The 72,089-nt window shown below is 43.0% G+C and overlaps 2 long non-coding RNA genes across 2 annotated transcripts; one reads left to right on the top strand and one right to left on the bottom strand.

Annotated features, from left to right (window-relative positions):
* The first annotated feature begins 17,055 nt into the window (after positions 1-17,055).
* LOC143436427 (uncharacterized) lies at positions 17,056-41,644 on the top strand. The gene is made up of 5 exons (XR_013106469.1): positions 17,056-17,168; positions 30,441-30,538; positions 36,999-37,148; positions 38,741-38,813; positions 40,344-41,644. It is a non-coding gene; the product is annotated as an uncharacterized LOC143436427 (long non-coding RNA).
* Positions 41,645-57,368: 15,724 nt separating this feature from the next.
* On the bottom strand, positions 57,369-65,156 carry LOC143434213 (uncharacterized). Its single transcript, XR_013103553.1, has 3 exons — positions 64,956-65,156; positions 64,239-64,470; positions 57,369-59,213 (listed from the first exon to the last, which is right to left on the bottom strand). It is a non-coding gene; the product is annotated as an uncharacterized LOC143434213 (long non-coding RNA).
* Between the last annotated feature and the right edge of the window lie 6,933 nt (positions 65,157-72,089).

The raw sequence follows: 72,089 nt of genomic DNA, 5'->3' as shown, positions 1-72,089 counted from the left end.
ATGTTCTAGGACAACAAAGATTGTCATGTGGAGAGTGAAGTAGCGTACACACCTGCACAGTTCAGTCCAATTGTCCAGATTTTCCAAATCCAACAAATGGATGTAGGAAGATGTTTCCTCTCAAGTAATAGAGAATATTGTTTGAAGAGCTAGCCTCATTTGAATCCAACATACATGCACCCCCAAAAGAGGTCCAAAGGCTGATATGATGATATTAGGGTGCACAAGTATTTTTATTGCAATTCTCTAAAACATCTTGTCTGTTTTACTGGGAAATTGCCCAAATAGAAAAGTCCCAGGCTCTTTCATTCCACCAAAGATAGAGTACTGAAACATGCACACATGTGGCAGCCAGTATCCTTGCTCCCCACAAAGGGCCCAAGTCATTTTGAGGATAATATACCTGTCACAAGTATAACATGAGACTCAAGACTTCTTGTGACCGAGGGATAATGCCTTGGGGTAACTTTGCCTTAGACCTACGAATGACAATGGCAACATAGGTTCCACTCACCATCTTCTAAGATGTGGTCTCATACTTGAAGATTGTCTGCTGGACAGTGGTTACAGCTTGTAATCACTTTCTACAAAGCCCATTTCAGTGATAAAATGGCTGTACCAAAATAGAAAGACCTTCAGGAATGCATCCAAGCTAATGTGATAAATTTAGACAAAATCTCACTTGCCAGCACACAAGGTCTTCATCAAGTAAATTTTCTGGGAGAGAACCAAGACGGAAATGTCATCTTTCACTGGACTAAGCAGGTGGTAGAGTCAAGAAGAACTGAGGGTGAGTCCAAGGCCATTCCTTATATGCCCTAAGAATAAAAAAATAATTGGTAAGTTGCTTTGACTGCTTGCTTGACTTTGGTGTTACTTTTCAGGGCAAACATCAAAAATTTACATGAACACTCAGTTGTTGTTCTTGTAACCAATGTGAGATCCATTAAACAAAATGTGTTTATGACATGCAGATTGTTGTAATGAATTCAATCCAACATCAGAGTTGACCCTGTTTCAGTAGTAAAAAGTCCTGCACTTGGAAAGGGGGGCAGCAGTAAGACTTTATCATCTAGTACCTCAGAAGAACCTGTTTTGCACAATTCATGTGGCTTTGTGGTTGGGACATTAATTAATGACCAAACAGAGACAGGTCTGTGTGCCTGGCAGATGGTAAGTCAGCCCAGGAGAACATTACATCTGAATTGCAAAGAAGGCTGGCAGTGCCCTCTCTCACACAGTGCCCAGGGCTCCCAGCCTCCTCCCAAAGAATGACCACAGTTCCTCTGGCTTGTTTCAAGTGAGATGGGATTCTGTGGGCTGTCACTTCAAGCTCAAGGGCCCTAGACCTTTCCATTAGAGCTTGGGAGGGAGAACAAGTCAGTAGCTGACTCCACGTACCATGTCACCTAATCTCATTTCTCATCTCTGTTTCATTTTAAAACCTTGAGGAGTGAAAGTTACTGTTGGCTTCTCAGAATGTGGTTGGCTTCCCAATGCTAAGCTCTTGAGCACTGTTGCTAATAAGGTCAAGAAAACACAGATAGGACAAAGATACAAAATAGAAAGGACAACCCCCCCCCCATGAGGCATTTGTGCCTTTTGAACATCGTCCATGATGCCACACATTCAACAAGTTTCTGCCAAGAATAGGGACCAGGTTGCCAGATGCAGGGCTTGTGATCCTCATTGTCCTGGAATAGGACCATCTGGACAATGGGCAGTGTTGAGGTGACAGGCCATCAGGTTTCCCAGCTAACGCTTCAGGGACAGCTGAATAGTGGCCAGTATCTGCAGACTATTTGGGTCCTTGAGAGCTGGTGGAATAAACAAACTCTGGCTTTGCAGTAGAAAGGTTTCCTAAGTGAAAACAAACACCATGCAATCAGAACAAGGGCCAATTGAGACAGGAACTTTCCTTTATTCTCAAATAGAGAATACATTTGTTACCACACTTATAAGTAACCACACTTCCTACTCTTTTAATGATTCATTGTGCTAATTAGAAACCTGGCAACATACACACTGGATTGCTACCTGCAAAGATCCAGGAATCCAGGTCTGCTTATGAACAGTTCAGGGAGCTCAGGAGAAAAGCATTAATTGGATGGTGCAACAAATGACAGACAGACATGTCTCGGGTGTTTGAGATTCCTAATACTTAGCTTTTCACTATTTTTATGCTTTTTCTCTTCTTTCTGAGTTACAGCCTTATTTACTGGCTACACTTCTGTGTTTGTTTCCAAGTATTTACACTCCTTGAATTTGAGAAACTATAACAATGATAATGTTTAAAAACAATCATTTTGATGCATGATCAATGGGTATATGCCGTGTATTAATAATTAAATTCATGGATCAGGTAGTATGTGTTGCCAGAAGCAGCAGAGATGGGGCATTGTTTTAAGCCCCAAAACAAAATTTTAAAGAAGAAAAGAAAGAGAGGTGGAGATGGAAGGCAGAAAAGTGGAGGGCAAGGGAGGGGAAGGAAGGGGAGAGGAAGGGGAAAGAAAGAAAGGTCTAAAGATGGCTGGAAGATGCTAAAGGCAGAACTCTTGGGCATGGGTGATAGAACAGGTCACTAGCTGACTGCCTATCAGATTGCTTTTTTTTTCTTTTCTGAAGATTACTTCAACAACAAGTATGTCTCAGAATGATATGTTCTTTGCAGATTATAGTCACTGTTTATAGAAGCTGTCCCTTTGTTTACAGAAAGGCCTTCCCCACACTGGACTTCCTTTCTCCCTTGGAGCCATGTCGCATCCAAGCTTGCTATTACTGATGGAGTAACTACAGCTGGGGCTTAAAAACAAAGTAAAAGTTTCCAGTGGGCACCACTGCACCTAGAACAGCATCTACCAGTGCTAACCTACTGAGTACTTAATTTAATAATGCAGAAACAACAGGGTTGCCTCCTGTAAGTCTAGGCTGACATGGCTGCCTCTGGCTGACCAGTTGAGCTATTCCATATTTCTGTCTTCATATAAATGAGACACCTTCTTATGAAGGGAAAAACATCATTTTATCTTAACCCTAACACCCAAGACCTTCATCAGATTCTGGAACTGTGGTCCACATATATCTATGTAAGTTAGCTTCCTGAGATGGATAGCTTTAATTATCAATTTGACATAATCTAGAATCACTTGGGAAGAGAGTCTCAAGGAGAGATTTTCTACATTGAATTTGCCTGTGGCCAAGTCTATGGGGCATCGTCTTAATTAAGTTCATTGTTGTAAGACTTAGCCTACTGTGGGTGGCACCATTCCCTATGCAGGGAGTCCTAAACTGTATAAAACTAGGCAAATAAAGCTGATTACAAGTAAGCAAATAGGCATGTATATATTCATTTATTTGTGTTCTGGCTGTGATGTCATTATTTGTTTTGAGCCTCTGCCATTGTGACTTCTCTGCTATGAAGGATTATAGAAGTATAAGCTAAATAAACCTGTTTCTTCTAAGTTGTTCTTTTCTCAAGGTATTTTATCACAACAATGGAAATGAAAATAGATCACTTTTTCATTTCTAAAAAAGACTCAGTGGCAAAACTAGTGTATTCATCTGCATTCTTATCATTTATTTTATCTCTGGTGGCTCAAAAGTGTAAGGGGGTAAGCTATTATAAATTCTAACTCAATTGGCTTGCTGATATAGTTTCATTACATATAAGCAATGTTTGTTGAGCAGCTACAGTGAATCTTATTTCATCTATGCCATCTCTTTGGAGTCTCTAAATAGCCACCAGAGTGCTGATCTCAGCTCCATGGCATGTGAGGGTTTTCTGTTAGAAATGATTAATTACTTAAAATGTTCTGGCAATCATACTTTTCACCTTTGACATCTCCAAATTTCTTTTTAAAAATGAAAGTAATGTGAGCTAATCCAGTAACTCTAGAAAGAGCATAAGGTAAAGCTATTTGCTAGAAAATAAGTGCAGGTAATTTTGTGGAGGAGACACCTCACTGTGTAGATGGCATTTAGCACAGTTATGAATCTTTCTTGGGACGAGTTAGCAATAAAAGACAAGGCATGCCAATCATGACATTATGGAAACACACATTAGTGAAGAAAGCAATGGCAGGCAGAAGATAGTCCTCAATTCTGGATTCCCTAGTCTCAGGGACACCATTAGATTCCACCTACATGACAAAAGCTTCATGAACAAATAAACACTGATCTCATGTTCCCATCTACAGTGCTATTCTGGAAGCTCCTTGATCTCACCTGCCTGATGTCCTGGACTTCTCACTAGCACCTCCTAGGTATCCAGTGACATTGCCAGTAGCCTCCATACCTTGTATTGACACACCTATATCCAGCAGCTGAGTGTTTTCTACTAGAATATATGTTACCTGACAATAATTTCATATCCCATGGATTTGAAAGCTATCCACTGTAAAAATGTAGCCCATAACCTGCCTCCAGCAGTTAAAGAGAGTCAATGGGATTCCCAACCTGACTTCTTGCCAATATTGAACTTGCCCACTCTGGGCAGAAGTCTGGGCTGTTGCTTGAGTATAACCATGCTCTCTACCCCTGACTTTACACGCAGCCATGCCCCAGTTACCACTGAGTCAAGATTTTTGTAGAAGAGGAAGCTCAGCTACATGGATAAGGAAAGCATTGCTGAGCTAATTGTGTGAGAGGAGGCCAGCCGCTCATGAACTTTCAAGGAGCAGGTGGGCACCACCAATTCTTAGCCTCGCATTTTACACCAAAGAGTAGTCAGCTCTCCCAAGTCACAAAAGGAGTGGATTTAATGGCCTCCGGGGTAAGCACAGTAGTTACTCAAGCCCAACCTTTTGGCAGCTTTTTGTTGATAATGGACTTAAAGGAATTCTCTTGTAGAGGAGACAGATCTGCCAAAGAAGTAGGACAGCAGAGCAGTCAACTCTGTCACAGCAGGTTCTTCCCATCAGGACAGTGCTGGGGTACCTGAAGAATGAATGCCTCCTTGCTCTACATTAAAAGGAGCTTATCCAGGGGGGGCTTACCCACCACTACATCTGCTGCAGGTCTTTGCTTAAAGACTTACAGCAAAGCACTTACAGTTCCCACCCGTGGCATTTGCAGCTCAGTGTAATTTATTGAATATCGTCCAAAGAGCAAACACAGGGTTTATCTGGTGGCGTTTTAGTTAGGTGGTAAATGTTTGCATTGTACCAAGAATAGAAAGAAAGGGTGAGATTGTGACATGAAGAGAAGGTGAAAGAGAGGAAGAGGGGCAGAGATGTAAAGGTACAGAAAGAAAAGCAGGAGAGGAATGAGCTCCCAGAGCTTGGGAGATACCAGGCAGATGCTTCATGTTCACACCAGCATCTGCCTCCCACCTAGGCTCAGCTCCCTATGCTTACCATTCCGGATGGGTAAATGCATGCTTGCTGGCTTGCCTCCGAAGCCTGATTCTTCCTTCCTTGTTGGGCTCTCACAAACTCAGAGAAAGACTCCAGGAAGTGTCTGCTTCTAGGATTCATAAATAAACTAGAGATTTTGGGAAGGAGTGTTGCAACAGTATGGGGTGGCAGTAACTGAGATCACCTTGATTTATAATCAAAATTGTTATTTGATATAGTTGTAATCTCTGGATAGGCAGAGTCATCTAGTAAATGCAAAATAAAACTATAATGACCTGCTGTTACATAGGTACCAGGATGGCTAACATAGACTAATAGTGATGGCACCAAGTGCTAGACAGATGTACAGCAAACAAATAATTCATCCTCATGGGTGGGGATGCAAAATGTCATAGCCACTCAGTTAAATAGTGTCAATGTTTCTTCAAAACAAAGTGTACAGTTGCTTTAGCACCCATAACTTCACTAATGGCCATTTCCCTAAGGACACAGAAACTTGGATTTGCACAAAAGTAATATGCACAAGAAGTTGAGATGTCCTTTGACAAGTGACAAGTTAAACAAAGTGAAGTGTGAAGAATACTATCCAGCAATAAAAAGGAATAAACTATTGACACAGGAAAATGTTTGGATAGACCTCAAGGAACTTGTGCTAAATGAGAGAGAGAGAGAAAAAAAAAGTCTCAGAAAGTTACATCTGAGTGGCTTCATTTCTATAACATTCTAGGAAGAATGAAGCTATAGAAATAAAGAGAGGCTTGTTAGGGGTTAGAGATGAGAGGTGATTACAGAAAGAAGTTCAGAACATTTCTGTGGTATCACTGTGGTAGTGGTCAAGTGAATCTACACCTCTGGCATGGTTGCTTAGACCATCAGATGCACAGGAGATACAGAATTTCATGGGTATCAGATGAAAAAAAAAGGGCTTTTGAAGATGCACTAGTCTTCAAAGAGAGAAAAGAAAAAAAAAAAAAAAAAACTCCATTGTGGAAAGTCTCTTCCATGGAGCAGGAGAAAAGAGACAAAGAGACATCAATGAGAGTCCTTGTGGGGAGACTTCTAGAATTCTGTGCCTTCATGTTCATCATTTGACCTTCAAGGTATGGTGCCATGACTCATTGTTAGAGCACTTACCCAGCATGCATAAGACCCTGGGTTTTATTACAGCACTGTAAAACATAACACATTTGTTTGTTTGTTTGTTTGTTTGTTTGTTTCCAAACCTGAAGATGCAGTTTAGTCTTATAATAATATCCCAGCATGCACAGGGGCCCTGAGCACTATCCCTACCATGACAAACGAATGAATTAATGAGTAAACTCATATTATTCTCTTTTTCTTTTTGGTCACCTCTTTTTGTTCAAGCTGTGGATGGAGACCTCAGATTTTGTGTCTCCTTGGAGTCTCCTTTATATAGGACTCTTGTGAGTTGCAAAAAAAATGGATAGGACTGGAGATCACCATGTTAAGTGAAAAGGGCAAGCTCAGAAAGGCAGGCACCATGTGTTTCTTTCAATCACATGTGTGGTGTAGACATGAAAGTAGAAGGGATGATGTTTGGAAAGAGGAAGATGTCAACGGGAAGGAGCAGGAACAGGGAAAAGTAATGGGAGAATGACCATGATCGAAACACATCAAATACATATATCAAAATATCATAGTGAAACTCATTATCTTTTACAATTGATATTAATAATAAGTTACAACTTCACTTGCAAGACTATACTCAGGCCTATGCCTGAGGAAGACATGGGTAAAGAGTTACCTTCTCTAAGGAGAGATATGAGACAAAGATCATATGAGAGCCTTGGACATTGTTATGTCATTGCCTATGAGTCCACCCTTAACTACAACCAACATAAATGTGAATGTGAAGGAAAAAGGGAAGAAGATAAATTGAGAGGAAGAGAGAAAGAAGAATAGGAGGAAGAAGATGGAAAAAGAGGGAGAAGGGAGGAGAGTGAAGGAGAGGGAAAGGGAAGGGAAGGGAATAGAAGAAGTAGGGTGTAGCAAGGTCAAGCTAGGAGCCCTGTTGCCTAGAATAAACCATGTATACTGGGGTCTCTTTGCTCATGATACATCAGTGATCTCATTTAATAAGTCTGTCTGATCACTGTTTAATAATTATCAAAAAGCATTTGTACAATCATCAAAACAGGTCATTTAGAACCAGTTGTATATTTACCTGGTCAGCAGTAGAAGCCACTGTCCCAGCTCCATTGCCCTCTGCCAGCTGTTCCTGCTACCGGCCACCTGTGCTTCACAGCTAATATGAGCTCAGGGGCAAATATGTTCCATTTGGTGGTAGAGATCTGAAAATGTTCACATTAAAGAGAACAAAATTCTTGGTCTGCAGACTGTAACCACTTGTGTCCTGAATGAATCTCAAGAACAGTAAACTCTGGACTGGCGAGATGGCTCAGTGAGGAAAAGAGCTTGGAGCTCTCTAGGAGATAGTGGTAGGAGAAAATAGAATTGCCATGAATCTCTTGGAAGTCTAATGTGCTGTTTGTAAAAGTACTTTGTAAATCCTAAAGCCTGTGAGTCCAGATGTGAGGAATTCTGCCACAGCCATCTTCTACCGCATACATGTTCAGGTGTATGCCATGTCATGTACACATACATATAGGTAGGTACATACATAGATAGAAAGACAAATTGATAGATAGATAGATAGATAGATAGATAGATAGATAGATAGATAGATAGATAGGTAGATAGGTAATTGATAGATAAATAACTGATAAATAAATGATTGATAGATGGTAAATAGATGATTGATAGATAATAGATTATAGATAGATAGATAATAGATTAATAGATAGATAATAGATTGTAGATAGATAGATGATAGACAGATGACAGACAACTAAGTAAATATAAAACATGATTAGAAGAACTGCAAGATGAACTTAACAAGCCACAAACTAAAAACTTTATCATGGAGCAGAGTACATGCTTCAGTATAAACCTGTGTCTACTTCAACCAGTGATGTCTACAATATTAAAACAAATTATATAGAACATATTGAATATTCTGGATGTGGTGGCATAAGCCTACAATCCCAGCACTTGGGAGGTAGAGGCAGGAAGGTCAGCTACAAAGTCATTCATAGCTACACAAAATGTTTGAGGTCAGTCTGAGTTACATGAGACTGTCTCATAAAAAAAAAATCAGAATACACAAGTGTGTTTAAATACATAGATTATTGACCTCTTTTGTTTTTAATTTACTCAATTCTATTCTGAATTTAAATTTCCCAAGACCCAATATGCTCATGTTAGCATATTAAATATTAAGTCTGAAGAATCTCTTGGAAGTCTAATGTGCTGTTTATAAAAGTACTTTGTAAACCTTAAAGCCTGTGAGTCCAGATGTGAGGGATTCTGCCACAGCCACTCCCGGAGAGCTGAGAATGTTCTAAAGGGCAACATTTTCAAGCACCTCTGAGTTTTGTCAGTTTTAAGTCTGAGAAAACAGGTGTCCTGGGGATCGGCTGATGGTCCAGTTCTGAGTCTCTAGCAGGGCACAACAGAGCACTGGGCTCAGCCACCAGCTGGTGTTTTCTCTAGACTTCGACATCTGACCTTGTTGTCCACTCCAGGTACAAGAACAGTTTCTGGACAGCTCAAGGCACATGCTGAGCCCATCCCACAGACACAGGCCTTGTGGGGTTTGTTTAGACAGAGTTATAGCTACATTGCCAGTGCCACTGCCTGCTCAGTGTCCACTAGTACATTGGAAGCCAAGGTCAAATGGAGGATACTAATCAAGGACAGGCATCTGAAGTTCAGGTTGCATCACTCCACATCAAGGAAATGGGTTCTTCTCAGATTGCAGGCAGAGGCTCCTAAGAATGCTGGCTCCCTATCACAGGACCAGTGAACCAAAAGCCAACAGTAGCCACTGCTTCCCACAAACTAGGCCAAAGTAGCTGAGAGACAAATTTTCAGCACAGAGCGGGCAACTAGGTTACTTTTCACTCCTCTGTTGAGAATCATGGGCATGTTCTTGGGGACAGAAAACTGTCTAACGGACTCAGTGAGAATGTACTGCAGAAATGCTGTGTTTTGGCCTTCTGTGCGTGCCTAAGAAGGCCTCTACCGACTCTTGCTTCCCATCCTTCCCATTGCTGGGAGTGAGAGTACAGAGCTTCAGCTCCCCTTCCTCATCAACCCAAGAGTCTCCAAATGTTTTAGGTACCTGAGCTTAAGCCAAACCAGAAGTTAAGGCTTTGACACAGAAAAAAGAAAATTAAGGACTAGCCAATATGAAGCAGTTGTAATTTTATTAAAGATGCTTTAATATAGACTTTAAGCATGAGATATTGGACAAAGGCAGGTACTTAGGGAAAGGAAACAAGTATACCCAACAGCAAGCATTAGTGTTGGCGTCTAGAAAGAGTTGCAGAGACTAAGCCATACCCAAGTATGCATAAGGGTTCTTCAAGGGAGAGTTGCAATTAATTGTCTTAACAATAACCATGCTGCAGCCCTTTAATATAGTTCATTATGTTGTCATGAACCCAGCCATAAAATTATTTTCATTGTTACTTCATAACTGTAATTCTGTTCTGCTATGAATCATAATGTAAATAGTTCTGAATATAGAGGTTTGCCAAAGAGGTCACAACCCACAAGTCGTGAATCTTTGATAGAGACCATTTGTTAACTCTCAAGTTACATTTCAAAGATTATTAGGAATCTCTGTCTCTGTCTCTGTCCCCCCTCCCTCCCTCCTTCTCCTCTCCCACTCCCCCCTCTCTGTGTGCAAGTGAAATTATAGGGTGTAACATGGATGAAATTATAATTTTACCAAATAAAACCAAGGTCACAAGGAATGTTCTTTCTGATGAGATTTCTAGAAAAATTGCAGGTTTATAGCTGGTAAGAGAGAAAGAGCCATAAGCTGGCTAGAATATTCTTAATGGTCCCAGAGACCTTGCTGCTTGGTTGGCAGAGACTTCAACCAGATCCCTAAGCCAGGGGCTTCTCTCCTCTCTTATGTTCCCAAGACATTCTGTGTCTTTCTATCCTACTTCAAAATGATGTCATGGTGTGATACCTCACCAGCATATCATAAATGAATCTGGTAACACACTGGCCATGAATAAAGGAAAGGCAAATGGAGAGGCGCAAGGAGAGATTGCGCCCCAGGCTCAGGTGGGATGTGAAATCCAGTGAGACGAGAGATCACAGGTGTATGAAGAGTTTGTGAGTGCATCTTGATTTCATGAAAGGAAGTGTCACCTCTGGGCAGAGAAAGACGTCTTCATGACTGAAACCCATGAGTTATCCCAAATATTTAAGGCTGGGTATGATGTAGGTATTCCTCCTGTGTTCTACATAGGGCTCACATTGAGTGAACCTCTTTCTGCTTTGATGAACACAAGACTGCTCAATGTTCATATTTGAAGGGGGTACTGAATGTTTGTTATTTTTCTGCCCGTGGCCCCATCAGAACAATAGCTATTAATAGCACCGGAAGGTTACAGAGGTTTTCCTTGGGAACAGATACAAAATTCTCTGGCTCTTGTCCATATAAAATGAATACAAGACTTGTGAGGCAGGATAAACATATTTCAACCCCCAAAGATTTGTGTGTGTGTGTGTGTGTGTGTGTGTGTGTGTGTGTGTGTGTGTGTGTAGTGGCATTTCCTTACAGTGAATTAAATTTGAGAGGATGAAAGCAACGCTCATTTTTTTCTTTTCTTTCATTTTTTTCTTTTCTTTTCTTTCTTTCTTTCTTTTTTTTCTATGTGTGTTTGCCCATTTGTAATGAAAAGCTTTCATTGGAAGAGAAATTTGTGAAATGTGTCCTCTCCTGGGTCCCAGTCAAGACCAAGCACTGCAAGGGTAGGAGCTGTGGGTACTTATATGGTGACTCCAACCCAAGACAGAAAACAGGGCAGATCCGTTCTCCCAGTACCTGTACCTCAGCTCCTTAGCAGGACTGGGATGCTATGCTCTGTGAGCTTATGAACTGCAGGTGCACCTCCCATTGCTGGCAGCCATGTGTCCTCATTCCAGGGAACCCTAAAGAGCAGCCAGCTGCAGGAGGCACCCTCTTGACATTCACCCTTGATCTGTTTTCCAAACTTCACAACAAAACTTCAAGAAAAAAACTATTAGCAGCAAATTAGATATTCAGGTGGAAGCCTAGAATTATTTTTCAGGACAGAGGGCTCAATTTCCTGCTCTCAGGTGTATGATTAAAATCAATTAAATCACTCTTCCAATGTCAGCCGCAAGATTCTCCTGACAAATGAAATTATGCGGGGGAAGTGTTCTCTCCCTCTTCAGCCCCTTCTCAGCCTTGCTCTCACACAGGAGATCACAATGCTTAGCTCGGGGATTGCTGAGATATTTTCCATAAGAACAGGAACAATCTCGGGGACCTCTAGGTAAGCAGCTGAGGAGGTCTCAAGTGGCCAGATTTGATGGCCTCCGCACATGGAAATAGACTCACAAGGATAGGATGGAAGCAAGCTCTCCAAGAGGAAATTCAGGGGTGGGGGTGGGGGGAACTGAGCCAGGCTTCTTTACATAAATTAATGTTTTCTTGGCAGGGATATGAACAAGCCCTTCAAATTCGGGATGTAACCTCTGCATGTCTCTTTTTACGCAAAAGACAATCCTCCTTGCTTTTTTTCCTACTGAGAAAGCCCTGTCTTACCAGCCCCGGAGGACAATGGTGGATTTGAAACCAATGGCTGTGCATGCTGATACCTGTTCGTCCTTTCAGAAGGCTTTGTATAGCTAGCACCACACAGCCAGACCAGGAGCTCTTTCTTTTGCAAGGGAAAAAAACAGAAAGCAGAATATGCTGGGGAAATGAATAGCAGAGGGACAAAGAGGTCTGCAGATATGGCGCCATGCTCCCTTCAGCAAACTACTTACCTCTTAATTTGTTAAAAAGCATATGAGCTTACGTGTGACTTTTGCCTGAGAGACATTTGTCAATATTATGTGGTCATTTGCTTTGACTTAGTTTTCCCCCATTGATGGTTGAACAAATGTTTGCTTCGTTCCGGAAGTTTCCTTGTCTCTCTGGCTGCCACTTCCTCTGCTCCCTGTCTTATACACGTGGCTGCTTCTCTTCTCCTCCAGCAGACAGTACAGAGAGCCCCTGCGCCCCAGAACATGCCCTCTCTTTGGTGTTTTTAGACAGTTTTGGGCATTTTGAGCACTCCACCCAAGTCTCAAAGTCTGAGTCCAGCCTTTCTGGTAATACATTTCTGTCTTCATCAGCACCGATGGATCATCACCTAGGGAGATCCCAGACTACAATGCTCCCCAGAAAGCTGTGCTCATGGCTTCTGCTCCCTGCCCAGTCTCACCAGGGAGCTGGAAACATCCCCTCCAAACAATCTGCCCACATCCCATGGTTTTTTTTTTTTTTTTTTTTTTTTTTCTCTGTTCTGTCTCGAGACCTCCTGGACTTTAATTCAAGAAGACATCACCATGTAAAAGATGTGGACAAAGAAATTACTTCTAGGGTCACCTATATGTAATGCCCACCTCTAAATTCAACCATTTCTACCTTTATCTCCTTTTGGCTCCTTCTGTTTATGCCACCACAAGGTACATGTCTACCTACAAAGTCGATGTGAGATTAACAAGGCTATCTGCAGGGCTCACTGTGGAGTGGTGTCTCACTTGTGTTACACTGGTAGGAATATCAGCTTCATGTTCTTGGTGTTTTTTCAGCTTTGGAGCTGGAGGAAGCTAAAAATGTGTGCATACATTTCAAAAGGATGTGTCTCAAAAAACATGGAATGAGCAAACGAATGGCTTTTCAGAGGAGGCCAAGATGACCCACAATAAATTGTCTCTGGACCTGCCACACCCCAACTGCTCCACAATCACTGGATTTTTCATTAGCCACTCAGCCTTTTTGAATGCTCAGTGTGGGTGTGGCTTCCTACCTGAGTTTCAGTTCACAGTTACAGAGGAAATCTTGGCTTGGTGTTGGACTTTAAAGTGGTGTTTCGTGGTTTTTTTGTTTTTTTTTTTTTATCTGACCCACATACACATGTGTACACACACTTGCACACACAACCATCAGGTGGTTTCTCAACCCCAGGTGTTGCTCTCAGGAGCCACTGACCTTAATTTTTGAGACAGAGTCTCTTACTGGCTGGGAACCCACCCATCTGGCTAGGATGACTGGCCAACGAGCCTTAAAGATTCTCCTATCTCTGTCTCCAGTGTTGGGATTCAAGTGTGCATCACCGCACAGTGGCTTTTTAATGTTCAAGATCTCATGTTTGCACTGCAAACACTTTACCGACGGAGCTGTCTTATCAGTGCTGAAGCTACTAAGTGTTTGCCAGTGAGCAACTGTGTATGGAGTTGGAGTGATGTGTCTCCTCCTCCTCGCCAGGAGGTGGAGGGCTCCTGGAACAACTCTTTTATCTTGGTCTATGGCTGAGTCTAGAACTTCCTGAAGGTTTTAAATCTCAGTAATGAAGATGGATGTCACAATCCCATCCATACAACTGATAGAAATGTGTCAAATTGCTCACAGTATATTCTTGACCGGCTGACAGATTTAAGTTGTTTCAAGTATTGAATGATGATTCAGTCATGTTCCATGGAGGTGGCACTGGAAACAGGCTTGAATATTTTTTCTGATATTCTTTAAACATATAAACTTTTTAAAAAAATTAATTAATGGATTTTGTTCTCCTTTTGACCGTTCATCTGACAACTACTAAGAAATTCTCAAACAAGAGTAAAAATCACTAAGATACTAATACTAGTCTGTGTATATGGGTTGTGAAGCTTCAGTCCTCTCTTTGAAAAAACTGCCATCTGATTGGCTTATTTAACTTAATGTTTTGTCTTAGAATTTTGATGCCTAGAGACAATGGTAAAAGTGGTAAGTAGAGAGCTCTCTCTCCCTCTCTCTCTCTCTTTCTCTCTCTCTCTCTCTCTTTCTCTCTCTCTCTCTTTCTCTCTCTCTCTCTCTCTGTGTGTGTGTGTGTGTGTGTGTGTGTGTGTTTATGGGTGTATTATGTATGTACTCGATGAAGGTTTAGGGGTATAGAGAGGTGTGTGGGTGTGTGTGTTTGTGGTTTTTTGTGTGTATGTATGTGGGGGGTGGAATGGATGGTTGTGTGTGCAAGTGTGTGTACACATGTGTATGTGGGTCAGATATATGTGTAAAGTGTATGTCTGTGGTACTGTGTAGTAGGTGAGTGTGGCAAGGTATGTATGCATGTTTATGGATTTAGGATTTTAGTTTTGGATATTATGATTTATTGTCTTATAAAGAGGATCTAAAAGTTACCTAAGATGTGAAATATTTTATGTAGCAGCAGTAGAGGGAATGTTATCTCCACAGAATTCAACATCTGGCATAGGCCATGCCCAGGCCTAATAGTTCCAGGGGCAGAAAGAGCGGAAATGGGGAACATGTTAGAGGCTCCAAGAAAGGCTGAGGCTTCTGCTGTGGGAACAGGAGAGATGATAAACAATTGGTAGGAATTGTTCCAACAATAGCTGTCACATTCTGAGCCTAAACCCTGGGGTGGGACTTTCCTCCAACCCTGTACCAAGTTGTCCTTGTCCAAGGACATGATATGATGGAGATCATGGGCATCTCACTGCCCTGGCACTTCCTGTTTTATCAAAACTACAGTTGTTCAATGGATTGTGGCAGAGTCTCAGTCTGTCTCTATGAGGGACATCCTTGTCCACTTTATTTAAACCACACAGCACCTTTTCATCTTGTCCCACTTATGGTTTGTCTAGTTTTTAAAGATTGCTTTCCAGATGTGCCTTGAAGCATATTATTGCCCAATCACTTCTATTATTTTCTTTTCTGTATTATTAATCTCTATCCTCATTGTCTTCACTGTTTTGTACTTTTGATTGTAGTCTTTCAGAGGCATATTAATGTGCACAGAGATATGAAGAATGTCAGCTTTCAGACACACTCTTAATTGTGACCTTTTCTGATATAATCTTTCCAGGGGAGGAGCCATTATGGCTGTGAATTCCAGCCATGCTTAATTCTGAGGTCACAGATCCTAGAGACTGGCTATCTATCTATCTATCTATCTATCTATCTCTTTTTCTTGTTTCATAATTACTCTTTTCTTTACTGTGACAGAATAATAATTTGTAGGAAAAAAAAACTTTTAGAAGTTTTAAGGTGGAAGTCGCAGTGGCTTAAGCAGGTCAGCAGCCAGCAGCAGGAGCTTACACATGCTTCTCCCATAGCACCAACCAAGAAGCAGACAATTGTATCATAATGAGAAGCAGGGTGCCCTTCAAGGCTAACTCTTGGAGGCAAAGTCATCCATCTATGTATAATGTCCTAAAGATTCCAGAACCTCCTAAACAGCACCACCTGCTGGAGATCAGATGTTCAAACACAAAGAGCCTGTGAGGGACATTTCACAACCAAATCCTAAGGTTTCTGACTTATATATAATCAAACATATGAATATCACATATTTATATATGTTTCCACAAACAATAAATAGATTTGGTTTTGAAGTTTAACTAAATGGAAAAATCTACTGAAGACTCCTTTCCAACTTGGCCTTCAGGATTATGATGTCAAGATTATCGACAAGTAGCTTTTATTTCATATAACATTCTCTTAAATAATTTTACAATATTAATCTCTGTGTTCCTCTATTGAGGGTATTATCATTAGTTCTGATTTTTAGTATAGAAAAATAGTGGTCTAATTAGATTGTACTTATAATGATGCCTTCATTCCCACCTGAGAGGGGTTCACTAGGGTGTTCACTGCAATCAGAATTTCTGGACAGAGAACTAAGCCCACTCTCAGCACTCCTGAGTGAATCATTGCCAACCTGCTCTCAGAAAAATTTCTACCACTGATCATTCCCACTGGTGCTTGTGCAGAAGGTGAATAGCAGGCTGCTTATCACCTAAGCCATGATACTTTGGACAAAGTCCATCTCTAGATACTCATCACAGATGAAAAACAGACACCTCGGTGCTCTATCCTGAGCCAGGCCATTTGTCAAGCACTGACCTCAGGTCTCTACTTCTCCCTATCAATGCAAACACTACTGCATTTGGTCCATCTAAGGGAGGAAAGGCCTATATCACTAGTTCCTATCTACTTGGTCCCCAGTGAAATGGAACAGTTTTATCATTTGGCAGATCTGCCTGCTGTCTGCCTAGTCTGGTCCTCAATACTGGGAGTTCAGCAGAGAACAGAGAAGGTAAGAAGTCTACTGATCTCCCTCAGAGCTTCTTCACACCTGAGCAAATGTGTCTTCTGTCTTCATCTGTGGTTCCTCAACATCAAGCAGTTGGAAGAAGGCTTGGTAAAGGAACATCACACAGGGGCAGGTGATATCTGGAAGACACCATTGTGAAGTTTAGTATCCTGGGAAAGTTCTCAGAGAAAGACTCAGGAAAGTGGAAGTATCAGGAAGACTTTGCAGTCTCTGGGGCCTGGGAGAATTTTAAGCTTCCAAGGAAAGAGGCAGGAAATGGTCTGAGGCAGGAAATGGGAACAGGCCAGGGCACATCCTAAGTGTGGTGAGAACCTTTTTTACTTTCCCCCAAGGGTAACTTGTAAAAAATAAAAAACATTGAAGACTTTTAACCAAAGATGTGAGCTACACCATATATAGACCTTTGCAGTAGTGTGTTGATGGATGGAAAAAGTGAGTCACAGGGGAATCTAGCTAGTTCTGGAGAGAGATGGTCAAGGGTCAGATGCTGTGGCAGTGGTAGAAGTCATTTGTAAGACCCTTTCCAGTTGGGTGACATGGAGGAAGCAAACCAACAGGACCCGAAGGATCGACATAGACACAGGTATGTTCTATTGCAAGTTCTGTTGCAAGTTAAGTCCAGCAGAGAACAGAACATGCAGAAAGGTATACTTTTCTGGTGGCAGGAGATCCAAGATGGTGTGGAGAATACGAACTGTGGGATTCATAAAATCTACCCTTTTGAAAATCTCTCGGAAATCCTGCATTTGTCAGTATTCCAGAGTGACTGGTTTTAGGACTAGGACCATGGAGGTATTCCAAGAGGAATGGCAAGCAATGAGGATTCCTGTTTCCCATAGCCTGTTAATGTGTTTAGCAATCTCTGCTTGGCTTCCTAGTGTATAGAATAGTGTTTAACCCATACTGGGGTAGCAGAACTTAGTAATTGAATGGCAATTTGTGCTCAGTGGATGGCCAGTCCTGGTGGGTTATTCTCAGCCCAGAGCCAAGGTACTGCTTGTGGTGGTTTAAATGTGTATGGGAATGGCCCCCATAGACTCGTGTTTAAGTGCATGGTCCATAGAGAGTGGCACTATCAAGAGGCATGGCCTTGTTGGAGAAAGTGTGCCACTGTGGAGGCAAGCTTTGAGGTCTCATATGCTCAGGCTAGACCTCATAGGATACTCCTGCTGCCTGCAGATCAAGATGTAGAACTCTTGGCTTTTTCTCCAGCACTATGTCTCTCTGTATGCTGCCATGCTTCTTGCCATGATGATAATGAACTCAACTTCTGAAACTTTAAGTCATCCCCAATTAAGTACTTTTATGAGTTTCCATGGACCCCTCCATGGCCTCTATGTCAGCTCCTGCCTCCAGGTTTCTACCCTGTTTTGACTACCTGTCCTAAATTCTTTTGATGATGAACTGTGAAGTGGATATGTAAGCCAAATAAACCCTTCCCTCATTCCCCACCTCAAGAATTGCCTTGGTCATTATGTCTTTTCACAGTAATAAAACCCTAAGTAAGACACAGCTCTTGCAAATCCTGCAGGTATTCCAAAGTTTGAGTGCCATTTTCATGTGCCAGACTCATTTGTAGGAGTTATTCCTCCAAAGTGGGCAGGTCACAAGAAGGCAGATTAGCATGGCCTCCCTAAAGGATATAGTTGCCCATAGATTTTGTAGTATGTTTCTTCAAATTAGGTGAAAGGATCAATCAGTCTAGCCTGACAAAGAAGGAGTGGGCCACACTAAAAGTCCACTACATAGGAGATCATCTAAGAAAGAGGAGAGTCTGTCCAGTTGCCCCTTGGGCAGATATCCATTGAGATATCACTGGTTGGAATGGCTCTGTCAGGACTGATTGGGCTGCTCCTGTGTCAACCACAAATTTAACAGACTTACTTACCCCTTACCTTTAATGTTATCCTGGTGTCCATGACATGGAGCCTCATGGCTGTCAGTTTTCATCAGTTCTCACCCAAATGAAGAATGAGGTGCCTTTCTTCCCTCTTCTGACTTGGCATTCATTTTTACAGTGTCCCTTTTTGCTTACAGAAAAGCGCATTGGCCTTTCTCTAGTCTTTTCTTTTCCGGTGTTTCTGGCTTCCCCCTTTGCCATTTGTCTTATAGGGCTCCCTGAGCATCGCCACTGTTGCTTCAGTCAATTATTTATTCTGCTTTTTCATTTATAGAGTCACAATTGCTATAAACCTTCTAGCAACCTCCAATAATTGGGACCTATGCATACCCTCAAACCCTTCTAACTTCTGAAGTTTCTTTCCATTATCCAGGACCACAGAAAAAGCAATATTGGTTGCTTGCTGGCTTTCTGCGGTGTATAGGTCTAGGCAGGTGACCACCAAGGAAGTCTTTCAGAGGCACTCCAGGAAGCCAGTGAGCAGTTCCTGGGGCTCTTGTATCACCTCACCACCTCAGACAGATTGGCAGTTTTTCTCAGCTGACAGGAGCTGTGGCCGGTCATCCCAGGTCAGTTGATGAGTGTGTCTAGAGAAGGCTAATGGAAGCCTGAGGTGTTTTAGAGGATGGTGGGTTCTGAGATGCCCACCATCAGATCATTGTTTGAGAAAGAGACAAGGACCATGAAGTGGATTGAGGGGAGATCTTTAAGCCTTTGAGGTGGTGGCTGCCTCTAGAGAAATTACTCCTGGGGATCCTATAGCCAGAGCTACTCCACATGTGTGAAGGGGAGAGACGACCTGAAGTAGAAGAAACTACCCCCCCCCCACACACACACACATACACACCATGCTCCCAAGTACAATCGGATGAACTATTTCCCCTCCCTGGTCATGGCCTGGGGTTATGCTGGGGCACACAGAGGGGTATGTCTGCTTCCTCCAATGGGGTGAAAAGAACAGGTGGAGGCTTTGGTTTCTTTGGACTACCTTGCCAAACCAAAGGTTTCAGGTCCCCAGCAAGAGGGTACAAGTCTTAAGCCAGGGGTGCGTCTTGTACAACAGTAAGCATGGTCAATATAGAGAAATTAGGATGGCCCCAGTCTTCAGCCACCACATTCCAGACAGTTCAAGCACCCTGGCTGTCCAGAAATTCATCACTGAGCTGACAAAAAAAAAATGTCAATTTATTTCACAGAAGGTCCAGAGATTTCCTGACATGAGGTAGACATCATACTTGTCCTGATCTGTAAAGGCTTCCCTGAAGTGCTTTAATATACTCTTCAATGATGTCTTGGACCTGGTCATTCTAGCTCCATTGGAGATTTCTTTCTTTCAACCAACAGAATTGACAAAACACAGAGAGAGACACACTAACAGACAACAATAAAGACAACCAAGCACTATGCAAAACTAAATCAGAGGATCCAGTGATATCTCATGCAGATCCCAGACACTAGAATTAGAGTTGCATTAAGCCTTTCCTAAGTGTCTGTTTTAGAAAGTGCCATAAACAGACCCACCTCCAGAGGAGACAGATCCAGGTAACTTTCTGTAACCTCCTGTTGGGAGCCTCTGGGGCTGGGGCAGTAGGAGTAGATGCAGGAGAAATTGCTGAGGTCCTGGAATGTTTTAAGGTCTACACACTATTGCCCCGGAGGGGCTCCAAGTGGCCCAGTGGCCTAGTGGCCCTGCATCTCATTTTCTGAGGATCTCACTGGCACCTTCAGAATGTTGTGAGTTAAGTCTGCCAAAGAACGCAATGGACAGTCTTAAAGTCTGTATCACCTGCTGGCAGCTGTAGGGAAAACTTACCCAAATTATGCAGCCCTGAACCTTACTATTCTTTGTCTTTTATACACAAAAATCACATCATGGTTGATACACTTCAGTTAGTAAGAATAGTTAGCAAAGCTACAAAGGCAAAAAGGAAGATTAGTATACTTTGGGATTGTCCTGGATTCTGGAACTACGGACTAGGTATTTGTTCCCATTCTGGCAGGTGTTGGTACATATGTGCTGAGTTTTAAAGTCAGAACGGTGCTTCCAAAAATCGCATCAGTTGCCATAAGGTCTAGAGCATCTGTCATAGCTCAAGAACAGCAGCAGTAGCGGCAGCTTCATCCTCTGAATCTGTCAACCTCCACTCTCCCTCTTGAGCTGACTTTCCCTTTCCTGTTATGACTTTGTTGATTGTGAGGGCTGTTTCATCCTAATTTTTTTATTCTTGCCTGTTACTTCAAGCTTCATTTATTCTTGCCTGTTACTTCAAGCTTTTTTCCTGTTCTTTCTTTGTCTTTTTTTTCTTTTTAATTTCTTGTTTCTCAATTATCTCATATAAACTTGAAAAAGTAAATGTCATGTAATATTTTCACAGTACCTCAGTACAGGCTTTATTATCATTCCCAACACATACTTCACACACACTGGAATAGCCTGCCCTGCAGGACACTATAAAGTACAAAGGGGCAGAGTGTCCTATCAATACTAGGTTTCTAAGAACCACAAAACCCGCAGTGTTTCCTCCCTCCCTCTCACGTTTCCTTACACATCAGTTCCACCATATTTCAGTCTAACCATTTTGTAACTGCAGTTCTGACTTTGTCATCGACATGCGAGTTTCGTGGATGAACCCTTTGCATTTTGTGTAGGACAGGTTCCCTGTGGGTCTTCACGGCTCAGCTTGATGGCTTTTCATCTTAATAGGGCCGATGGTTTACTCATCACTTCTGTTAAGATTTAACTTAGGGCTTGTCGCATAAGCAGTTTTAGTACATGGCCTGTATATCCTTAAAGTAATATATAGATTTTATAGAGTAGCAATAAGGCGTCTGAATCAGGATACTGAAAAAGTTTAGATGCTGTGTGTTCACATTTCCTACATGCCTAACTGTCATACTTCTTCCACATTTTCACTGTCTAAGAGAGATCTGCTGGGATCTTGAGATGTTTGGGTTCTCCTTGTTATGTTATTAAGTTTTCTTTTGGTTGGTGTGTCCAGAGAACATAACAGAAATATGCATCTATCTTCACTTTTCGTACCCATGAATTTACTACATTCCCACTCCAAGCCAGCCCTCTCCAGATGTTCCTATGTGGCTACAACATAATCCTTGACCAGGTGAAGCATATATAATTATTATTTAACTCTGGCAACTTTTTATCATTATTTGTAGAATGCATTCTTATGTAGCAGTGGCTTTGTGCTGAGGTTGTGCTAGGTTGTGATGGCCAAGTGTCTCACTCTCAGTATGGTCAGGCTCTTACTTTTGAACTTCCTGTTCAACTTCCTGAACTTGAGACAAGTTTCTTAAAATCACAGCTTGTTTCTAAATCCTATTCTGTAAGATCCTTCCATTAGCAACAACTTTAATTTTCATCCATACAATGAAGGTAAACAACCCTCCCAGTGCCTTGACTTCATGAGGAAGGTCCTATTGAGCCTCTCCAGGAGCCCAACCACACTGATGAGCATCCGTCTTCTACATATTTGGGTCATTTCTACATGTTGTCTGTTCAAATATATATCTGTCCTATTCCTCTTTGATTATTCTGTTTGGTTTTCCATTTTCCCTCATCCCAATTCCTCTTCATCAATCCTTAGCATCTGTGCAGTGTTTTTAATTTGCTATTAATTTTAGTTATTTGAATAAAAAACTTGATACATATAACTGCCATTGGCATGTGACAACAAAAATTTGCCAATGTATCTGGATCTCCTCGGGTAGAGGGGGGGAGGGAGGGAGGGAGGGAGAGAGAGAGAGAGAGAGAGAGAGAAAGAGAGAGAGAGAGAGAGAGAGAGAGAGAGAGAAGAGAGAGAGAGAGAAGAGAGAGAGAGAGAGAGAGAGAGAGAGAGAGAGAGAGAGAGACTCTGACTTGTTATCTGGGAATAAACCAGTAGTTAACTTGCTAGATAAGAAATAAAGGAAGCAGACTTGGGGCTGCAGAGGTGATTCAGTGGATAAAAGCACTGGCCACTCTTCCAGAGGTTCCATGTTTGGTTTTCAGCACCAATGTTGGGTGGCTCACAGCTGCCATAACTTATTTCAGAGAGTCCTCCTTAGATACCTGCATGCATCATTCAGAGAGAGAGAGAGAGAGAGAGAGAGAGAGAGAGAGAGAGAGAGAGAGAGGAGAAGGAGAGGGGAAAGGGGAAGAGGAAGAGAAAGAGAAAGAGAAAGAGAGAACAATAAGGAAAAACAACCCTTTTATAATAGATTCATAAGGAAACAATACAATACTTGCTAGGAAACTGAACCAAGAATGATTCAGAACACTGTAACTGTCCAATGTAGTTAGAAGACATTGAAGACACACACACACACACACACAAAATGGAAAAACATTCACTGATTGACTTCTTCCTAACATTGCTAAAAATGCCCAAGAGGAAATCTACAGATTCAGTACCATTCCTATCAAAATCCCAATGTGATTTCCCACAGAAATTAAAAAGTAAAACTTACATAAAGGCAAGAAAGATTTCAAATAGCAGAGAGGCTTGCATGATAGGGCTTAAACGTCTACTGCAAAACAAGAGTAAACAAAACAGCAAGGCACTAGCATAAAACAGTCCAATCTCACATGAGACACCGGCTTACACCTTGGCAGTTGGATGGAGTTTTACAGAAGGATCTGAGCACTAGAGAAAAGGTAAGCCTCATAGGTAAATGGTGGTTTTGAAAAACTGTGTGTGTGTTGATTATAGTTTGATTTTTTTTTTTGTTTTAGTAGCACGTGTTTAGTTTTGTGAGTGCTTAACTTCATAACTCATCCTGTACTGTCTTCTTCTGCCTCTTTCTTCTATGTAACCGATACCTGGTTCTCAGAATCAAATTCTCCAAATAATGACTCAAACCAAAGCTTTTGTCTTAGGTTCTACTTTGGGAGAAATTCAACCCAAGACATGATTATGATAAAGAAAAGGAACCAGAAATTTCAGAAAATAATTTATTGTTTTCCATCATAATAAAAACAGAAAGCTGACAGGGAAACACAAACCATCCCACTACCCAGTGAGTACACACATCCCAGCATTATGAAAACAGTAACCTCAGCTGCACATGGAGAGAACACCATGAAATGTACGGAGTCACCAACAAAGTGTGGTTTGATATGGCAGTGTCATTTGGTGTCCTTGGAGAGAGAGAAAGTCTATACAGCTGAGAGGAGGAACCAACTGGTGACACAAAGGCAAGCAGTACAAGCAAAGTGTACTCCAGAGGTCACGCTAGGATAGGGACTGAGTCAATATTCACATGGCATTGTGAACCACAGACATGGGTACAACCCTGTGAAACTGGAGACATGGGAAGTGCCCTTTTCTGCCTCAAAAATCACTGCAGTCCCCGCCCCCAAGATAGGCTAGTTCCCTGACAGGAAACTGTTGGGGTGACCCCTCACAGCTTTCCCCAAGCACAGACACCAGTTCCAGCATCTTCTCCTCACTGTTACTGCTGGCACCCCAAGGCCTCACCCAGAACCTTAGTATTCAAACTCATGTTTACAGAGAGAAATTGCTAGCTCAGAAATTGTCAGGCTCCTGGGCAGAGAATTGTTTGACTTTCTTCATTCATATATTGTCTTTTATTATAAGTTTTGAAGAGAAATAAGGAACTTTTATTTCTTTACATTTGGCTTATAGAAATCAAAATCCATGGGGACAAGAGTTGGGGAAGAAAGGGAGCTCTGTTTTTTCTTTCTTTGTTTTTTTTTTTTAAACCCTGCAGAGGTAGCTTGAATTTGTCAAGCAGCCTTGGCACTTTTTCATGCTTTCTCTTTCTTTGCTTCTCTCCATCTTTCTCTCCCTCTCCCTTCTGCCTCTTTCTTCTTCCTTCCCTTCTTTCTCAGAAGTCAGCATCCTGAGGTAAAGATTGGCTTCCGTTTGTTTTTATAGTAGTAAATATTTTATTACTTAAAAAGGAAGGCAGTGTTTGCCCTTAATTGTTTTTGATTAAATATGCTAATTACCTTTTGGAATACTAATGAGCATGCTAAATGTTTTAATAATGCATAGAATAACTGGCAAAGAAAAAACAAATTCACCTGAAATGTGTGTAGCTTTCCTCATTTAAATTCTAATAATACAATACAGAGGGGAAAGTCAAAAATTTGTCATCCGAAGCACAGAAGAACAAACATTTTATGAATCAAGTCAGACACACTATATATATGTATATACGTATATATACATGTGTGTGTGTGTGTGTGTGTGTGTGTGTGTTTCCCTAAAAGAATTCATTCAGAAATTGATCTTCTCTAGAATAATGACCTAGAGAATAGCAACTTGGTAGTGTGTCTTTAATGTCAGAATTCAGGCTCCATGTGCCAGAGTACAAGAAGCTATCCTTGAACAGTGACTGTCTTCTTCTGATCTCCCCAAACACAAATAAACCCAGAACTTGGGGAAATGCTCCTAACAAAGCCCAAAACCCCACACAAACTCCAGTGAAAAAGAACAGAAAGAAAAATCTCAGCCCAGAAGTCTACTACACTGTGCTTAAACTGCCTCTCCATTGTCCCATGAAGTGTGAACACACCCTGGGATTTGTCCTCTGTGTGAAATGGTAGAGTAGGAGACAGCAGGACCTCATGCAGGGCAGAGTTCCCTGAGAAGAGATATGCCTTCTTTATGGACCTTACTTGTTGAGGATATATGTAGATAGATGACAGACAGACAGGTAGTCAGACAGACAGGCAGGCAGACAGACAGACAGACAGACAGACAGACAGACAATCAGTGGGTAAGATCTAAAGATCTCTTTTTAATACCATCATATCCTGGATGCTCTATGAGCCTGCATTTTGCTTCTCACACTCTGGAGTGACATGAAGGAGTCAAGGTACTGTAAAAAAGGACAGTGGCTTTTGAAGCTGAATGTGGAGTGTGAGGGGTTTTCCTTATTGTCTTTCTTGCTGTGCCTTTAAGGAATCCTCGAGTAATTTATTTTAAAGAAGACTTTGCAGTTGTTAAAATCACCCAGAACCCATTCATGGAAAATCCCCAGGTGCCTGGCCTCGCATGTTGGAGTCGCAAACACATCTGCCTGAGGTTCGTCAGTCCATGCACTACAAGGCACACAGATGTTTTCATTGTGAAGGTGAAGGGCGCTTTTAGAGTTGAACATTCATGTTCTTTTCCCCCTGTTAAAGCTCCTTTGACTTTGTCTACTTAGGTCTCCATGAGAATGACCAAACATTTTAAAAAGCCTCAGTTCATTCCAGCCTCTATAAGGCCAGTACTTGTGGGGGCTTTATTGAAAGGCCACAGGACTTGGGAGTAAGGTAGGAAGTGGCCCAGCTTGAAATAAAAAGGGTTGGGTAGGAAAGGCCTGGCAGTTGGCTGTGAGGCAAGACTGTGTGAAAGCATCCATTCATTTCCATTGGAAAGCCCCAGCCTTTCTGTCATGACTTCTGTGGCACCTGAGGTGTTTGCAAGGTGCCAAAAGAAAAGGCTCACTCCAGTGGCTGCAATAAAACAGGCTTTTTACCAGTGCACCTCTATGATTTGGTTACAACGCAAACACCCCTTGACAGTCCCTCCAGGCCAGCACTCCCTCTTCACTGAGTTCTCCTCTACTTTAGGGTCCCCAGGTGTCTACAATGGGACTTCTAATAAGACAGTAACCATCATGTGTCCTTAGCTGACCCTGATATGCACTAGGGATCCTGAAATGGCGTCCCCTTTAGTCCCAGGCCAGCTGAGCAGAAAAAGACACAGGTGGTGGGAGGCAACTGGGCTTTTTACACAACCAAGGATGTGGGGAGGACTTGAAGCCTATGGGCCACCTATTTGGCCTTGTACAGATACATCAATAACATGTGAAGCTGTGCACAGCACTTCAACTTCTATGGATGTCACAATATTTGATCGGTGGAAGCTCAACATTCCTCAGGAGCAGTTAGATTTAACAAGAAAAGAAAGAAGGGCTTGGGATGGGAGCTAGGCAGCCATGAGGCCATCACTGTGGACTGTCTTCAGCACTGTCAGTAAAGAGGACCACTGAAATAAGGGTGGAACAGTGAGCAGAGATGCCTAGATTCTGTCATTTAGCTTGCTTGGATCTGGGCAAGGCTACTGGAGAAAAATATCCTTTTGATCCCAGAGTTAATGCTGACCATGAACATAGTGTTGTGGCTGCAAGACAGAGCATCTGCAGGTGGTGATGACTCCTGTTCTTGGTGCAGAATTCACAGTAGAATCAGCTAGGACCACTTGGGTACCTTGTGATTCAAGATGCAGGAGTAATTCTCATCATCAGGGAAGGTGCAGTGGGGTATCACAGGGTCGTTGTGACCATTTTATGTTAAGTCACCATAAGCTAGCGCTATTTGGGAAGAGGAAACTTCAACTAAGAAAATGCCCCCACAAGATTGGCCTGTGGGGCATTTTCTTGAAGAATTATTAATGTGTGTGTGTGTGTGTGTGTGTGTGTGTGTGTGTGTGTGTGTGTGTGTGTGTCTGTGTGTCTGTGTGTCTGTGTGTGTGTGTGTGTGTGTGTGTGTGTGTGTGTGTGTGTGTGTGTCTGTGTGTGTTTGGGGGGAACAAGTGCATTGCAAGTTGTGCCACCCCTTAGCTGATGGACCTGAGTGCTAGAGAAATGCAGACTGAGTGCAGACTGAGCAAGCCACAAAGATCAAGACACTAACTAGCACTCCACTATGGCCTCTGCATCAGATGCTGTCTCCAGATTCCTGTCTTGAGTCCCTGCCCTGACTTTCCTGGATGACGGACTAGCAGCTGTAAACTGAAATAACCCTTTTTTCCTCTTCAAGATTCTTTTGGTCGTGTTGTTTTATCACAGCAATAGAAACCTTACTAAGACAGAAATATTCTGTCTCTAGGTAGAATGGTGGGCTGGCAAAGCCCAACAGTACCTCTGCACTGTGTGCTCAACCAGCATAGACCACCATGTCTCAGCATCGTTTGCAGGGTGAGATGAGCAGAGGCTCCTTCTCAGACTCTGGGCCTCTATGTCACTGATCAGAAATTCTTCCTTCTGCTTTGCAGACAAGGTGAACAGAGAAATGGAATTGCAGTGTTCTGAGCCACTAGCCTTTGCCTCTTACCTCGAAATATGTGAGCTGGAGTAGGAAGAGTGTGGGAGAGAGTGGTTCTTAAAACTTCAGGCTTGCATAGGGAAGGCACATGCATAAATGAGTGTGTGTGGAACATGCTTAGTTCTCCTAGTGTCACAGAAATATTAGCATGAGTCTATTCCTACCCATGCACTAGGACACCATGCACACAGGTAGAGATGCATAAAATCTCTAGGAACCTATGATAGCTTCCTCCTTACCTGGATACAGTCATCAAAATGTCACAGCATGAGGCATCTCCTGATAGAATGAAACAGTTCTAAGTGTACTGACTCTAAGAGCTGCCCATATTTGCTAAAGTTTCAGAATGATTTGTATTATCTATTGTAACTTTTTAAGGTTTTGTGTGTGTATGTGTATTTACCTGCATGTGTGTATGCATTACACATGTGAGCAGAGCTTAAAAGATCCCATGAAACTGGAGTTACAGATGGAGTTATGAACAGCCAAAGGGGTGCTGGGAACTTAGCCTGGGTGCTCTGCATGAGCAGTCAGTGTTCTCAACCACTGAGCCATCTCACCAGCTCTGCTACTTTGTTTTTATTTGTATGATACACTACATTCATGTAAGCATACACATAGATTTGCAACATATATATATATACATGAGGTATGCATGTCAGAAAGTCTCTAGCTAGCCCCCACAGCAGCCAGTCATGGTATTTCCAGCTCTGGTTCGCTTGTCTCTGGAGCCACTACCCTAACACCCCCCCCCCCATGGTCGACAGTCCCATATTTCAGTAACCCTCTAACGGGTGTTCTCATCTCAGCAGACCCTCTGGCCCAAGGGCCCCTGAGGTGTTTCCACCTGAATTACTATTTTCCCTTGGTGTGGTCATTGCCATGCCAGCCCCATTTAATGACCACCCACCTCGAGGTTTGATTTCACAGTGCCCAGAAACCTGGTAAAATCAAAACTCTTGAAGCTTATAGCTGATCATTCAGATTTATATATCAACAACTTTTCAATTCACAAGATGCCCACACAATAATTTCAAGGCCAATTGATAATAGTATAAGCTGCCCACCTAGAATAGACGAGGCACCCCAATCATTCTATCCCTATATGAAATCATATCTACCTATGGCTATTTAAAACCACACTGGTTCAGGATCATCCAGCTCATTGTCTTCCATCTTGCTCTTCTCCCCTCTCTCCTGAGACACTCTGCCTCTGCAACTCTTAGCTCTGCCTCTCTTTTCCCTGGCCAATCACAGGCCCCTGCTGCACTAATATTTAAATAGATTGGACAGGGAAAATACTGCCACATGTGTCTCCTTTTGGTTGGTTGTTATGAGTGGGTTGTGGGGACAAGTGCCTGTAACTCTTCATCTATTCAGTTTCATGTCGTTAGCATTACTTGTAAATGGCACAAGGTTTTTTTTTATTTTAAAATAAATAATAAAAAGTTAAACCCATAAAGCCATCTGTTTCTGTTGCCACTATTATTATTTTTTGTTTGTTTTTATGATTTGCCTCTTTCTCCAACAACTGGTCTCAATGGGAGGAAATCACTCAGTATAGTGGGGGTCTCCATTACCGAAGTGAGGGAAGGCAGGGGATACACAAGTAGACACAATATGTTTCAACAGTTCTTGGCTGTTTACTTGTAGGGAATGCCTACTTCTAGTTTTAAAATGTATACTCCATCCACCTTTCCAAAAGGGAAGCTTTTCTTCTTACTCTTCCTTCCTCTGTTATTTCCACCAACAACGGGAAGCTTGTTCATTCTGCCAGTCAGAGAAGTATGAGGTCATAGTGTACTCCATACTTCTGGAAAAATCTGCCTGGTTGTTCACTGTTCACTTTATAAACTCTATGAGCTCTTTATAGATATGAGGTACATTTATCATATAATAAATATTCAGCTAGTCAGCATGCTTTGCAATTTTTTGCTAAATCTACAGCTTGTTAATTATTTATATGTTATGTAGAATTTATACAGTGAAATGAGTCCTTCTTTTAATAGTGCAGTGTCTGGTATCAGAAGTTCCCCCCTTTACTACTAAAGCACTTTCATCTCCAGGTTTCCTTCATGGGAGCTTATTTTGACTTTTCAGTTTATAAAATGGGAAGGTGTAAGTAACCTAATTTTATTTCAAAAGTACAAGGAGGTGAAGCTGCTCTGTTACTAATTAATGCATTTGCTTCCAACAAAATTTAAAATGCTATCTCAAAATAGTAATCAATCATATGTGGCAATATAATTGACTCACGTGGTTGACTATCACACAGTGCTTACTAAGTATGGATTACGCAGTGCTTACCAAGGATGGATTACACAGTGCTTACTAAGTATGGATTACACAGTGCTTACCAAGAATGGATTACACAGTGCTTACTAAGTATGGATTACACAGTGCTTACCAAGGATGGACTACTGAGTGTTTTCTGTAGACTGTTAGTGCTTACTAAGGATGGACACTCTGTGGTACTTGCACATGTCCTTCCTCTACAGTGAGAAGCTCCTCTCTATCTTCCGGTAGGATCACCTTGCCACCATCACTCCCTATTCTGTTCCCACATCCCCACTCAAGATGAGCCCATGATAGCAGCGGTCCAGCAGGGCAACTGAGAATGTGGAACATTTGACAGGGTCTTGGTCCTTCTTGGTTTTATTCCTCTGAACTATCATTTCTTCACTTTACCCCTTCTCTCCTTTGTGAGTTTCCAGAGGATATGGTGAAAATGCATGCTACAGAGCCTGAAGGATTCATCCCTTTGTAAACAGTCAACAGAACCATCAACCACACTGAGTTAAAGACTATCTTCTGTGCCTGCTGTCCCAGGAGACTCTGAGATGTCTCTCCTTGTCCACCTTGGTATGTAAACACCATCCTAATTTCTATCTTCACAGATTAAGCCAGCCCATCTCTGAACTTCACTTGGAAGAAATCATAGACCACAGGTGGCTCCATATCTGTGAGACTTGGCCCATGCAGTGCACATTTAGAGGTAAACAATTTTAATCATTCATTCTAGGGCCTATGAGCTAACAGGGCAGGTAAGGAAGGATGCTTGTTGTAAAGTCTGATGACCTGAGTTTATCCCCCAGAATCCACACAGTGGAAGGAAACAACAAATTTGACAAAGTTGGTTTTTGCCCTCTATACAGCACTCTTTTACACACACACACACACACACACAAATAAGAGTTTAATCAGCCATTCTAATTTTCATGCACATTGGCTGTTTCCAGTTTAGGACTCTAACAAAGTAGAGTGTTACGAATCTTCTTGCAGATATCTCTGGCTAAATGAAAGCACTCATTTCAGTTGGTGGTGTGCCAGGGAGACGCTATGTCAATGTTATGTGTATATGAGAGAATGTCTATGTAAATACTAATATTTTCTCCTTTCTGTCTTAATTTCTTGCCCTCATAAATCTAATAAATCACGTTTTAAAGGTTCTAAACATGGGAAGTATCATGTTTCTTTTCTTTATCTACTTTTAACAAAACCACTCAGTGGTTAGAGGACACTCAGTTTAAGAGTCCAGTGCTTAGAACTGAGCCTGAGCCTGGTGGCCCATGTTTATAATCCTAGCACTCAAGAAGCTGGGGGAAAGGATTGTCATGAGTTCAGAGACAGTCTGAGCAACATAATAACTCCAGGATAGGCTGGACTACAAAACATGACCCTGCCTCCAACACATACAAATAACAATTAAGTGCTTGAATACGTTGAGTTAGTTTTAAAGCCTGGAACATGGTCTGTTCTGCTAAATAGACATTAAAAGTGTGTCTTCTGCAGTTGGGGTGCAGAAAGTGTGCCTCCTGCAGCTGTGGAAGTGGGTAGGGGTTTCTACGCTTGTAGGAAAGGAAGGTTTGTGATTGTGGTTTACAGAGTTCAGTTTCTGCCTCCTGATCTTTCAGTCTAACACTCTGTCCATCACTTCAATGGTGGTTGTTTTTATTGGTAGAAGCGCTCAGATGGCATAGATGAGAGCTCTTTTAATGGGTAAATCTGCATAAGATTGATGTCTTCCTGTTGGGTTGGTTTTTCGTCCTGAGTACTCTTTCCACTTGAGCATCAGGTCAGCCATGTCAATGTCCTTGGCATATGTATGTCTGTCTTTCTTCTGACCTTGCACCTTCAGCATTCCTGTGTCTGAGAATTTCACCCCTGAGCCTCATACTCTTGTGGAATGGAAGACCAGGTCAGCAAGAGCCCTCTTTAAGAATGCTAAGTGGGAGATTGAGCCCCAGAAAACAGTTGAATATACCTCACACAGAAAGAACACAGAAAGGACAGACACCAAGGGAGAGGGTGGCCCACAGGTCCTTAGGTTCCACCAAGAGACCTTGCTTGCTGTCTAGCCTGTTAGGCCAAGTAGAGTATGCACCGTACAGATGCTGGTGGGTAGGCAACACTCATGCTCTCAGTGGGCTGCCATTTATCATCCCTCTCTGTCACTGAGGCTCATTGCCACAGCTAGAACACTGGGGGCCACACTAAGGGCTGAAGCAGATCTACTCAAACCTTTTGAGCCACCAAGCTAAAAATAAGTATCTCAGGCCTATTTTTCCATGACAGAAGCAGGAGGAGTCTCCTGCCCCCAAAGTTTTCCCTCTTCAGAGCCAGGCACAGAGGCAGCCCAGCTGCGCTCAAGCACCATCCTGGATGTCCATGTGCAGTGGCTGAAGAGGTCAGGGCTAGCATTGTTCATCCCCCCAGGACCACATGATACTATAGGCCAAGCTCCTTCCTAAATTATCTCTCTCACACTCTACTTCTAATAGGAAATCCAAAGTCTTTTGTAAGCAGAAAGGCAACATACCACCCTCCAGGCAGCCCACAGCCTCCCTTAAGCCCTGAGGTCGCATGTTCCTGGGGAAAGCCAGGTAGGCTGGAGAGAACAGAAGGCATAGAAAGTCATATTCGAGTTGCTAAGTCCATGAATCCATGTGTAAATTCTAAATTGAATTGACCCCCTGGTGACTTAAAAACACCTCATATAAATTACTTGAGAATAGGGATTTTCTGTTCACTGTGGTTTCATTATATAAAACACCACCAAAGCCTTTACTGATTGTGTTACAACTTGCCCTTACTCTGCCTCCCTGTAGGGTCTCCTAGGTATGTGAAACTGCTGCCTACCTCCTTCCTATTCCTCTAACCTTCATGTCTTATATATCATGTGCCAGGTCTCTCATAAAGTATGTAAAATGATATCCCTCGCTACCTGTGTAGCAGTACCAGCCAGCTGATGATGCTTAGAACTGGGTCCTTTAGAGGCTATGTATCATGAGCTGGCTGATCTGATCTCTGCTGGTCCAAGAACCCACCATGGACTGATGACCCAAAGACTTGACTGTGACCTTCTTGTTTGTTTTATTTTGGTGACTTTGGAATATGGAGGACACCAAGACTATATGCCTTCCTGATGAGAGATAATCATTATCCTCTCTAGAGTCATGCTGGGACCTCTGGGAAGATTCAATGTGGTCTAACCCTTTCCTAACTAGTAATATCAGATCTAGGACCTACAGCTCCAACACACTGCTATGATCCCAGTGTTTATCTTAACCCAAATCCATGTTGATATTCTAGTCTTTAAGTTAATGACATCTAGGACAGGCCTTTGAGATTTGATCATGCCATGAGGTCACAGATCTTGTTGAGAAAGTTAGCACCCCCATAAGAGGCTGGCATGACACCTCATATGAAAATGCAATGAAAGGAACTGGCTGTGAACCAGAAGGAGATTCTCACCAGACATGGTGCTCTAGTTTCCTGGATACTGCTGTAGTAAAACCCTGACCGAAAGCAACTTGGGAGAGGAGAGAGCTTATTTTAACTCTCACTTTCAGATCCCAGTCCATCACTGAGGGAAGTCAGGGCAGGAACTTGGCATGAAGGAACTCTGTTTACTGTCTCATTCTCTGTCTCTCTCACCAACATTTCTTACATAGCCCTGGTCCAAAGTACTGTGGCCTGAGACCTCTCACAGTAATCATCAATGAATACTGCACTTTACAGACATGGCCCCAGGCCAATCGGAGAGAAGCCTTTTCTCACCTATTTCCTCGGATGACCTTATGGGGGTCAAGTTAAGAGATGAAACTAAATAGGACATGTGGGATCTGCCTCTGCCTTGACTTTGGATTTCTCAGCTTGCAGACCATGGGCTATATACGTAGAGTATTTATGGGACTTTCCCACAGGAACCCAGGACCAGGACACTTGAATGTCTACATGTAGGACTCAGGGTAGTCTCTAATGCTTGCTCCAACAATCTTTCCCTTGTCTTGGCATTTAAGTGAATGAAAATGAAACACAGCCTCCAAACAAATCTCTGGTGTCTCATCGCAACCAGCCACAGTTAGTGAGTTCCATAGTCAGATGTGAAGAGACTTGGAGAGACTTATACTTGGTGGCTCACAGGAAACACCATCAAGGCAGGAAACTCCACTTAACTACAGCATTGTTGAGGACAAAAGACATCTCCTCTACTTACTCTCAGTGATACACCACAGCAGGTCTTTACTGCCTACTGGGTGAGGTACTAGATCATCTTCTGGAGACCACCCTGAGCTTCCTGCTCCTGGGAACAGGCAGCATCACCAGTCAGTAAAACCAGTGGAAGAGGGCCTGGAGCAGAACAGAGCTGAGAAAATGAGAGCAGTTGGAAAGAGCAGGAGGCCAAATCTGGGGTGTTTGTCAGCTGCAGAAAAATCAGTTGGCAAGGCTTACAACAGGCTTCCACAAGGGAAGTGCTTAGCACTGCCTCAACCCACCCTGGCTCAGACTCGGAGACTTCATGGCTTCCATTTTTATTAGCTGTAATAAAACTCAAAAATTAAAATAATGCATTTCCAAAGTATGTTATTTGCTTCAGTTGCTGTGAGAAATCACCAAAGGCTGAAGGGGCAAAAAGTCAGTCACCTTCTCACCCTGAAGACTCAATGCCTAAAATGGCAAGGTGTCAAGCCACACTGCCCCCAAGGGCTCCTCAAGATGGGCAACTGCTTGCTCGAAGCTCCAAAATCCCCCACCTGGCCCCATGCCCAGCTTCGTCTCTGCCTTGCATTCTCCCTGCCTCCTCTTGTGTGTCTCTTCTTGTTTTCTGAGATGACACTTAGGACACAATCTCACAGGCCAAGACAACCTCACCTGAAGATCCTCAACTCAGATACAGTTTTAGAGAAGAGGTCAACTTCCCAGGGATTCTGATGCAGACCCATGTTGGGTAGACAACTGGTCTACCCACCCAGGAAGGCCTATTTTGTTCACATAAGAATAAGCTAAAACAGTTGGAAAGTTCACTAAAGTGATTAGCTGTGAAAAAAGACAAGTATTGTGGTTGGTAGAAGCCCAGAGTGCCCTAAGGTGGGAGAGGGGAGCAAGGGAGCAAGAAATACTAGAGTTCTATGAATTACCAAAGCAGATCAGTCTCTGGCTACCTGGGACTATCTGCCTTCTTTGTTAAGTTCTGATTTTCATATAGGGAGTGGCCCTCCATGCTCCTACCCATCTTCCCCTGACAATCAACTCCCTGCCAGGTCTCAAGCTCTGAATGTTGAAACAGCAGCCACCACCACCACACACCTCAGCACCATGGTCATGTTCTGAACCAATAACTGGTGAACATTCAAGTTAGACCTGACCTTCAGCAACTTTGCAAAGTTCCCAGGATCCAGGCTTCATGATAACATCAGAAACTCTTAGTGAGCACTTCAACCCACTCCTCTTTTGTTGACCTTACAGGGCTGAAATCTAGATGGATCGTAATTGTCCTGTTAAAATACAGTAAATATCTTTATACAAATGAAATACTAGTGACTTGAAGGTTCTTCTTTGACTGAGTCTTAAACCTATTACACAAAGCTTTAAACAAACAGCAACTAACCTGATATGAAACAAATAGGTTTTATGGTCAATGTTGGCAGAAAACAAGCAATACAAGGAAAGTAGCTTTTGGTGACCTGTGGCTGAAGGTATCCCTCATGTTTGTGACCATGTCATAGACCTAACAGCATTCAGTATCCATGACCAGTTACCAATGACTAGTGGATAGCACACTTTAGGATGAGCCTCTGGGGAAAAAAAAAGACACAAAGACATTTTGTTAAAGTCATGTATTGGAGAGGAACTAGGAAGAGAGTTTCTGTCACAGGTCTTCCTAGTAAGTTGTTGTCACTAGTGAGGTGAGATGCTTTCCTGATAGCCAGTCACTCATTGGTAACATTGCTTACGTGAACAACTGGTATGTGTGGCTTCAAGCAGTACCTTGAGAACTGAGCCAATTTATTTCTTCACTTAGGTAGACAGAAAAATCCATACTCAATCACAATACACTTTTTTAAGATTGTATTTTTATTACATTTATGTGTATGTGCATGTGAGTTCAGGTGCCTATGGAAGTTAAAGGCATTGGATCTTGCTGAAGCTGGGTATCATAGGCAGTTGTGAGCCACTGGATATGGGTGTTGGGAACTGAACTTGGAGTGTCCTCTCTTAACAGCTGAACCATCTCTCCAGCCCCTGTGTGGTACTTTTTTTTAACAGTCAACTAGAACTACATGGCAAATGTTCTTTAGGTAATTCCATATATATACTACTCCCAGAAATATTTGTGAATAAGAAGCAGAAGATAAGCCCATAACCACATTAAGCTAAAGTCTTTGTGCTATAATATTCTCTCTTTAACCTACATCCTCACCCTGGAAATTAATCTTTCTGAAATTTACATATAATGCTCTTAGGTTTTGCTTTAGTCATTGAGTATATGAATGTGTGTGTGTGTGTGTGTGTGTGTATGTGTGTGAGAGTGTGTGTATGTGTGTGTATTTCTGTATATGCTACTGCTCTACTTGACCCTAAGTCTGATAACCGTTGTATAGATATTCTATATCTATATTGAAGAAGTTTTTGTATTACATATTTAGAATTCATCTGATAATTCTATACAACTGCATGCCCATTGAGTACAATGGTCTCTTTAAAGACTGTTATTAACAGGGATTTTTATTCATTTAAGGCTGATGAATTCAGGCTGCTTTCTGGTTTTGCTATCATGGTTAACATTTCTGTGAACACTCATGCATTTATCTTCTAGCACATATATGCAAAGGAGTCTGTTAATTAGTAAGAGTGAGACTATTTAATCAAGGGTTCATGTTTATAAACTAGTACCAAGTCATCTTGCAAAGTGCTTTTCTCTAATTACACAAGACCCTGCATAAGGAGGAAGCCCTATCAACTGTAGTCTCATGAACGCCGGGCACCATACAGCTTTCCAGTGCTTGTCCAAATAGTAACAGAAAATAGTATCTTACTGGAATTTTGCACCTGACGTTTTCTGAATCCTGACATGGTCAAGGACTGTTTTGTATATGTAGTTACTGTTCATGTTTCCTTTTCAGAAAAATATGTCTTCATGATTTTTGCACATTTTTCTTCTTGATATGCAGGAATCCTCTGCACTCCAAATCTGACTCTCCAGTTAGTACTGTCCATTGTGACTCTTCCAAGGCCTGGCCTTTCAACCGTCTCTTCATGTACTTTCATGAACAGTAGTCTCTAATGCAAATGGGAAAATCCTATCCATCTCTTCCTTTGTGGTGGGTATATTTTGTGCTTTAAAAAGTTCTTTTCTTCGCTTTGGTCATGAATGTGAAAGGGCACACTGAAACAGCTTTCAGGAGACCCAGTGGGTCACTCTGTCTATGAGGCACCTGGAGTTGATTTTCTGAGCTGGTCCTGAGATGGTGAGGCAGGAATCAAGTTTCATTGTTTTGCATAAAGACAACAATTGGCTCACAGTTGTTATATTAAATGATCCCTCCTTTCTAGCTGATCTACAGTGCCCACCCTGTCATAAGTCAAGCAATATATATCAAGGTGTCAGTTTCTGGATCTCCATATCACAATGTTTGTGTAATTATGACTCTTTCTCCTGGAAATCTGTTATGGCAAGTTACAAACCTCACTATGTTCTTCAGAAATATCATGTTATATAACTCATGAATCATAGTAAAAATTTTAACACAAATTAAATGATAGTAAGGTTTTGAGGCAGAGGGCATTTAGTCATAAAGTAAGTTAACTATGCAAACCTTTTCCCAAACAATGACTACTCTAATAAATAGATGTTATTTGATATAACATCTGTTATATACATATAACGCACAGATATTATATGATAAAATGGTAAGGTGATAACACAAATTGCTAGGAACTAAGAAATGACTGAGAAACGGCAAAACCATTAGAAAAACTCCATTGAAGTTAGAAATCAGCTATGAATATTTTATATCTCTATTTACCTGACTGTGTCTCTCTATCCAAATGCCTGCCCTGGTGCTCTGTTTACTTATAGCTTTTCATGTCCTGGTTTAAGATTTGTAGCTATTTCCAAAAAAAAAAAGATACTTTGCTAAGTTTTGTTACTAAAATATATATTTAAGAATCTATATTTTCTATATGACCATTTTGGTTAAAGTTGTATTTTTGGTTTTGATTTTCCACTTAGGCAACTGTATTGGAAAATAACTACAATACTGCTCCCGTCTTAATACTAATACTAATATTAATATTAATACTTAATATTAATACTGAGGTTCCCTTTCTTTTTTGCTTGTCAATGCAATGGCTGGTGATTACAGAAAACTGTTGACAACTTACTAAACAGTAGCTCTTTCTCCCTTTGCCTGATACTTAGGACTTTTTTTTGATTATTCATTATCTAATGTGTACTGTAACAGTTTATGCCTCTAATAAGTAAATTGTTTTCCTTCTGTAGTTTGCTTAGAGAATGTATTAATGTTAAGTTGATTTTCATTATCTTATTACAAGATTAACCTTTATTAATTATCTGTAAGTTTGGGGTGAATGTAGTTGGCTTCCACCTCACAGAGCAGAACCGCTTTCCTAGCATAAACAGGAGTTCTTTAAGATGAAATATAGTTCTATTATATGGCTGGATCCTTTTCACTGGTGATCTTAAAAGTTTTGCTTCTGTATGTATAAGAGAGACATGGGCACGATCTTTCTTTCCATGCTATATTCTTCTACCTTTAGGGCCATGGCATCATCAGCCCCAAAAGAGGCATTGAGGATACTCGGTTTCTATGTCTACTCTTTGAGGCAGATGTGGATTCTGCCCAGGTATCCTTTGAAGCTTAGGCTGAAATTCTTTTCCCCTTGCCTTTAGAAAATCATCCTCACAGGTGGATCCTGGTCTGACATTTGCCACCAGGGGAATATGAATTCCCCTCATGACTGAGGTACTAATTTAAGTTTGCCTTTGTTTGTTGTGGCTGTTTTGTGGGGTGTTTCTATTGTTGTTGTTCTTGCTTGTATCTTGATAAGTTTTATTTTTCTGGGTTTTTATCCAGTTTATCTAATATTCCAAATCTTTTACATAAAGTTTCTAATATGGTCATTTTGATCATTTAAAAAAAAAAAATCTCTTCAGTGTCTAAACTGTGTTCCATTCATTCCTATTGTTAATCTTGTCTCCGAGACTTTACTGTTCTCTATTAATCCTACTGTTCTTTTCCTATGACCATTGAATAAGAGCTTTGCTCCCTGGTGCTGAGTCCTTTATTATTCCTATTGTACACATCAAAGGCTTTAAATTTCTCTGTATTTACTGCTTTTGATATACCTCATAAGATTTTATATGAGTATTATGGTCATTATGTATTTAGTTCTAAATATCTTTACATTTTCCTTTTAAATTTTCTTTGCTTATGCATTGCTTAAAGGTAAGATAAAAGTACTCCAAATATGAGTTCTCCAGGAGTGTTAGGAGTGTTCGTTTCTTACATGAAATATGCTTAAAGTGTGTTTAAAGCCTGCTGTCTGCTCAGCAATGGAATGAATCTCTCTAAGGCTAACACTGTAATCTGGAAATGGATCCATTTCAGAAAATGTTCAGCCCACTTTTATTGTTAGCCTTTACTTCCTTTTGCTTGCTAGGGCCTTGGTTTGGTCCTCTTTAAGGTAGAAAATTTTGATTAATAATAATTATTAAAATTATGGTTGTTGGTCTGGGAAGACGGCTCAGTGGATAAAGCACTGGCTGCATTGCCATGAGATCTTGAGTTCGAATCCCTAGCACCCATATAAGAACAGGACCATTATGGTGGCCATAATCAGGAGGTAGAAACAGGGGAGCCCCAGGCCAAGATGGCTAACTAAACTAGCTGGAATTGCAGAGCTTTGACTGCAGCAAGAGACCTTGTGTCAGTAAAGAAAATGGAGTGTGATCCTGGAAGATATCATATGTCAACTGTGGGCTTCCACACACATGCACACAGATTTGAGCATGAGCATAGATACATATGTGCATTCACACAATACATGTACACACGTGCAAAACAAAAGTTCTTATAGACTTGAGAGCATTCTTCTGCTTTACTATCATCAATAGTACTTAACTCCTTATAACTACTGTTCACCTGCATTCCATAGTCTCTTAAGTTGTATTTTAAGTTTTATTCAACTCAAAAGACTTTCAAATTATCCTTGAGACTTCCCTCATTGAACCACTGAATTTGAGAAAGCTAATGTCTAGTTTCCAAGCATTTGAGCATCTCTCAAATATTTTCCTGAATTGGCTTATAATAAATTTTGCCTTTCATCAATTCTTCCTGATCTACTTATGACAAGGATATTTCTTGGTGAATGTTTCTGTGTCCTTGGAGTGAGTGTTGGCACTTGGGGGAGTGGAGTGTGTTGTGTGTCAGTTTGGTCAGGTTGATTGATGGCTTCTCTGTGCCTCTGCTCTTACTGATTCTCTGTCTTCTCAGGCTATTGATTGCTGGCATGGAGTGTGGATGTCCTGGCTGTCATCAAGGACCTGTGAATCTATGAAAATACCTCTATTTCCTTTTGTGTTCACTATATGTATCTTAGGATCATTGTATCATATTTGAAAATTGCCCCGATGATAATTCTATAGCATTCATTTTGTTTCTGGTAAGTTACCCTGTTGACCCATTATTTTGTGTGACATTCACTGAGTCAGGCTTGCTTTCTCTGTATCATCAGTGTTGGTGGCAGGTGCCTTTCTCCACTGTGTCATCTCATCAGCCTCTTATTTCTGCCTCAATGTGAAGTTTCAGGAGTCTGTGGAATGGAGAAAAGCTGAAGAAAGAAAGCTGATCTAATGGGGAGAATGAGAGTAGAGATAAAAAGAAAAGGGAGAGAGGTGCAGAAAGGGGAAGGGAAAAGAGAGAAGTAGAGGAATAGGAAGGGAAGAGGAAGGAAGTAAAGGGGAGGAAGAGGAAAAGAAGAAAGGGGAAGAGGAAGGGACATTATTTATACTTGATGCTCAAAGCCACTGGGTCAGGTAAGAACAGGAAGAGGAAATGGTGTTGGGGGCAGGCTAGGAACAAATCCAAAGCCCTATGCAGAAGGGAAAGGAAACAGAAGAGGCTGAGAAAAAAACAGCTACTAGGAAAAAACTGTGAATGGATTCTGGGAAAACCCAATGGGCAGCTGCTGAAGAGATTGAGAAGACAGCCAAGGTGAGGTGGGGGCAAGCACACAGTGGACTGTATCTGATGACCTGCCTGCCAGTGCTTGCCTGTGCTTGCCTGTGCTTGCCTGTGCTTGCCTGTGCTTGCCTGTGCTTGCCTGTGCTTGCCCATACTTGCCTGTGCCTGCCCAGGCTTGCTTGCTCCTGTGTTTTCTCAGCTTCAAAAACAGAGAGGCAATACTCTGACTGCTGATTGGCAATGCATGAGGTGAGGTGCTTGATGGAGAACTTGTTGCTGGGTCCAGGCTAGCCCATTACTCCAGGCTTCTCTTTCATGCAGTATGAATGAACTTAGGTGGATATGGATTTCTAAAATGCCTGGATTCCGAGAAATCTGAGGCTTGAAGACAAATCCCAGAATATCATGGAACTCATTTTTAACTACCAAGTTAATACAGGCAGATAGATTTAAAAAAAAAAAAAAAATGAAGACCTAAAACCACAGTGAACAAACATGACCTGTTCTCACTTCCTACCCTGCTTTATTTCCCAGAAGCCACCATGATCTGCAGATGATTTTATAGCTACAAGCAAATCCTTTACTTCTCCACAAATAAAATTAAACATGTTCCTTTCAGCTTGGTTTCCCTTAATAAAGACTGTGGGATCATTCCAGATTGTCCTGGGGAGACTTGTCTCATTCTTTTCCAGAAAGGCTGCTCATGTTCTGTTTTATGTGTGTGTTATATTTTATTTTAAACAGTCCCCTATCAATCTTTTAGCTTTTGTGTTTTAATTTATCTCTTCCTAACCACCCTTCCAATAGTAAATATTGTTTTAAATTTCCCTTGCTAAAGAGTTCCATAAAATAAATTCTTTGGAGTAAATAACACATTTTAAAAATATTGACAGGTATCATCAGATTTCCCCCAAACCATCTTTTCTGCTATACTCCTACTAGAGGGGTGCTCAAATCCCTCACCTGGCCTGCATACCTACCACTTGTGACATGCCATGTTACCTGCCCTACCCAGACTCTATGATTGAAACTTAAGACTTAAGTCACAACAGAGAGGGAGAGGCAAAAGTTGTCTACTTGGAATTCAGCACACTGGCACAAGCTGCAAGTGTCCCCAGGCTCCCAGTGGGACAACCATGCCATTGGTCAGGCTGCTGAACCAGCTGTACAGACTTCCTGGGAGGACCAGGAACTCTCCTGCTGCTCTCAGGCAGTGGTCCCTAGTAATCACATGCAAGTGGAGATCTGAGACTCCAGTGGGTCTCTCCCACTTCCTCTTAGCCACTTACCAAACATCAGGCATCCTCTTCTCTTCGTTCTCCCCTACTTGATCTCACTCATGAGGCCATCTTCTTTGCTCCTCAGTGCTGTTCTGTTCAGTAGAAAAGGTTCCCTAGCTTTGGTAGCCCAGATGCCCATGAGATCACTGGGCATGGTTTATTAATAAGAACAGGTACTCTGGCTCAAGAGTCTGGACCTACACCATCTTTCCATCCCTCTTCTTCCTTCTGGTCCCTCTCAGGAAGGGAACAGAGCCTCAACTTGGGTGCGTGCGCGCGAACACACACACACACACACACACACACACACACACTTTGCCAAGTTTCTTGCCCACCATCTTTTTTTTTTGGTTTTTGCAGCTGGCCTTACAAAGGCCACTGTGGGGGCAGGGAGGGAATGCCCCTAAGGTTTTAAGCAGTTTTGCTCTCACAGCCATCTTGAGTCTGCATCCTCATCCTCATCCTCATCCTCATCCTCATCCTCATCCTCATCCTCATCCTTATCCTTATCCTCATCCTTCCCCCATCACTCCCAGTCCAGGCCTTGCTGGTATGCAAGACATTTTTTGAAAGTACCCCCCATTCCTCCACGAGCTTTCCCCGCCTCTCCCCAAACCTTGCTACCCAGTCGTGTCTCTCTTATCTACCTTCTCTGTGTCTCAGCCAGCCTTTAGAAGCAGGAGGTAAGAGAAGTGCTTTGGTGTAAATATATTTCACCTCTATACCATAGTAAGAATGGAATCAAACAGTTAGGAAAGGAAAGAAATCCACAAATAGTTTTCTGTAGCTTGTTTCTGGAAACAGTAATAAGAAAACTCCCCCTACAGGCGTTTCCTGGGTACTGCAAAGTAAACAGAGGAACTCTGGGCTGATTCATCAAGCCCATCCAATGTTTCCTTTGGCTTCTTAAAAAACAGACGGGTTTCCTCCTGGCATCCAGCACCCTTTCTCCTCAGGGGAGATGAATAATGCAGACAGGTCCTCCCTCCCTCCTCCAGTCCCTCAGGCCACAATGCTTCAACTTCCACAGCCTTGCTAAAAGCACTCCCGCCTTTTTCTTTCTTTCCTTTTTTATTTTTTTTGCGAAGAGCTGAAGATTATTCAGAGGTTTTTATTCCTACTTCCATAAATCCACCAGCAAAAGAACACGTTTCAATAGGGTAATAGTTAATTCCTCCCAACTCAAAGGCGTGGAGTGGGAAAGCACACGAAATGCGTAAAAATCAGTTGTCACTAAGCCCTGGCTGACCTTCGGGAAAAACACAAGATCAATAAATGTGTAAAAGAGACGAACTGCCTGGCTGGGATCCAGAACTCAACATCTTACTTGTGTCTTCCACCACACACACCCCAAAGCTGCCCCTGATCTTGCTTCTGCCTACTTGTATTTCAATGCCTATAGCAATATTTGTTTAAATATTTTGTTCCAAATGAGAAGATAGGTTTGCCAGGGAATCACATAAAATGAAATAAAATCATGTATTACAGGGACCCCGCCCAGTTGCAATCAGTCAAAACCAGCATCTCTCCTCTGGTCCTTTTGAACACACTTAGATCTAAATATCAGCCTGTCTAGTAAGGCATGAGTGAAACAGGCCGTCCAAACTATGGTCATCCCAGAGGTAAGAAGGTGGGGGGGGGTGGTGTAACTCTCTCACAAAAGAGCATTGTTCCCTCTTCAGGCTTCTTACTGTGTAGTTACATATATTATGAGTCTGAAGGTTGAAAAAGCTCTTAGTTTTGTTAACGTGTTTTCAAACCACTAATTATTCCCTGCTGTTTTGAGGTGTTAAATACATAAACACATGGGCTACTCAGCTTAAGAAATTAGGGTTGCGTGCATCTCCAGATGAGACAGTGTGAAAGATAGGTCCACATAACTCTTTCCTACAGATATAATCTTGTGCAAGCTTAGTTCTACACAAGCCAGGGCTATATGCTAGTCGTGACAGAGACCACTGGGCCCGGGCTACCAGGCTGTCACTCCAGAGTCTCTCAGCGCATGTAGGTCTTAGGGCCTGATCCTTGGAAAGTACTGGGAGTCAAAGCTTGAGGTTTTCAGTTAACATGGCCCTTAGACCAGTGCCTAGGGGCTCATCAAGTTGCCTTTACATAGGTGATCTCTGCCTTGTGACAGCCCATTTAGGCAATAACAACCCAGGCCTCGGAGTTCTTGTGAGGACATAGGGCATGGGCCATATTTTGGTTTTGTCCGTTTAGTCCCTTGGACATCTCCATATCCAGTGTTATGAAAGCTCAAGGTCAGAGGCAGTGTCCCCAAATGGCACCAAGGTTTAGGTTGCTTAACTTGAGGAGTCAACACTTTTATCATGGGTGTGTGTGCATGTGCGTGCGCGTGCGCGTGCCTGTGCGTGTGTGTGTGTGTGTGTGTGTGTGTGTGTATGTGTGTGCCTGCGTGCGCATGCCTGTGCGTGCGCGTGTGCGTGTGAGTGTGTGTGTGTGTGCCTGCTTGTGACATCAACTTTGGGTGTCATTTCTCAGGAGTCCTCTACTTGCTTTCTAAGGCTGAGTATCTCTCTGGGTCTAGGAGCTTACCTCTTAGGCTGGGCTGTCTGACCAAATAGCAAGCCCTAGAGGTTCACTTGTCTGTGGTTCCCCATGCTAGGATGAGAGATTGGAGACATGTACCACCACCCAGATTTTACATGGATACCAGGCTGGAACTCAAGTCCTTATGCTTAAACAGATATTCCCCGGGTTCTAAACACAAGCACTTTGTAATTAACTTCAGGATTCACCAGAATCATAGAAAGCGTCACTGGTATACTCTCCCTGCCCCAGGTCAATGTGCAAGGCAAGGTCGAGCAAGCTGAAACAAGCATGCTGGCTGCTTCTCAGAACAGTGGGTCTGGACTATTCATTCCTACAGAGCAGTCTTCAGAGGCTGATGACATTGTGTGGAGAAGAAGTAGCCTCCGAAATGGTATCAGATAAGAGCCTTGTAGAGCAACAAGGGCCATGCCAGCCAAGACCAGGTATGTTAGGTGCTATTCTCCTTCTCACCAGCTGGAAAGGCATGGAAAACAAGCTTAGAGAGCCAAGGACCTAATCACAGGAACCAGCACCCTGGAGCAGAGTCACCTGGCTCAAGGTTCATGGCAACTGAGCCAGAGCCAGAGAGCTGGACTGAGAGTGTGGCAGCAGCCGAGAGCCAGCCCACCTCCCACCATACAGCTGTGGAGAACAGAGAGCCAGCCCACCTCCCACCATACAGCTGTGGAGAACAGAGGCAGAGCACTCTTCTAGCTTCTGTTTGTAGCTTCCTGCTTCAGGAGGACACAGGCACACCTCCCCATTGTCCCTCTGCCCCCAACCAAAAGTGAGGAGGCCCTGCCACACCCACAGGTTCACTTGGACAGAATAGTATGAATGATTCGATAGGATCTGTTCATATCCATCTGCAATGCAAATGAATCAAGCTACATCCAAAGAGCACGTGCAAAAATACTTAGCGTTGACATATTAGGGGAAAGAAAACTAAGACTACTGAGAGACTTTGTCTCATGTCCAACAGAGAGCTTAATAGTCAAACTCCTAAAAAGTGTTTTATTTTCTTTTTTAAATAGGAAACAAGACCAATTATTTTGTATACTAACTTTAAAAGCAAAACTAGTCATAAAAATCAGGAAGCTTAACGGCCAAACTCTTAGAAAAAAAAAATTAACAGAAAAAGAGAAGGATTATTTTGCATACTAATTTTAAAAGTAAAACTAATAATAAAAAAGAAACAAACATATTGAAAAGAGACTCCTGAGCCCACTTACTAAAATATTAATGAAAAGGAAAGATAAAGAATGGGATGTCATCTCATCAGCACAGGGGTGGCCACTGTCAACCTGCTGGATTTGGAGTCACCTAAGGGTGTATCTGTGAGGACGACTCGAAAGAGCTCAAGTGAGATGGAAAGATCAGACCACCCTGATGCACCAGCCCACGGACTGGAGTCCACGTGAATAAGAAGAGAAAGAACAGGAGAAAGGGTGGGTCCCCTGCTCTCTGCCTCAAGTTCCACTGAGATATGAAGTAGGGGGAGAGACAGCCGCAGCAGCATCTTCCGACGCTCTGCCTTCCACTCCACGCTAAGCTCTACCCACATTTATGTGTGGCAGACAAATCCTTCTCTCTTAAAAAAAAAATATGTAGGAAGTTGAGAGCAAGAAGAGTTATGAAGAATGGGGGACATCAGAGCTCTGGGCACGACCTGTTCAAGGATGAGAGGGTGCTGCTGTGGAGGAACAGTGGGGGTGGGGTCTTAAAAAGCATTAGGATTGTAAATAAGGAATTACCCAAATTTCTACTGTGAGACATATACCCCCCCTCAAAGAACTAAAAATTGCAATTCAAAAGGGATAATTATACACTCAACATAGCATTCCTCATGGCAAGAAGGATGCAAATGAATATTCACTAACAGGTAAGTATATTTTCTAATATATGTCCAAGATGTGGAATGTAATTCAGCCATTTAAAAGGTTGAAATTCTGGAATGCACCAGTGTGGATGAACATTGAAAATAACCTGTTAAGTGAAATAATGATATGAAAGGACAGATATTTTATAAGTTCACTCCCACAGGAAACCCGGAAGAGCAAACTCATGGAAGCGGAGAGCAGGTCGGGGCCAGAGGAGAACAATGGAGAGTGCTACATAAGGGACACAGGTTCAGTGTGGGAAGATTAGAATGATCTGTAAACAGTGGTGATGGTTATTGTATGGAAATGTGTCACCGAATTACCCACTCTTAAAGTGGCCAGCATGGGGACTGTCATGTCAAGTGTATTCTACCATAACGACAATGACACAGGACAGAACTGAGCACCATGAAGCTGAAGTCCTGTCCTCTCTCTGCTGCCTTCTTCCTGTATCCCTACCCAAAGGAGAAAAGTACAGGCAGGTTCAAGGAGGTCATGGAGACTGGCAGGGTGTTCCTCATACGCAGGCCTGCATCTCAGTGTTCAAGACAGCTAAGAGAGCAGCTTTTATAGGCAGCAGGAATTCCAGTGTGAACACTTCATGTGGCTTTGTAACATGTCAGACCCCGGTCACTCCCTTTTAGTGCCTTAAAGACAGGCCAGTGGTGATTACCAACTTATAAGTTTTTTCCTCCTTTGAAAATATCATGCAAGAACAACTGGAGTAGAAAATCTGATGCTTACAGAAGAGAAAAATGTAACACACACACACACACACATACACACACACACACCATGTACACAGTCTATCAGTTCCCCCTGTGTGGCTGAGTTGTTCACAGAGTCTGGCAAAATTTCCTGAAGAATTTTGTTGCATCTTTAAAATCACTCACCCACCAGCTTCTGGTCAGGGTACCTCACCCACACGTCATTGAGGGTTTGCGTAAATGCCCGGCTCTAGCAGTAAAGGCCCATTTTCTCAGTCACCACCTCCAATATAAAGTGGATGGTTCTTCCTCCAAACCCCTTTCACATGTCCCTTCATTTGAAAATGTTCAGATTGTAGCCACCCCCGCCCCCAGTGAGGATGAAAACAATCCTCTTCAGGGAGACTTCAATGTAGGCAATGTCAGGCCAACAGCAGCACAGACTTGTGTGTACTCCTGCTGCATAGGTGACCCCAAATGGCATGGTACAGATCTTTGTTCATCTCTGATGTCCATGGGCACCAGCTTCTCATATTACTGCAGGGGCAGAGGCTTCCTCCCCATGAGAGGTGACATTTAGGGAGTGGAACATACCTCCTAGCTCTCCTCCCTCACATTCCTTCCACTCTCCCCTCAGCCAGTCACCAAGTCCCAGAGCCTCTTCATGATGGTCCAAGGTTGGGTTATTCTTTTTCTTGCTAACACACTCCACTACTGATCAAGCTCCTGAGCTCTCTCCCAGAGGCTGGGATGTCAAATGCTTGGTCCTAAGCTGGTGACAGTACGTTGGGAGATAGTGGAAACTGTAGAAGGTGGGACCTGGCTAGAGGAATTGGGTCACTGGGAACATGCTCTTGGGAACTACACTTTGTCTCTTTGTCTACTTCCTCACCAATAGGAAGTAAAGGGCTCTGCCTGCCTATGCCCTTCCACCATGCTGTCCTCCCTCACTACCAGGCCAAAAACATGGAGCCAGCTGACCATAGACTGAGAATTCTGAAGATGTGAGCTGAATACTGTATTTTTCTTAGGCATTCATCACAGTGATGAGATCCTAGCAAAAATCTCCTCACTAGCACTTCACAGGCGTATCCCCACGTCTAGCAGTTCATCCACAGACAAGCTCTAGTTTACACAGTCTCTTCTCCTACAGGTGACTCTGTGCTCAGTCCTATAAAGGCCCCCAAACACATCTCTGCTTTCCACCCCTTCCACTTGCCTGCCTGACAGACTTTCCATTCCCACATGTGTCCCTCTAGGTCTCTTTCTGTACCTTTAGCCCTCCTGAAACAGCTCTTCTTTCAGCCAGAGAAGCAAGTTCTCATGGCTTGCCCGGTCCATCTTACAGCCAGCTCAGTGCCCCTCACTCTTCCACTCTTCCTGCTTCCTCAACTAGACCATAAAAAAAAAAAAGAAAGAAAGAAAGGTGGGGGTATCCTTCACCAACTTCTGATGAGCATTGGGCACAATGCTGTATATTCTTCCTGTTCCCAATAAACATAGATCTGCTGAGTTTGGAGCCCATTACAATGTGCACAGTGACAGACTTGTTTCTGTTAGGTCTATGTGCTCCGGGTTTTCTAGAACTCATAAGCAGGAGTGTTTTCAACCACTCTTTGCCATTCAGGGAATCCACAGTTAGAATTATCCCTGCAGCACTGACATCCCCAATGCGGTCTTGTATTCTTGGCCAGTCACAGAAGGTAGGGCCCAGTGTGAGGTGGGTGCCCTTTCTCCCGTTCTATGGACTGACTTACTTGACTTCCTGTGTCCAGATAATGACAATGTTGTTTCTAGACAGCCCCAGGCATGTGCTGAGGAAAGAGCCTACTTATATAGAGGTGCTGTGGAGATCTAACAGCCATGACCAGGTGACAGAAGACAATCAGTGGTAAGGAGACAAATTGGGGAGGGTGGAGGAGGGTCCAGGATGATGCCTAGGATCTAGGAATCAACCTCACAGAGCCTTCTGCCTGGAGATGAGATAAGCTCTGGGAAGACCCCACCCCTGACCCTGTTGCATGTTCCTAGAGTGCCTGGACCAGAGCTAGAAAAGTGTTCTGTGGCTACCAGAAGACTCAAAAAAGCAACACATCCCACCTAGCCAGGAAATATCAGCAATAGTGGAAGCTAAGACTTCAATTATTGAGAGATTCTGGGATGACTTTACAAATACAAAAACTTGTCTAAGTGCATTAACTCAAACTTTACGAGCAATTCTAGAAAGCCAGGAGGAAGCTAAATGCCTTGATGGGTTGTAGGTGTGTTCATGTGAGTATGTGTCTGATATGTGTGTGTGTGTGTGTGTGTGTGTGTGTGTACACATGGAGGTCTATATGCCTGTGTACGCTGCACATGTGTACATGCATACATGTATGTGTGTATAATATCTGTCCATCACTTTTAGGTGAACACAAAAGCCTAAACACAAAAGCATAGAATACTTTCCTAACACAATAAAAACATAATACATCAAGTAACTTTTCCAAGTTCTCCTATTAATAGATGACGCTGTCACATAGACAGATAATGAGAGTGGAGCTACATGAAGCATTCTTTCCTAGATGTCGAGCAGTCCCTCTCTTTCTAATTATAACTAATTTATCACTCCTACGTGTATATACTTGTACTTTGTCTTTCCTAATTGCTTTAGTGAATGGTTTACCTATTTGTCAATTGTCTCATTTCAGGATTAGTTAGATATGTTTTTAGTCCGGCAGCTTTATCCCAATCCCGTCATTTCTTTCTGATATTTTAATTCTTTAATTTCTCTCTTTTTTTTCTGTCATTAATTTTATCCTGCTGCTTTCTTTAGATAATAGATAACAGTTTCTTGACTTCATTGATATCCAGTTAATTTAAATTATTTTTAGTCCGGTACAAGTAAAAGAATAGAAAGCATCACACATCTCTAAGTGGGGCCTGGGGTGTGCCTGGTATTCTTAGGGTGCCGTGTTCTTGTCATACATACACACGACTATAGTTCATCTTTCTTCAGTGAGACATTTAAGAGATCATTCATCCATCTATCCATCCATTCATCCACCCATCCATTCATTTGTTCATTTTAATTCTCCACTAAGTGCTTCCTTTCTTTGGTTATGTTTGTTCTTCTCATTAGAGCTAGATCTGTGGGTAGAAAATGGCACCCTCTGACTATCAAAGTTCATTTTCCCACTCTTTCCCCATGGTGAGGTCTCTCCTTCTCTCCCAGGGTATAGAGTTTGGTGCCTATATTTACTGATATGTATTTTTACTAATGATAATATTTAATTTTATACCATTTTACCTATATGGCCAGGAGAACAAATGATTAATTCTAGATTTGAATTCATGCCCTATGTGTTAGTACATATTTTAACTATTCAATATTTTGCTCAGATAGCTTCAAAATAAAAAACAGATTATTCATTTTTGGTTTGTTTTTAGAATGTGCCTGGTTGTTCTCCCCTTAAATTGAGAGTGTCATTTAAAAAAAATAATAATGCTTAACATCTTTGCATTTATTTTTCTTATCTATTGATTTATTTTTAAAACCTCATGTATATGAATGTTTGCTGCAGGTATGTAAATGTGCCACAATGTGGCTGGTGGCAGGAGATGACATTGGATCCCCTGAAACTGTAGCAGCAGAAGTTAGTGAACCCCATGTAGGTGCTGTATTGAGAGAAAAAAGTGCTCTGAATTCCCAAGGAGACTCTCAGCGATTGGGATTTTTCTTCTCTTTTTGAGCAATCGTTCTCAGTGCCTCTAGGGATAGGTGCTGGTTTGCTGCTATCATGTGGTCTAAGTATATGTACTGGTTTGTTTGGGTCTTGTCCCTTCTTTATGTCAACATACATGGCTTGTTTTGAAATTCGTTAGTGGTTGCTTTTCTTTTGAGTTAACACAAGTTGAAGCCTGCTTCATCTTATCACAAAAATAAATACCGACTCCATCTGTAATTCTGTGGGACTGCACATCTAAGCTTTGTTCCATATCCTGCAGCTCTGCTTTCAAGGTAGACTGAGATCCTGCAGCCACTGCCCCGCCCCCCAGCTTTGCAATGACATCATCCTGTTTGCCTATTATGTCATTTTCCTTTCAAGAACCACAGCATTTAAACTGGGTTTACAACCCCACTAGAGCTGTTAGTATTTGATTTTATATTTTTAAAGCCTTGGTCATTATTGCCTATCTCTTTCTGTGACTCACTCTGTTTAGGAGAGTTGGTTTGTTGGTTTTTTTTTTTTTTAACTTTATTTATTAAATGAGATTACCTCTCGGAGTCAAATTTCCAGAATTGTTTACTCTGTAAATATTTATTGAATCAATAATTAATTTATCCACCTCAAGAGTTCATACATATTTAAGCATTTTTCATACATAAACAGTATGTCTGGGATTAACATTTGGGTCCAGATGCTATTTTTCTGGAAATATTGAGTGTTCTCTCCATTGTGGGCTGGTGACTAATTGCAATGAGACACCCCAAAGCCAGTCTGTTCTTTTGTGTATAGTGACTGTTGTTGTTACTTCCTTTGTTGGAAAACAAATTCTCCCAATCCAACCTCCTCCTCACCCTCCTCTTCTCCCCTTCTCCCTTTCCTTCTCTCTCAATATTTATGAAAACCTGTCTCACAAAGAAAGTTTGTTGACTTGACCAAGTCTTTGGATCATTACTGTTTCCAGCTCCTCTCACTACACACACGTAAACATATTTGACCCACCAGGGCTATAATCCCAGATACTTGGGGGGGTTGAGGCAGGAGGATCATAAATCCAAGACCAGCCTGCATACAGAACAAGCTCAAGTTAAGCTTGGCCACTGTAGGAAGAACCTGTCAAAATAAAAAAAGTTCAGAGTAGAGGGTTAGAAATATTTGTTCCCGATAGAGTGTTTGCTTCTTGTTGCCCAGGCCCTGGCTCCAAACCAGTTGTAGTCTTTACCAGCACATTTTACTAATTTATCCTTTCTCCCCAGAAATACTTATCCTTGTGTGCACTCCTATCCCGCTACCTTCAAACAAAAGCAAGCTCTTGGTCCTCTTTCTGCAACAGGTGACATTCTCGTGGATCTTATGCATTACCAAAGTGACATCCCACATGCTTATATTGAGATTTTTAACTTTTATTTTTTTAAAAAAATATTTTATGTATATGGACGTTTTGTCTGTTTGTATGCCTGTACACCACTTGCATGTAGTTCCTACAAAGGCCAGAAGAGGGCATGAGAACCCCTGGAATTGGAGTTACAGATGGCATGAGGCCCTAAGTGAGTACTGGAAATCAAACCTTTTCCTTGAAAGAGCAACAAGTGCTCTTAACCACTGAGCCCCAAAGTATGTATGCATGTATGTATGTATGTATGATGTGTGTGTGTGTGTGTGTGTGTATTTTCCCCCATCTGTGCCTGTGTACTTTGTGTGCAATACCCATAGGTGCCAAACATCAATTTTACTAAAAGTAGAGTTATTGGCTGTCGTCATTAGATACCATGTCGGTGCTGAGACCCAAACCTGGGTCCTCTGGAAAAGCAGCCAGTGATCCTCACCACTGGGCCATCTTCCCAGTTTCCTCAGCAATTTTAATCTTTTAATCTATATTCCACTACTCCATCTTTCCTTCTGTATTTAATTACTATCTAATTTATTTGTCTTTTACTTCTTTGTACACAGCTATGTGCACCATATTCCTATATTCAAAGGGTAGAAGAAGACATTGGCAGTCTTCATCTATCAGTCCCTGCCTTGTTTCCTTCAATGGGGTCTCTCACTAAACCTGCAGCTCCCTATTTTGTCTAGGCTGGCTGGCTAACGAGCCTCTGCCCCCAGTGCTAACGTGCAGTACAGGCGTGCACACTCACCTTACCTGGGTTTGCAGTGGGCGCTGGAGATTCACACTCAAGTCTCTGCTTGCAGAGCAAGAGCTCCTCCCTGCCGACCCATTTCCCAGCTGATGCTGTTTGATTGGTCTCTCTGAGAACTCACAGCTACAGATGCTGTCAATGTTTCTCCGTTCACTGAGCTACAGCTCATTGTCAGTGCAGAATTCCTACACAGCCCTCCCACCATCTGACAGCTACATAACCACCTTAAATAGGAGAGAGCCTCCTATCTGTCTCTTTTATAGCCTAGCCCAGAGCACCATGCCCCACCCCCCGCTTTTTTTTTTTTTTTTTTTTTTTTTTTTTTTTTTTTTTTTTTTTACATGTAACCATTCTGATGCTTGAGCGAGCTGGCTAGGATTGTAGCCATAGACCATACTGGTGGGACAACTTTGTGATTTATCCAATAGCCTGTTTCCCCCCCCCCCGCTCTCCCCACACACACACCCTAGAGTCAGGCTCTCCAAGCCAGACTAATCATGCTTTAGCCAGGGTACTGTGCTCTTACCTAAGAATTATTCCTATGTGGTGAAAAGCTGTGTTAAGGGCAGGTACTCTGTCTAAGCTACTTTGGTGTGTTCATACTGTCACGATGCATGGATTTCCAGCCAGCCTGTGTGGGCTGCATATCCCAGGCCAAGACACTTCCTGGCTGGTTACTTCTCACTTTGGTCCAGAGCAGTGCAGAGACAACAGCAGACAAGAGTGTCACACAATGGCTCTGAAAACACAACTAACTTGAAAGCAAACAGCTGAAAACTTTTCTTCCAATTAAACCTAGACTATCAACCCTTTCATGAGACCTGTGGAGTATTCATGGGAGGAGACCTAGCTGTCCCAGCATGGATGATTGGGAACTCTAATCCAGTTCATGTCCTAGCAAGTTTTCCCGACTCTCCCTCCCTGGCCTGTGCAGGTTATCCTGGACTACCACAGGTAAAGCTCAAATTTGGCATAGGAGAAGAAATATTTTCCTCTCTATAGTTTTCATTTTCTGAGTGCAACCAAAGCAATCCTTGTAAGCCCCTGATTCTAAAGGAGCCAGAATCAAAAGAAGCCTCGAGTCATGTGTGGCCATTGACCTTCACAGAGATACCCAATCAGCCATGTGGAAAGGAGGGTGGCAACATCAGACTGGGACAGGATGGGAGGGTCTTCTTCATCCTCACTCTCAAGTGTTCATCTTGAGAAATGGAGCTAACGGGCTCTGTCTTAGCTGAGGGGAGGAGCCAGTGACAGCTTACTCATGATGGGGGATTCAAAAAGAAGGAGAAAATCAACAAAGTGAAAACATTTCATTGACTGGTCCCCACAGAACGGAGGATGTCCCAATGAGCAAGTCTAAGCTTTGTAGCTGAAGGAGATAGACAGGTGTCCCTCCCGTCCTGTGGGTGGTCATGACACTGAATCAGAGTTTTCTTGTACAAGAGGCAGAAGCAGAAAGAAAACATGTCTCCCACCTTTCTTTCCTTGTCTGGAGAAAGTTCCTCTCTGTGGGGCACCTTAGAAAGTATAGTTTGCTCTCTCAGAGATTGTCCCCAGCAGGATAACTAGGGAATTTTAGAGAGGACCTAAAATTTTGTTTAAAAACTCTTGCATTTCCTCATTTGTGAGCGCGTGTGTATACATGTGAGTATTTGTATATATGTATGTGTTAGGTATTTATATGCATATGCAAGACTATAACTGTTGTAGTAATGTATTCTGCGTGTATGCTGTATATATGTTTTGTGTGCATTATGTATGTATAGGCTGGGTAGAGCACAGCCTGGAAGTGTTAGGCTGACCATGTGGTTTTCCCCGCTCTTTGTGCCAGAGAAACTTTGACCCTCCATGGTGGCTGAAGACAAGCATGCGTCTGGGCTTTGCTGAAGCCCCACACCCAATTCTTTCTCCAACCTCAATTTCCATGGCATTCACTAGTCATTACTCCCTGCATCTCCTGCATCTTATGAAGTAGGTTTGTGGCCATTTCAGAGTCCTGAGTACTCTCTAGATGGATGCTCTGTCTCACAAGAGACCCTTTACTTAGCACGTTGCCAGACTCCTAGCAGTCTGAAGCCTTTTTCAGGGAGGGAGGACCAGCACTGTGGGCCATGATAAAACTCTTGAGAGCAGTTGCTCTCAACCTTCCTAAAGCTGCGACCCTTTAATACAGTTCTTCATGTTTTGGTGAGCCACAATCACAAAATCATTTTCATTGCTGTGTCCTATCTGTAATTTTGCTACTGTTAGGAGTCATAACGTAAATATTCTTGGAGACTGAAGTTTGCTAAAGGGGTCATTACCTACAAGTTGAGTCTACAAGGGTACACTGCTCTAGAATGTCACCTTACCCCCACGCACACTGCACTGTCACAAGTCATGCAAGGGAAGAAGTCAGGTGTGGCTCCTCCCTAGATCTACCTCCCTAACACCTCAGCCTAGAAAAGATACACCTCTGACTCTTTCTGGGGGTATAGACCCCTAGATTCTAACGTCCTGGGGAGTTACTGCTCCAGGCCTCCAGTTAGAGCCAGAATGTAGAGCAAGCCACTCAGCAGCACTCCTCCATGGTCTTTGAATCCACGTTCCTCCATATTCCTTTCTTAAGTTTCCACCCTGACTTCCCATAGTGATGAATAGTGATTTGGAAGTATAAGCTGAAATAAACCCTTTCTTCCTCAAGTTGCTTTAGGTAATGGTGTTTATCACAGCAATAGAAAACCAACTGAGACACTGGGGAATCACAAATCCTATTTGCCAGTCAAAACTGAAAAACGACTTTCTGTTCCTTCTGGTCTGTGTGTGTATATCCCCCAGAGCCCTCAAACCCCCTGCTTCAAAAGGGAAAGGGCCTGAGACTCCAGGATTTACAGGTTATGAAAATACATCTGAGAACACAGTTTTAAAATATGGTCCCCATTGTGTAGCTCGGGTGTAGGTGTTAGTGCAGTGTGCTGCACTGGTCCCTCTCTGTTCCTGGGTTGTTTTGTTTTCTTGGTCTATGTTGACAGTTTACAGGGAGCTACTAGCCACTGGGTAATGAGAAGACGCTCCGGCATGAATAAGCCTAAGAAATATGGGGAGGAAATGGGAGGGAGAGAAAGAAATCCCCAAGACCCAAACATCTCTGGCTACTCAAAAACAATGCAGGTTTTGGTTTACTACTTCAGATGACCAGAGCTAATCGGGTTCCCGCCCTGAGTCTCTGCCCCTAGAAGCCTGGCTCAAGAGCTTCCTGGTGTTTTCAGAGCCACAAAGCTTGCTGGGGAGTCCGAACAGAGGCCCACAGACACATGTGAGCTCTGAATCTCTGTTGTGAGCTTGGTCCTCGGGGAAAGGGGTGTGTGGAAACTGAGCAAAATTGTTATTGACGAGGTTCAAAGAGAAACCGAACTTTTCAGCTTGAGAAGTCTATTTGAAAGTTAAAAAGAAAAAGAAGGTACCGTTTGAAAAACCATCGTAACACACATTCATGGGCACAAACATGCAAGCTGCCCTTAGGTATAGGATGTCTTAAAACTATAAGCAGCATCTGAGGGGTGATGCCTATTTAAATGGTTTTTGTACCTGTCAACTATTAGAAGGCTTACTTACTGAAATAACATTCATTTTTACTAAATGAAGTTCCCTGGTTCTCTGGGCAGCATCTCATGGGATGGGAGATTCTGTGATGGATGTGTTTTGATGATAATGGTATTTCCTGGTGTTTGTTCCCTAGAATATCATTTTGCAACAATGAGCAGTGCTCCAATTTCTTTGAGCAAGGATTCTCTTTGCTCTAAACTATTACTGAGGTCTGGTGGCTGTGCTTCCGTTGAAATGTAGTGTGTTCCATAAAGGACTTGGCATTTGTGAAGTTCTAAGCCAGAGGGGGTTAAACTAGACAAAGTTACTTGTCCTTTTCAACAAAACCAAAGCCCAGGAGGTCTGAAGATGTAATCCGCAGCCTCCAGTCCGGCCGCGTGACTGACTGCAAGTGGCGTAGCTTCACACTGAGTGCAGCCAGGCGGGTTCTTTGATTCTCTGAATTCAGAAAGCTAAAACCAAAACTATACTTCATCGGCTAAATATCCCTAGGTTGCCTTTTTTTTTTTTTTTTTAACCATCCCTTCTTTTTACTTGCCTTCATTTGTCCTTTTTCCTTCTTTTGTCTTGGGACTTAGCTGGAACTGAAAAGGAAAATAACTGTTGTGTTTCATTGTGCAAATCTCACCAGCCTGGGAGGATAGAGACACCAGCTTATGGCCAAGAACAGCAGGCACCTGCAGCAATGAGGAGGGTGAGGAGGGCAGCTCTGGCTCCTAAGAATGGGGTTCCAAGTCTACCAGGCCTCAGTGGACGCTGTAGCCTAATCCTCCCATGCTGCCCCCAACCTGAAGATGACCATGCCAAGCCGTGTCTTGGGTCCTCAGTGCCATTTCTAATGGCCTACTGTAGACTGTCCTGCAGTCTACAGTGGGATAAAAGTTGGGGGTGCTGCTGCTACAAACATGGCTCCTGCTTTGTCCCTCTCTGCGTGTCCTACCCAGACAAAAAGTCCTTCCACCTTCAGGGCTTCCTCAAATAGCACAGACACCTGTGGTGCCTGTAGATGCCTCCTTGACTCAGAAAACTGTTCTGCCCACCAGTTCCACCAGACACCCCCAGAGCCCTTCATAGCTTTAACTCTTGCTGTGTCTGAAGGGCTGCACGCCTGCCTTAGGGTACCAGCTTGCAATTCTGTGACCCCCTTTTGGACCCACTTGGCCCTCATCCCAGCTCACACCAGGCCCCATCTCTGCATGGCCTGGGCCCACTATCAGCAACAGCACTGTGTGTGCCAGGAGGCCAAATTAATTAAATCACCAATTAGTGGCAAACAGCAAACCCCTCATTCAACCCTGGTCTTGTCTTCTGTCCCTGTGACCATGTGTGACTGGAAGTCAGAGGCCAAGTGATGCAGCGGGCATGACAGGGAACAGGACCCCTTTCCTAGGGGTCTGTGCTGCAGCTCTTGCAGCTCTCACATCTCCACTTGGTGTGCCTCTCTTGCACCTTGCGGGTGCCCTTTAAGACATGGTGTCAACCTTCTAGTGCTTTCGGCTATCTCCAATGGGCGTGTTCTGACCTACGGGCAGCCTCATAAAGAGTGACCGTTGACACCCTTTAAAAGTCATAGCTCACCTCCAGGTCACCCATTTGCTACTAGGGCTACTCACTGGAGAGCACTGATGCTACTATTATCTTTATTCAGGCCTACCTAGGAAAATAATGATCAAGAGAACCTAGTCCAGGCCTGGGATGCCAGGACTGGTAAATAGCAATATGCATAGGCAAGCCAGAATGAAGCAGAAACTCTCTATGTAGACTGTGTCAGAAGTGCCCATGTGCAGTTAAGGTTTCCTGCTCATCCCAAGGTCAGTAAGGAATAACAAGCCTTCCCAGGCAGGGCCAGGTAAGCAGCTTGACTGACGAAGCCCATATAAGCTTCCCATTGCTTCGTCTGAACATACTTGGAGCACAGCTGTTCCCACTGAAGTTATTTGTGGGAATTTTAGGACAGGCGGCATCCACAGCCTCAACGTGTGCCCTGACAAATGCCAGGATGCAGAGCTATGGGAAGTCCCATCACCGCCACAAAAGCCATGCCCAAACTGCTGGCTAATTGAAGCTTATTTACAGCAAACCACAGCCTCCCCTCCTCCCAAATTGCTGAAGTCAGGTGAAGCTGATTCCACGCAGGCAGAGGGAATCAACAATTTGATGTGGTGGGTTCTTGATGCTTTTGCGTGGTATCAAGAAAACATTCTCCTAAATGTTTTCTGCAAAGGCAGCAGCTCGAGAAGAATGAAGAGGCCTTGGCCAGGAACTGTGCACAGATGGTACCCTAGAGGGTGAGCACCCCAGAAGCCCATCGTGGTGTTTGGATTCTATAGGGAGAGAAACAAAGTTATTGCAACTTTATAAGCTTTCAGACGGAGACGCAGAATACTAATGGCTCACTGTAAAATGAAAGCAACACTAATGATTGTGTTCATTAGCAAAACGATATTTGCTGGACCTGCATTAGCAGCTTTGGAATTGCAGGTGATAATAGGAACGTGAAATTAATTTCATTGAAGGAATTGAAGAATGATTTATTTACAGCAAACACCCATTCTCTGTGAAACTCCCCTGGCTCTGTTAAACATATCAGAGCACATAGCTCAGAGCCAACAGTCAATCAGAGATGAGAGAGAGAGAGAGAGAGAGAGAGGAGACAGAGAGAGTTTAAAAGCATACCAAGTGAAGTGTATACATGTATGATGTATACAATAAAACAGGCTCATATCCACCTCATCAAAGAATAATTTTTTTAAAAAATAAAGAAAAACAAACAAAACTCTCGACCCCATGTAAAATAAACACGGGAAGGAAAAGATGCATATCGAGGTATGCAAAAGTGCTCATCAGGTGACGGGACCCACATGGTGGAAGAAAGCTGACCTCCACACATGTACATACAGGTGAGTGCACACACCACACACACACACACACCTGAATGTAAATATATAAAAATTAAGTTGGTAAGAAAAAGAAAGCAAACCTCCTGTGTACATTTGAGCGGCTACACAATAGAAATATTATGTTAAAATTTGAGAAATGATAATTTTGGCAGCATGCCCTTTCTCTGCTCACTCTGATGGTATTGTGTAATCATATATATGTATGATTACCACACACACATGCATGCACACATGCACGAGAGCACACATGCATGTACACATGCATATATGTATATATCTGTGGTGGGCTTTTGCATTTGGATATACCCTGAAACCATAGCCTAGACCAAAGTAGCTTGCCAGCACTTTGAGAAAGTTCCCTGCTGTTCTAATTAATCCTGCACCCCAAAGAAGTATCATTCAGAATCTGGTGCACTGGGCTGATTCTGCCTGAATTTGAGTTTTATCTAGCAGAACCGCCATGGGTACAGCTGCGTGTCTGGCTTCTTTCCCCCAGCACAGCATTTTTGCAATCCATCCATGCGATATTGTGGAGTGATTTTCTGAATTTGGCTCACCTCAGTCTGGATGTCATTTGCTCTGGTTCTGTCTGTGGTTGGTTTTTGACTCCTTAGTCATCTGAAGCAAGTCTTCTAAGTGAATGGCTTCATTCAGATAAAGCCTAGTCAATTCTGTGTGGCCTGTGGTGTCAAGTGTTAGGACTGGGAAGGATCAGAGAGCAGAGTCCTAAGACAGCCACAGCTGGGAGGCCTGGGCTCAGCCTGGTGGTGGCTCTAACTTTAGGGCTCTAAAGAAGACAAAGGATGAAGCGCCTTGGGGATTCCACAGGCAATTTGCAAGCACAGCCTCAGGGAACATGTCATGCAGGACCCTCTTGTTTTTTTAAGTTCAGCTGCTGTGTCATGCACCCTATTTACCATTCATTTTCATTTGTAAGGTCAGCCCTGCTGTGGAAGCAAAGACACACATGTGCTTCTGTAAGCACGCTGGGCTCACAGACCTGGGCTCTGGATGTACCACACATCTGCACAGCAAGAGCCTTGTTCCCCTCTCCTGATTATCTCACTACAGGTCTCTTGGGGACATACACTACCTCAGCCTCTTGCCTGTGTTTATTTATTAATTAGTTCGTGGAGGGGAAAACTGTCTCCCCTTTTAAGTTATTATTTAGATAGTTATCTAAATAAACAGTGCTCTTAAATTTTTCCCTTGGGAAGAACCACTACTAACTCCACCTTGTCTTTTTGCTGAAATTGTGCTGTGACCAACTCTCTGAAAAGACCTTCCTAGTTCTGCATTGTGGAGGGCCTGCTGGGAACTCCCAAAAACTAGAATCCCAAGTTTAATCTCATTTCTGAGGCTGGGGGTGCTAGAACGAGAAGTCTCTTTGCAGCACAGTGAACAGGTGCAAAGAGCTTTAAAGAACTGTCCACCAAGAATCAGCCACAAACTCCAAGCTGCTTTCAAAGCAGAAAACGCAATTTCAAATCTACCAAGCCATCGAAAAACTTTAAGAGGAAAATGAGCCTGGGTCCCTAAAATATTTCTCCCACCATGGAGATATTCAAGTGGTAATGTCATGCCTACAATATAAGAACAAGACAATGTCACAGTCCTTAAGTATCAGTCCCTGGTGGCATACTTGGTACTAGCACAGGAAAGCTGAGTTAGGAAGACTGAGTTCCAAGCCAGCCTAGGCTACTTAGACTTTGTCTCAAAAGTAAACAAATAAATAAATAAACAAGTAAATAAATAAACCTCACAGACAAGAATAAGATAAACTCCATATACATAATATGAAAGGCCTGATGAGGCAATTTTCAAATTAAAAGGGATATGTGGCATAAAGGAGACAAGAATCTACAATATAGTGGTGGTGAATATCCATGTAACATACTGTGGGTTGCTTCAGAAATATTCTAGGAAGTCTTCTATCCTAGTTAGAATGAAAATGGTAGAATTCACGTATTTTATGAAGACAAATGTAACTTTTCATCAATGATAACAAAATCAAGATGAGGGAGAGGTCACCTTCCCCAAAAGGGTCATTTCTGCTTGCTGCAAAAACGGAGAGGCCCCCTGCCCATGGGATTCTAGAAGAATTTTATCCTTGAAAGGTCCACTTTGGTAAAGCACTTCAGCAAGGATTTGTGGCAGCTACCAACCAGAGATGGGACAGCCAACTTGGTGTAGGATCCCAGCAGACATGTTTGCATGAGTAGTGGAGACAGATAGCATTGAAGACACCCAGAAGGGAAGTCCATGAGGCAATGGAGATATGGACTTGGATTTGTTGGCTATGAGCTCAGAAACACATGGATTGCCAGAAACAAGGAATACAGCACTGAGCAAACTAATATTCTCTTGGCACCTCCAGGAGGAACCCACCTTGTAAATACCTTGACTTTAGATTTCTGGTTTCCAGAGCATGGAGATTACAAATCTTTCTTAAGTCACTAAGATTTTAGTGTTACACCAGCATGATAAATGATTATACCAAACATCCCAGATCACTGGGAAAGCTTCAGTATTAGAGTCCAGAGTGGGAGACCAGTTCCAACAGAGAGCCCATCTTTGGGTATGGCAAACTCACTTCTGTATGTCATCCTGCCACCTGACTGTGCTGGCATCATGAACAGCAGGAAAGAAAAGGCAGGGGCAGCCAGAATTCAAAGGTCATCACCCTAGTGTGGACAGATCCAAGCTGAGACCTTTGTTCTGGGTTTTAGCAGCAGCAAAACAATGCCAGGTCACAACTGTTAGTTGACAAACAGAAGGCCGTATCAAAGGTTGAACATTCGGTGTGCCAAGCAGTTTTCATGTTAGGACATTTTTTATCCTCATGGCTAACATCAAAGGCTGTTGTAACTCACTCCATGTTAAGAGTGAGTGAACAGAGACCAGGCAGATAAAAGTCATTGGCTGAGATGTCCAGCAGAAAAATAGAGCAGGTAGGCTGCCCAGATGCCACATCCTGGGGAATCAGGAAATGGGAGCCTCTAGAGTCACCATGAAGATTCGCTCAGCTGTGCTGACTTCTTCTGGGTCCATGTTCACTGTGTCTGTTGTGATTTGGAGTTTCCTTCAACCTTTCTTTGGCTGTAAACTATGAAGGATGGTGGCCAAGTCAGCAACACAGAAAACCACCATCTTTTGTGACTCAGTATGTGAATCTGTTCCACACTGTGGCTAAACACCAGAGGCAGTTGAATTAAAAAAGGTAAGGTTTTGGCTCAAGGTTTTAGGGAGTTCAAGCTATGAAGCCTGGCTCCATTGACTTGGGTCTAGCACAAAGGAAGAAATATCATGGTTCAAATGAAAGAAAGCTGCTCACCTCCAAGAAGTCAGCAAGCAGAGAGCAGGAGTTGTGCACAACAGAGGTATGTCCTCCAAAGACACACTGCCAATGACCTATCTCCTCCAGTCAGGCCCTACCTTCCCACTTTTATCACCTCCTGCTAATGCCATCATAGTGTGAATCTGCATATGGATTAGACTGTGCATGAAATGCCACCCTCGTGACCTAATAGCCTCTTCATAGTACCAGCTGGGAGCCATACTATTTACACATGAGTCTCCTGGGGCATACTTCCTATCATAGCCATAACATGGTGACTGAGACACTCTCTGGAAGACACTTACAATAATGTTTTAAAATGCATCATTTCTGATCACTGGGAAATGTTCTCAAGGCCATAAGTCACACAATCTTGCAGGTAAAAACATTCCAGGACTGGAGAGATGATGGCTCAACAGACAGGCACATTTGGGCCACACAGGGGAAGATCAGAGTTCAGAGTTCAGGACCCATGTAAAAACCAGGCATTCGCCACAAATGCCTGCAATCCCAGATTTGTTGGTTGGTAGAGGCAAGAGGATTGCTTTGCTGGAGGTTGCAGTCTTACCAGTCTGGGAGCCACCAGTTCAGAGAGACACTGCCTCAAAGGAACCCATAATGAGCAGTAAAATAGGATACTTGACACTTTTCTCTGGCCCCCAACCTGGTACGCCAACCTGGGACACACACACATGTGTGCACACTCATACAAACATAGACACAAATTAGTGTATAATTTCAAATAATTAAAAATTACAGAGGTAGTCAGAGATATTTGGAAGAAAGATGTTTTTCTGCAGTTGTGTGACCATTAATAAGTTACCACTGATTGTCAATAACTGCTCCCTATTCTGTTAGTACACAACCCTAATGAAATCCATTGAGTCTCCCTGCCCCCACCAAGCAATATAAACATAGAAGGGGGACTACGTGGGAAGAGGAGAGGGTCAGTTGGAGTATGTGAGGGACAGGAGAGGATGATGGGAGGTCAGTTTTATCAAAATACATCACAATCATGCATGCAATCACCACAGTAGGATCGATTCCTAGTTGTACTTAATAAAGGCTAATGAAACACTTTTAGAACTCTAAACAGATATTTTCAGACTTACCTGTGAGTTTCCTTAAGGGTCAGTTGAATGTTTTCTGTAATTCATCCTTCTAGCTGCAGATCCACATCAGAACTGGCAGGAGCAGACCTGGGGTTCCCTCTGGCATCGGGCAAGGAGACTCAGTGGGATATTTGTCTCCTTTTTCACACTTCGATCAAGCTCATCAAACTTATGGTGCATTTATCATCTTTGGTTTTACTTCATCCAATTTTAAGACAGGTTAAAGAAGCCACTGAAACATAAAGATCTGAGGTTGCCCGTGACCTTCATTGCAGAGCCCCAGGGGCTCTTTATTAGGGACTGGGCTTGGTCCCACAGCAGAATACTAACAAATCCCGCCTCAGAGAGCAAGCAGAATCTGCAACACAGCTGTGTGGCCAACAGCCCAAGTTGTAACTCAGGTTAGGGAAATAAAGAATTTTAAAGAAAGAGAGGCAGAACTGGATGAACAAAATGCTCCAGGCTAAGCCTTCTAAATTCCTGAATTAAAACTCTCCAGGAGGTGAGAGCTGGGCAGGGAGCTCAAGAGGAGGAATGGAGGGGGTTGAGGGTGAGGGGACTAACTGCAGACTCTATGAACAAGCAGGCAAGGTTCTAGGGAAGCCATGGAAACCAGAAGTAAAGATGACTCCAAAGGTCAGAAGACAGCTCCCCGGGGTCCCTGTTCCATGACTAAAGCAGGTACAGAGAGAAGCTGCACAGACAGAATTAGCTTACATCTTCTGGAACTTTCCACCAGTCACTTGCGCCTCCCCAGAGATTCCTCGCTGGACTCATTAAGCAATGCATCTAAGATGAAAGGTGTCATTGATTGAGATTCTGAATAAACGAATGCATTAATATTTTACTAATAACGATTAAAATCGTCTAAGACAACCTCATTATACTGCGTTCAGCCATATACCAGGCAACAAAATGATGAAGAGTTATTGAGTTTCAATTGAATATGGGAGCATAAAGTTTCTGATGTGGCAATAACTGCAGACAGGGAGCCTTCAGTACAGAAGGATCTTCAGTACAGAGTTCCTTAGAAGCTAAGCAATCCAATCGGCAAGCTCTAACCAAGGCAAGTGGGTCAGATAGAGGAGACTGGAGCGCCTCTATCAGAGGAGCAAGGACATCTCCCCAGCCCTCTGCAAAGCTAGAGATGTCCTGGGCAGAGTAAGCTGCCTCAGTTTCCTACCCAGCTCCTGAAACTCCATGGCGCATCGACTACAGCTACAGAAAAATCGCAATGAAACCAGAACCCCCGCCTGCTTTCTACACACCACAGTGTTTCTGTGCCCTCTCTCTTCCAAGGCCTGCCTATGTCTTCCTGCTCTGGCTGGCCCCACTCACTGGTAAAGTCTCTCTTTTAAAAATCTGGGAATGCCAGCAGCATGCCAGGCCTGGAAGCCTGCCTTTGAAATGCCTCCAGCCAGGCCAGGGGAGGAAATATCAGATTCTTCACCAGAAACCCATTTGCATTCACTGTGAAACTCAAGTCAAAAGCCTGAGTTGCAAGGCTTTAAATGCATGCCCCGCAGCACAGGAGCCAACAGCAGTTCCCACGCTTGAGGTCAGCCGAATCCTAAAGTCACCCTCCTCCCAAATAGCCCTGTTCACCAAGCCTTTTTTAAAGTAACAGGTTCTGAGATTTATTCTCAGTATCAAAAGGGAAGCAAGATCTTAGAGACGCAAGCTGCCTCTACCCTCTAAAAGGCTAATGTCAGTCCTTAAAATTCTGTGTCCCTTGCTTCAAAATAGAATGCTTGTACCATGTCCTCTGTCGATGAGTTACATACATGACATGCTTCGAATATTGTGAGTCCTCATGGAAAAGCAGGCCACCACAGCTACAAAATCCTTGCCTCTGAGTTTAACAGGAGCCTCGCTTGGGCATCTGGGAGTGGAGATGGGCCCATGTCCTGTTATCTAAGAGGCCACCTCTCCCTGGGACCCATGGCTGCTGTCACTTTCTCTCTGCTCTTCTTGTCACTAACTTTGCTTAATGACCTTGTTCTCTGGGACTTAGTGTTTCTCCAGCAGAGAACTGGGCCCAGCTCTGCATGGTTGGAGTTGGGGGATTTGATCTCTGGCTGAGACCCCAGAGTAAAGGGGCAGAACCACGTGGGCTGTGATGGGACCAAGCGTTCAGTACATTTTTTTTTCTAAATGGATGTTCAATATTTTAAGTGGCACATCAGTTACTCTTGGGCATTCTTATCCAGCTCACTCCATCAGCTTCAATAAATGCCAAATTAAAAAGAAAGAAAAAGAAAGAAAGCTTGTTCTTTCGTTAGTGTGTGTGTGTGTGTGTGTGTGTGTGTGTGTGTGTGTGTGTGCGTGTGTGTGGTATATGCTCATGTGTATTATGGGATTGAAACTCTGAGGTGAAGAACAAAGGGAAATAGCAAACCAAAGGAAACAAAGGCACTGGGACTAAGCACCTTCCTGGTCTTCATGACAACCAGATGCACAAGGAAGAAGATATCTCACCTTCTTTGGGAACTCCCCATTCTCTTGAATTTTATCTGTGTATTTTCTGTATCTTTTCCATAGGTATCCCTTAGAGGTAAGTGTCCTAACCTTTGAATCTATTGCTTTACTTTCTAAGATGACTAAATTGAGGATATCGGGGTGGGAGACAATTTTGTGTAGTCTGGGGACCTGATGTTATCACAAGTGCAGGGTGCAGAGTGAAAAGCAGAGGAAAACTTGAGGTGGGTTATGGAGCTCAGGGGTACAGGCAGGTTCCAGGATCTGGCCAAGGCAAGAAAAGGATTCTCTCTAAAGCACAAAGGAGCAGAGTCCTGCTTGACACTTGACAGGAAGAGAACTTCCAGACTTTTCCTCAGACCCAGAAGTTGACCATGTGTGAGTTCCTCAGCTGGGGTGGTGATGGAAGCCAAAACTGGTCTGTGCTCTGCTCTGAGTCATAGCCTTGAGGTGAGATCCAGGCAAGTAGAGTTGAGCAAGGCATCAGACTGAGCCTCGAGGGGCCAGTTCTGAGGTATGGTAACCAGGAAAGAATACAATGTGGTCTGGAAGTAGGATTCAAGACTTAGCTTGGTCATCCTCTGTTCACCATGACAAATTTGTGAAGTGTCCTTAAGAGGACATTTCTTGACACTGTGTCTCCAAATCACCCAAAATTGTCTCCCACATCAACATCCTTGCTTAGTCACTGAAGCAAGTAAGACAATAGATTAAAGGGTTAGAACACTCACCTCTCAGGGTCACTCATCTTTGGGGAGCTAGAAAAATGTCTCACAGTGCACAAAGACATCAGTTAAGGAGGCAATACCTTCGAGAAGCTAAATGGTCCTGTGTCCCACACTCTGAACATGTGAGCTCAGGGTCCTATACAGCTAACCACACAGTCATGCACACTGGCCATGGCTCTTGCACCAGCTCAGCATTTGGAGAAGAAGGTTCCCATCTTGTTCTTGCTGAGGGCAGCAATCTCAACTGGATATGACCTTGCCTGAAACCACCCCTGTCTCCCAATCAATTCACAAAGAGGGCTATCCTACTGCTGCATCTGTCTATGCCTTGCCCATCCTCCACACAACTACAAATATCAGCTTCAGAGATAAAGCTGCTAGCCCCAGGAGACTCTAACTGTGCAGGCCTGGGCTATATTCCAGCGACAACCTAGGGGCTTCTTTGACCAGAGCCAAATATGTTCTTCAGACCTGCTTAAGCATAACTCCAGAGAAAGAATAGCCTTGACACGAGGTCTAAAGAAAGGCAAAGCAATGGCTCTCCTGACATCCATGTCACTTGGCAGAATGCACAGTTGTGGGAAGAGCCAGATAACTAATTCTTTCAGAGCATCCAGGGCACAAGCAGGATCCAAGGCTGAGAACCTTTATGTGAGAAGGCTTCAGTGACCAGGCTTCCCATATTCCCCTATATGGTTCTTTCTCTCAAGCCTGTTTCCTGCCTCCACTGCATGTACACTTCCTCTTATCATTGCTTTCCTGATAGATGCAAATCTAAGAGTTACATCCAACTCTTTGGTCTAAAGGTCAGCCATTAGTCTAGATTTGTTGGGTCATCTAGGGATCTGTTGGAGTACCCAGGTAGAATGGATTACTGGTTTATGCTGAAGCCCAGATGGCAAGCACTGGATCAGTGAGAGAAGGTGCGAAAGAAGAGAGTTAAGAAGGAACTCACTGGCAGCTCCAGTGGAGAGGCCAGTGGTGGTTGTGCAAAGGAAGCACATGGATTTTACTTCAGTGCTGCCCTGGTCTTATCCATAGCTTAGTCGCAACTATAGGAGATCCCATCTTTCATACTAGCAATATGACAGGAAAGAACATCAACAACATACACACCCACCATGTGCACACACACACACATACGTATACAATGCCAGACACACATACCATGTACACACAACACACACATATACTACATAACACACAAATGCACTTCACATAAACACCATGTACATGCATACTACACACATATACACCACACACAGGCACACACACAACATATACATGCAACACTTAATGCATACACACAATACATATATTGCATGCACACACCACACACAGGAATGTGTGTGGTGTGTGGGGGGTGGTGTGTGTGTATGTGTGTGTGTGTGTGTGGTGAAGAATGACCAGCAGGCTCCCCCATTCTGGATACAACAGTGTCAGGGCAGGAAAGCAGCACCTTACTGCCAAACTGGTCAATCCCTGGGGATAAGAGCAACCATTTGTAGCTTGCCATAATCCATTTATAGAACAGAGCTATGATTTCACCAAGGTCAGCCTTTGGTTCTGAACATCCCACAGCATCCAATGAAAGCATCATGTACACCACTGACAATTCCTCTTTGTTTCCATCCAGGCCTCAGACTGACTGTTTTTACTCTTTATTTCCATCCAGGCCTCAGACTGGCTGTTTTTAAAGTGAGGGTCCAGATCCCAATCATGGTAGAGTGGCTAATGAGCTAGTGCCTTTGTCTCTATGACAATAGCCAAATATTTGGTTCTAAAACCAACCATGCTGCCACCTCTAAGAGAATCTGTTTAAAATCTCAAAGGTGTGGGGTCTTGGAACTCCTCCTTGACCCATCCGGACATAGAAAGCAGTCTGTCCAAAACACAGCTTTCACTTTGGGCTCTAGAAAGATGGAGATAACAAGACTGGAGTCTGAGATACTCCGGGGCACACAGGTATGCATACGTATGTGCTTAGGCACACATGTATTTCTGTGTGAATGCATGCTTGAGCATTGGTGCTTTTATGAGTACATGTGTAGAGTAGCCACTCAAGTACCCTCTCAAGTGTCCACTCAAGGTGGTGAGACATCACAAGCCCTCTCGTGAGTCTGCTGCAGGAGAACATCCTCTCATGTGTCAGCTTCCAGAAAAACATCACGTGGCACAGTTGAGTTTCCAAAGAAAGCAGTGAAAGCAATGAGGACCACACTGCCCTCCTTGTGCTTGGGCTTATCTGAAGACCTCAATTATGCCTTCACAGACCAAGTATAGGCTCGGTGTCCTGTCCACTGTAGGCTTAGATGTTCCAAAGCCTACTTTACTTAGGGTTCTTAGATGCTTCAATCTCTCTTCTACTCTGCCAACCAAAGGTAGGGGAGAAAGATGGTTAATAGGACAAAGGAGCTGTAGACCTGTTCCGAAGTAGTTCTTTGGGGATGATTCCAAACTTCGTTGTCAAGATAGCAGCAGTCCAGTTCAATAGCAAACATCAAACAGGAATCAATAGCAGCAGTCCGGTTCAACAGAAAACACCAATCAGTCGCAGCTGCTTGATCCGTGAGGCTCCGTTGAATTAGCATAAATCAGCAGAAGCAGCAAGAATCAGCCAGAATACCACAAGAAGGTCTTGGGTACATTTCTCTATAAAAAAATGAAGATCAGCAAAGACCAACGAAGCATGGCTTGGCCAGTGAAGACCAGCAAGGACTAGACAAGTGTTGCACGGAATTGCAATGTTAAGAGTGACCTCACACTGTTTCTGGGGTTCCAAATAACAAGCACCCTCTCAAGTGTCCACTCAAGGTGGTGAAACATCACAAGCCCTTTCGTGAGTCTGCTTCAGGAAAACATCCTCTCATGTGTCAGCTTCGGCAAAACACCTCTCACGAGACAGCTGCCAGAAAAACATCACGTGACACAGTTGAGTTTCCAAAGAAAGCAGAAACTTCTGCTTCAGTCCCCTGAAAGCCAGTCTGGTGATGTCAGATATCACTGTGCTTCTGTAAAACATAGACACTGGTGAGTTTCAAGTAATGGAAAAGAGAAAGTACTGGTAGAGAACTGATCTCCCTGCCCAAGGACTAGCCCCTGTACGGAGAGCCTGGCATTGCCAAAGTGCCTGCTTGACCTGGGCCACTCATACAGCACTCAGATATGACACAACATAATCTTTGCCATCTTTGAGGTATTTAGACAAGGAATGGAAGATGGTTGCAGAAAGAGTTTTGTCTATTGGAACAGGACTAGTAGACTTGAGAGTCCCCATGTAGAGGGACTACTGTGAAGAATATGTGTTAGTCAACTTTCTGTCACTATGACAAAACACCCCAGACAATCAGCTTTCTAAGAGGAAATGCTTATTTGCTCTTGTTTTTTAATGTTTCAGTCCATGGTTTGAACCTTCTGTGACTCGGGATGGGATGATGTGTGTAAAACTGAGTAGTGTCTCACTGGCTAGACAGCTCTCAAAAGAACTTTTCATTCCAGCCTACAGACCTGGAGTCCAAGGCATTTCAAAGAGGAATAGGACCTTGCCGTGTGTTATTCTGAGCCTATGCAGACTTGGCACCTCTAATGGCCCCATGAAAACTGAGGTATAGCAGTGAATTAATTAACCCGCTTTGGTTCTCAGCAGTTCGTGCATGCTTCTTCTGTACCTGCCTAAGAGCTCTGGATTTGAGAATGAAAGAAGCACACGAGTGCACGTGCATACACGTGCATGCACACGCACATGCACACCAGTAGCAGTAGCAGCAGCAGCAACAGCTAATTTTGATATGCCTTGACTAGGTCAATGCCTGGGCACTTTTAAACCTCCCTGCAGCTAGCACACACCCCTCCAGTATTCCTGTCTTAACATCTTCTAAATCTATATTTTACCTTTGCTGCCCTGTTACCTTCTGGGCAGCCTCCCTACCCCCATAGGGCCACTTTCCCTTTCCACCTACATTGCTGATGGTTTCTCTCCTGCAGCTCTTAAATCTGATCCCTCTGCCTCTGAGTTATGGAGAGTCTCCCCTTTCCCTCCAACTCCCTGCCCTTCTCTCTGTGTCCCTTGCCTGAGCAATCTAAAAGTCCTGCCCTATGTCCCTGCCCAGCCATTGACTGTATGACAATTCTTTCTTACCAATCGAAGCCAGCTTGGGGCAGGGACCCTCAAGTCTGAAAGCATAGCTTTTGGGAGCCAAAATAAAACAAAACATTAGAACCAATTCCCAACACTGAGATCAGAAATTGACACTTTGGAAACACAGGAAGTTTGGGAGAGATGACAATGAAATCCAAAGAGCTTTTCTGTTCCCGCTGCAGAGGCCAGCAGAGGCCAAGAGTGATTAGTAGAGTGTACATGAAGCTGGAAGGGGAAGAGAGTGGGGAGAAATTCCGCCACATTCTTAGATGCAGATGCGGGGGTTGGCATGCCCTGTGTGGCCCTTGTGTCTACAGGTAGTACAAGGAGAAACCAGCCAGCCAGATCCTGGCTCCAGAGCTGGCCAAACCTAAGACTCATACTTAGAAAATGCCTATTCCTAATCCAGGAAGGTTTTCTACCTGTAAATACCCCTCTCTCCAAGACCATAAACTGTATGTTTAAATGCATGTTATGAAAGGAGACAAGCTATGACTTGCAGCCAGG

The sequence above is a fragment of the Arvicanthis niloticus genome, chromosome 1, assembly GCF_011762505.2.
Source record: "Arvicanthis niloticus isolate mArvNil1 chromosome 1, mArvNil1.pat.X, whole genome shotgun sequence".
NCBI lineage: Eukaryota > Metazoa > Chordata > Mammalia > Rodentia > Muridae > Arvicanthis > Arvicanthis niloticus.
The sequence above is the reverse complement of the archived record's forward strand: the minus strand, read 5'-3'. Positions and strand labels throughout refer to the sequence as shown.